This window comes from Equus asinus, chromosome 6, assembly GCF_041296235.1.
Source record: "Equus asinus isolate D_3611 breed Donkey chromosome 6, EquAss-T2T_v2, whole genome shotgun sequence".
Lineage (NCBI taxonomy): Eukaryota > Metazoa > Chordata > Mammalia > Perissodactyla > Equidae > Equus > Equus asinus.
In genome coordinates, this window is record NC_091795.1 from 89,550,475 (window position 1) to 89,622,563 (window position 72,089).

Genomic DNA, 72,089 nt, shown 5'->3' on the forward strand with positions numbered 1-72,089 from the left:
CTCTCTCTGGACATTCTGCACAGGAGACTCACATCTCTCCACTGGGGCCTGCACCCTTACGACCCATGGAAATGAATGAAGAGCGAGAGCTAGCATTTGCTTTTCAGCACCTTCCGTGTGTCAGGCCCCGGCTGGGCGCTGAGTGCATGGAGATGCCACGGGCACAGGCTCTGACACCAGACTCTTGCGTGGGTTTACAGCCTGGCTCTGCCACTTCCCAGCTGTGTGGCCTTGGTAAGTCACTTAGCCCCTCTGTGTCTCAGTTTCTCACTCATAAAATGGGAACAGTAATAGTAACTAACGCATAGCATTGTGGTGATAATCAAAGCAAATGATGCATCTAAAGTGCTTATAACAGAACCCGGCCATTAGAATGTACTGAGGGAAAGGCAGGTATTCTTATCATGGACAATTGCCACAGTGCTTCCTAGTGTGTGGGTCACACTCTTTTTATAAGGGAGGAACCAGAAAGGCAGAAGATGGAAGACCCTGGTCCACGTCCCACAGGAAATAACTCACGAGGCAAGCGTTTGAAGCTCTCAGTCTCCAAAGCATATTCTGCTGTAAAATGAGACCCCTTGGACCTACTTGTGAGGCCAACTTCAATTCAGTCCAACAAGCATTGTGCAGGGAACTGCTTAGCCTGTGCCAGACCTGTGCAGACAGCTCCAGGAGCGGACACAGTCCCTGCCCTCCGCCTGCACTCGGTCTAGAGCCGAAGCTGATGTAGAAATTGTATGAAGTAGTAGAAGAATCAGAACAAAACCAAGTGAGGGACTCAGAAACTTATCAGGATTTTTGCTGGTTCCCAGCATTTTTGGAGATGAAGCAAGAGGATCAGAAAGCATGACTTTTTGTCTGTTTAAGAGCAGGAACTGCTGCCTAGCAGGTTGTCCAGGAAATATGTACTGAATCGGTTTTCATCGAATTCCATTTTCCATTGCTGCCATTTTCTGGCCATGTGCTCACCCACCGCGAGGCCTCCCTCCGTGTTCCCACCACTGAGGGTCTGTCCTTGGAGACCTTTGGGTCTGGACCAGGCTGGCCGTGACTCTGCTCTCCACCTGTCGTTCCCCACTCCCTCTTGGTGCCCATGTCTGCAGCGAGTCTGGGCTGCGCTTCACACAGGGAGGGCTTTCTCATGTCTTGCAGCCTTTTTGTGCAGTCACCACAGAGGGTTCGTGCTAAAGCTGTAGGTTCAACTGCATGTACCTTATAGATGACTCTGAATGTGAGCATTTGCAGATCCTTCGAGATCACTAGCTCTGCCCCCACAGTGGTACAAAGGGAAAAATGAGATCCAAGTGGGAAAGAGACTTCTCCAAAGTGGATCTGACCAAGTGCCCAGCGGAGCTAGAACTGGAGCATGGAGCGTCCTGACTGACCAAGCTCCCTTCTCTGCCCCAGGCTTTCCATTGTGAAGGCACTGAGAACGTGTGGCCTATTCCATGGCCTCTGGCCTGCTCCCACCTAGCTGCTTGCTCCTCAGAGGCCCTCAAGCTCTGGAGCGAGTCTCAGATTCTGCCTCTGGGTCTTGCTGCAGGCTGGTGAGGCATGAGCAGGCCAGGGCAGGGCAGAAGGGGGCTGGAGCCAAGGGAGGGAGCTGTGGCTGAATGCCTCGCCTCCGCCTCCAGGACAGCTGAAGTGCTGAAGTGGGGCTGGTCTAGACATTGAATTCTAGCAGGGCTCTCGGACACCACTGACTGAGTGAGCCAGGGCCTCAGTTTCTCCATCCATAAGAAGGAGCAGGCTAGCCTAGCTGCTCTTGGAGCGCTTTCCCAGCTGGGCACATCTGGAATCCCGCCTCCCTCCACGGCCCGCCACAGTCACAACAACGCATCCCCCTCTCCAAGGTGGATGGGGCAGAGAACACGCAAACATGCCTAATTAAAGCTGGAAGTCAAAACAGCACCCTCCGCGTGATTCATCCCGTGCCCACAGCACTGCAGAAAGTGGGGCAAAGTGGGCTTTCATCGCGTGCCAGATGGAAGCGTGGGCAGCCGAGGTAAAAGAACAATTTTCTCTTGTTGCAAACATGTTTTGGGGGGTGCCACATACCACTGTCAGCTCGCCCTGCCGTCTCCCTCCCCATCTCCAGGCACTTGATTACCCCCTGCCCCCAGAAGCATTCAGTCTTGAACTTTCTAATCATGGCTTGCCTTTGTCTGGGCACTTGGGATCATATGGCATCAATTGAGAGCGTAACCCGACTCAGGTTTGGTATTTAACATACCTGCTGCAGAGGAAGTGTCTTTGAAGGAGAGGCCATGTGTGGTGGCCCTCGACCCTCCCTTCTCTGAGGCCCACCCCTTCACCTCTTAATCAGCCTCCCAACTAACCACGGAGGTCTCACAATGGAAGGGCAATTACCAGGGCGAGGAGATGAAAGAGGCAGGCCCAATGGTCCGAAAGGTTCTTTTGCTTTTAAATTATCCATGATTTACCTGCATAAAAGGAGAGGAAGTGCCTGAAGATTATTCTAATTGAGCCAGACTTTTCAAATCATGGAAATACCAGCATTTCCAAGGGGAAATCCAATCCCTTCCAATTGCCCCCGTGAGTAACTCATACAAACAGAAGGAAAGAGGAGGCTTTCCTTTGCCAATGTGGGTCTGATCAGTGTAAATTGGATAAATGGTGGGGCCAGGAGGGCATGAAGCTCCCAGAGTCCTCTGTCCATGTTTTCTTAGCCAGGTTTGTAAAAGGGATCATTCTGGAGCAGAGGACGTTTGAGGAAATTCCTCCATTTCGGCACCGAGCTCCTCCTCGTGTTATTGAAAACAGGCGGGAGAGGGTTTTCTCCTAGTCTGGTGTATGCCCTTCCAACTTCTCTGCCCTGAAGCCCCCCAGATAACAGGCATCTTTAAAGGGCAACCGTGGAATTGTCTCGGACCACATGTCAGTTAAAGAGTTCAAGACAAGAAGGAGATGAATACTGGGTGTGACTGTGATTGCGTGGCCTCCCTCCTGGGAGAGGGTGAAAGCTCCTATATGAATGGACAGCTCTGTAAAAGGGACTAATTTGGACAGGAGAAATTTGGGGCAGAGAAATTAAGTACCTTACATAAGGTCAGAGTTCAAGTCCCTGGAAAAGCTGGGGCGAGACCCTCCTGCTTGGGGGTTCCCCACTCTGCCCCTAGTTGAGACAATGGGCCCTTTCTTTGGAGCACTCAAAGCCGTATATGTGTAGGAACGTTTGTATTAAAACTCCATGTGTGTTCACACGGACTGCCTACATATTCATAAGTCTGGCTCAAGAATTTACATGGGTATAAAAATAAGTGCTGTTTTTAGTATATATGTTCCATGTTGGTAGTTCTCAATATACAAAAAGGAACACACATGTATGAGTTCACATATATGCAAAGTGTGACTGTGTGTATTTATGTACAAAGCCATCTCTACTATCTGTACATCCCAAGGTCACATTTACCATGATTTAAAAATAAATTCCAAATAACACTTGATAAACTAACCGAAGGCCATCTGTTATGGTTCACAATTTTATTTGTTAATCAGAGAACAGAACCTGCTTTTGCTAAGCTATGATGTTGTTCTTTTTGTCATTTTCCAAAAAGATAACCTCAGCTTTGCTAGACCCAGTAACTGAGTTTTTATTTAACAGTCAAAACAAGACAGCACTTTGCAACTCACAGGGTGCTCTCACAACCTCGTTCAAGTGTGTATCCCCCCAGACAATGCTGGAAGGAAGACGGGGTGCGGTTTCTACCCCCCTTTTGCAGAAGAAGGGAAAAGGCCAGAGAGCTGGGGGAACCAGACCTCAAAAGCACCTTGTGCCCACTGGTGAAAGTGCTCAGACTGACCCAGAATCCCACAGCCTTCCTGCCACAACAGAAAAATGAGGCAAAGAGAGCAATTCCAAAATTCCCCAGTTGCTCTACCAGCATGTCTCCACCCAGGAGTGGTTGGCTAGAAATTGAGTGAGATGGCCTAGCCAGGCAAAATATAACTTACTCTCATATGCTTAAGTATGAGAAGCTGAGGTCAGGGATTCTTTGAAATATTTCCAAAACTTTAAGAACTACAAGAAGCGGCTCTACGAAGAAATGTAAGAGCGCTATATTCAGTAGTCATGAAAATCTGCAGATCCAAAGTTTATTTAAAACAGCAGCAGTTAGTGGTAACCACAGCTCTGATGTTGGGATATTTATGGGATACAAATAAATTCTGTCTCCAAGAACAATAATGTAGCTGCTGGTGCTTTAGCCTGTTCGGGTAGGGAGCACACTGCAGCAGCAGCTACTCTGAATTCAGGACACATAGCTGTGGCTCTTTTTTTTTTTTCTTTTGCAAATTCATTTTATTGCACCCCCCTTTCTATGCAAGTGGAAACGATTTCACATTCAGGGCATCACTTTGACTAAATATTTAAGACATGAGGATGAATTGGAAAGAAGCCTGACGCACGGCTCAGGACTGCGGCCTCTGTTCTCAACTTTGCTTCCGAGGTGCAGTGTGTCCTTGGCCGGCTCACTGCCTGAGCCTCAGTTTCCTTTCCTTCGAGGGAGGGCAACCCTTTCCCAGGACGCCTCCTGTGGCTGCTGCAAAGATCTAAAGACCGAGCAGAGGGGAAACTCCCATGGAGGGAAACCAGCCCGTAAATCCCATCCACTGGTTAGAGGTAAATTCTGCAGGAAGATAGGAGGGGTTCCAGGGGACAGGACATGGCAGGTTGTCGCTCCCAGTACTTTTGGAGGTTAGGCAGGCCGAGACTACTGTAAAACAGCCTCTGTGTTTCTGTGAGAGAATCCCTAAAACCCAGCTGATTTTAGTCGATGCTCATTTCTTGCAGATTCTGTAAATGTGAATTTGCTTATTCGCCAAATTTACACCCACGGCACTTTCATGGTCCTTTGTGGACATGCGCAGAGGGGTGAAACGTCTCCTTCCCCAATGCCATGTTCCCAGATGAGTCAAACAAGACGAAACTCTACCTTCTAGTCTCAGCTCTCATACTGTGAACATGTCCTTTTTGTGGTCTATTTAGTGCCATGTTTTTCACGTTTTTGTGCTTTTTGTTGGTGATTGCCCTGTATAAAATGGCCCTCAAACATAATGTGGAAGTGCTGCCTAATGTTCCTAAGAGTGAGAAGGCTATGATGTGTCTTACAGAGGAACTATGTAAGCTTCCTTCGGCATGAGTTACAGTGCTGGTGGCTGTGAGTTCAATAATAACGAATCTTTGGTATATATTAAAGAACATGTCTTTAAGCAAAAACACATAAAAAAAGAATGTTGTGACCAGAGGCTCACAGAGTCCTAATCTTGTGTTTCCCCTAGGGATGATGGTTCCATATTTGCTAATTCAGTGTCTTCGGTCACTTTATAGAACATACCTACTGCAAATAATGAGAACCGACTGACTTACCCGACATCGCCTTCCTTGCAGGCAGGGTACGAATCCCCAGGCAGGCAGACAGGGCTCTGCTGACCTAGCTCTGGTGCCTTTGCCAACAGTATATCCTGCCATGCGTCCAGGCTGCCCAGCCTTGGATACCAGGCACTGACCCACACACTGTTCCCGCCTCCTTCCCAAGGAATGGTCTTCCCACTTCTTGGGCTTCAAGATCCAGCTCATTGTCACCCTCTCTAAACTTCTCCTGACCTCTTCAGCTATATCCATTTCTCCCATTCCCGTGCTCCAGTGTGCCTATCTGGCACCCATCACGCTGGGTCACACATTTAGTCAGAAAGCAGGAGACTGGAGTGGCTAAGTGATGGTAATAGATGTACTCACCCACATGAGGTGTTGTAAGAATTAAATGGTCTGAGACCCACGTGGCATTTAGAACAGTGCCTGGCATTCACTAAGAGCTCAGTAAGTGTTATCATATGTTATCCTCTGCCTCCTCCCATAGACTCGGGGATTCTGAGGACAAGGATCTCCCCTTCTGACCTTTCTATCCCCAGTGGGTAAGTGTCAGAGAATGAACGAATTCAGTGTCTTCATTGTGACAATTAAAAACACGGAAATTTTAAAAAGAAACCCACTTTTCTGCCATGAAGACACTGAAAACTTTCAGAAACCAGGCACCGCAGGCTGTGGGGGACAGAGGGAAGGAAGCAAATGTTTCTCTGGAGGAGTGACATTTGTCAAGTTGAGAGAGTTCATTCCTTTGTTTTGGGGACCTCTCTGGCTGGGAAGGTGATGGAGAGGGCAGGGGTGAATGTGGCAGGGATGACAAACAGGCCACAAAAGGAGAAGCAAAGCTGAGGTGGAAGAGAGTGAAGGAGATGCAGCAGGACCTTGAACGCGTGGGGAGGCTTTGTCAGAGGGGAGCACGGTGGAAAATACACAGACACACGACTCAGAGGAAGCTGGATTTGATGCTCATTTTACCTAATTGAACTGTGGCCTGTGGGCAGCTGGTTCCTACTCCAGGCCACGGTTTATACACCTAGAATGTAGAGGTCAGGGGCCGGCCCAGTGGCACAGCGGTTAAGTTCGCACGTTCCGCTTCTCGGCAGCCCTGGGTTCCCCTGTTAGGATCCAAGGTGTGGACGTGGCACCGCTTGGCATGCCAAGCTGTGACAGGCATCCCACATAGAAAGTAGAGGAAGATGGGCACAGATGTTAGCTCAGGACCAGGCTTCCTCAGCAAAAAGAGGAGGATTGGCAGTAGTTAGCTCAGGGCTAACTACTAAATTGGTTCGATGAAGGTGTTTGCTGACACTTCCTCAGGGAGGTTTCCATAAGACAGAAAGTGTTCCCTATGATCAGAGGGAACAGGGCCTCAAAACATCAGAGCCCCCATGGACACGTAGGCACCTCTGCAGGCAGATGGGCAGCATAAAATTGCTTGAGACTGGCCTGGCCAGGGCCCCTTCAGCATGACTTCAGGCCCCTCTAACTTGCTCAAGGCCCTGGGCAGCCTGAGGTGGAGCGAACAGGAAAGCAGGTAGACACCCCAAGGCCTTGTAGACTGGAACACCCACCTCCCCATCCCAGGGACCTTTTGGTGTCCCCTGTGGTAATAACACCCTATGATTGTACAGCAACTTTCTCAAAGGAGCTCAAAGCCCAGAGAAGACATTACCTCATCAATCCTTACTCTGGCAGGGAGAAGGCAGTCAGTTCCAGCAAGTCTGGTCCATGATGAGGAAGATTAGGCCCCAGGAATCACCTGTGGGGCTGGACATGGGTTTCTCCAGTCCAGAACCCTCTGAGGTTCCTCCTTCATTTCCTCATCCCGCCAGGCTCATGGAGATCTGTCACCAGTGATCCTGGGACCCCGCACATGCCAGGTCCTGTCCGGGGGTTCTGAAAGCACGTACTCCACAGCTTGCTCTCAGCTTGCTCTGTGGGGGCTGAAAATACTTCTCATCCAAGCCTGGCCTTGCTCTGTTCCAATCAAAGGCCTTTCTCAAGGCCAAAATGGACAGCCTGTTCTAGACAGCCTCGCTTGTCCTATGTGCAGTGCCTATGGCGATAGCCAAAACAAGAACTACTTATTACCTGGGTGCTAAAGGTGCTGAGAATAAATATAAACCAGATTCCTATTCCCAAATAATGCAGGCCTTCATAATGGACATGCTTTTGCACCCAGGTTTTGAAGACGTGTTTTCCCAGGATATACAAACTACACACAGACCCATATCACATAGACAATGTACATTCTTCTTATACGTACACACCCCTAGAAAGACAAACACATGTGCCTGAATCCATAGGCTTCCTTCACATAGTCATGTACACAGAAGCCCTCTGTGTGTACTCAGGTGTGTACACAGCACTAACACTCCTAGTTCATACCCATTCACACTGGTTACATGTGTGTGCTCCATGCTCCATGAGTACACTCCAAAAATGTGTGAAGACATGCACACTCCTCTTATGCTTTTTCCACTTAGCTGTATCTCCTTCCTCTGGACTTCTAGATAACATTTACTGCTCCAAAAACTGAAAAAATACCTATGCGGGGGTGGTTCTGAGTGGACCATGGTCTCTATTTTCCCAACACAAGACGCCAGCTCCCCCGCCCCCATGTGAGGAAGCGGAGGCTTCCCTGCCTCAGGGCCCAGGGCTCCCCTTGTGGGACTTCACAGCCCTTCTGTCTGTCCAGTCAGGCAACTTCTATGAAACGCATCCCTCACACAGGGCTCTTGCATTTCCCAGGGTTTATGGCCTGACTGTCCAGCCAGGCTGGCTCTGGGCCAGCAGGGACCACCAGTGTAGAAGCCCACTGTGTTGAACAGATAATCTGAGAAAAAGAGCCAGACAGTGAGGGATACCAAAGACAGGATGACAGAAACAGCCCAGAATGAGAGGCGGGGACCCCGGCTCCAGCTCTCCTGCTCCCCGACACCACTCCGGAGAATTTTGTCCAGTCTTTTAACCTCTTTGGATTTGTTTTCTTATCTCTATGACAACAAAAACAATAACTACCTCAAGAGATGTTTGTGAGGTTAGATGAAGTGATGTATGTAAAACCGCTAGCACTCGGCCCAGTAAGTCAGAAGCGCTTGATAAATACTGCCTTTTCTTTCCCCTGATAACCAAATCTGCCTACTCAGCCAGCGTGGCTGATCTTTAGATCCCAGGAGGGGCAGAACTCCCGGATCATCTCGTCCAACCCCATCATCGTACAGGTGGGGAAATGAGAGAAGAAGAAAGGAGGGACGGGTCCAAGGTCACACAGCTGTGAAGTGACAGTTTGGAGCTGAGATCTCAAGCTGAGGAGGAGTCTTAGAAGTCATTGGATCACAGGCGACAAGATGTGCTCTGAAAGCCCGGCTGTTCTTTGAGGGGCCCCGTGGAGACCAACGGGAGGCCTAGCGGGAGGCAGAGCCCCCCACTCCATCCACCGTTCCTGTCTTCTCGTTAGATGATAAAATATTGCTGATGTCTCTCATTTCACAGGTCAGTAAACCAAAGCCCAGAGAAGAGAAACCAGGACTCGTCTCAAACTCAGGCTTCTTGACTACAAGGCCAGGGCACTCTCCCCTTTCTGTGACATCGTACTAAATAGAACAGTGTCATCAAAAGTGTCATCAGAAGCAAGACACCCAGGAAGCTTGGTTAAGACTTTGTGAACAGAGTAGAATGTGTCTGATGCTAGCGCAATATCCCCAGACTCCTCTGTCACCGTTTTGCTTCTGATGTTCACTTTAAACTGCAGTTCGAAGTAACCTCCTCCATGAGGCCTTTTCTGACCAGCCCCAGCCAGGGAACATTGATGACTTCCTCCATTGCGCCTCACCCTCACCTCCCCAAACTTTTTCCAGGGTGTCTATAACTGTGCTTTGCACCGATTGCCTTACATGCCATCTTCTCCACTAGAATCTTACTGATCTTTGTTCTCCAAAAAGAGAAGGGACTCAGAATCTGGGTGCTTAGTCAATGTTTGAATGAGTGAACCAATCAATTAAGCAGCGAATGAATCTGCTGTCCTAAAGTATGATCCCCAAAGCTGATCTTCTGTCTGTAGTAACTTCTCGTCACTCAGCAGCTAAACACAGGGAAGGCGTTGCTGGTCTGCTGACACTCAGTGCCAACCGATCCCAAAAGAAGCCAGTGCCAAGCCCAGCACTAGAGCTCCGAGCACTCTGACACTCTGCCTTAGGGTATCCCGTGGAAGCCCAATGCCACCCACACTGTGTGAAGAGGGTGCAAATGCTTTGCCCCCATTAATAATGGGTCCATTTCTCATCTGACTTCAGAGCCTGTGAAGCTGGTCCAGGCATCGAGACTTCAAAGGGAGCTTGGCTCTGGAATTGGCCCCAGAGGGCACGAGCAAGACAAAACACAGGCCACAGTTTTTATACTGTGGATGGTATAGAGGAAGTCATTGTTACCGAGAGCTTGCCCTGCCAAGCCTACCAGACTGAAGGAGCCGAATATCTCACATCTCTGCGTAGCTTAGTAGTTAGTGCACAAAATATTTTGGCTCCAAGGCCCACCAGACTGAAATGGGAATTGCAACACAGGAATTTTTTTTTCTCATGGAAAACTCTCTCCCCCCTAAAAAAACACAGACTCTAAAATTAAGTCTACGCAGTATGACCTTACAAACAACATAGTAAACCAGAGTTATGTAAGACAAAAGAGTGAAAATCTGCTCCAACTGGGTAACTGAGGAGGCCTGATCCCAGAGGGGCAACCTCTTCTCCTCTTCTCTAGGTCTTCCCCCTGCAACCCCCCACACTCCCATAGCCCTGCTACAAGTCTTGATGTCAGCGTTGACCATGCCAGATAGGAACTATGGGGTTGAATGAATCTCCCCACTAGACTGTGAACAACTTGCAGAATGTTATCTCTTCCATCTCCACACCCCTCAATACGTCGCATGGTGCCTGATGCTCAACATTGTCTGAAATTATCTTTCTTACGCATTAGTTAGCTTGTCTGTTATCTGTCTCCCCTACCAGTAGACTTTAAATTCCATGAGATAAGAGACATGTTTTATTTTGCTCGCCACTATATCCCCAAAGGCTGGAGAAGAGGTAGAAATGTAGTAGGCACCTAGTGAATATTTATTGAATGACTATTGGTTGCTGGCATGTGTCTGCACTAGTGAATGAATGAATAAAGTGTCCATCATGTGAGGTACCAGTAATAGGAGACTTTTATAAATGGGAAAGAGAAGCCAAAGCCAGATATTTAGGAAATGGTTGAAAGACGTGGAGGTATTTTAACCAAGAAACCCAGACTAAAGAGAGCATGTAGACTATTTTCAAGTCCTTGAGGGTCTCCCTTGGGAAAGAGGGACTAGATACATATGTGGGGCTCCAGGGGTCACGAGCAGATAATAGAGAGGCAGAGGAAGATGCAGAACTCACAATCACGTGGTTCCCACAACAGGATGGGCTGCCTCTGGAGCAGTTTGATACGACCATTAGTCAGGAGGGTCCTCAGCATAATCGCAGTATGGGGGTCAGTTGGCAATGCCTCTGTGAGCCTGCAGGGTGCTTTCACGCAAATTAGGAAAAGGTGGCCCCTCTGTGTGGACACAGCCTTACAGGCACACCCTGCCAGCTGACAGTCATACAAGGAAAAATGTGTCCTTCCTCTAGAGCTCAGGCTAGATTTCAGCCCCTAGGGGCTTCCCTAGATGTGTGCAGTGCCAAAATTACACCATTATTGGAGGCTGTTCTGTCAGGCAGACCAGCAGCTCCAGAGGTCCCCATGTAAGCTGCTATAGGAACATCTGGGTATGGACTTCATAATTAGGGTCCTGGGCCCTCCTCCAGAGATCCTGATTCATTTGTTCTCTGCTCTTGTCGTTGTCATTGTTGTTGTTCTGTCTCTGAAGCTCCCACATGATTCCAGAGATCCTCAGATCTGAGAGGTGCTGGTTGGATGGCTTCTGCAAGCTCTTTCAACCTCAAATTCCTGGTTGTTGTGGACTCACTGTGGGGACCTCACCGCTCCTCTGAAAAGGGATTTCATTTGGAATCCAACATGTCACTTCCTCTTTTAGGAAAAGTCAATAAAAGCTTTTTCAGAGAAAAACTCCCCAAAGCAATCCTAATTGAGAGACAAGAAAAGAGACCATCGATTTAACCCAGCTTGGAATCTTAGCAAAGAGCAGCTCAGGGCAAAGTGAATCAATTATTGACTGAATGATGCCAAATACTCAAATTTTTAGGGTCATGTAGACAAAAAGCAAAAGATTTCACTTAACCACTTAGCAATTTTGTATGATATAGCCAAGAGTCTAGTAGGTAAGGAGATATCTAGAAGAATGGCTGCTCCCCCTCCACACCTTTTCAGATGTGTTAGGTCAGAATGTGCAAGCATAGCCGGGGACTGTTATGACCCCCGTACCAAAACGTGGTCTAGTCTCCAGCCGCTGTTTGAAGTCAGCCTTGTAAGGCCAGTGTCCAGGAGGGTGGTTGTGTCCCCAGGAATGGAAAGAGAGGTGAAAGGGAGGCAAGATCCAAGTTCCTGGAAGGCCTGGCCTTGTCCCACATTGTCCCTGCTTTGAGAAGCCCTGGGGACTGCAGACTCCTTAGCCAGGCTGCATGCCCTCAGGGATCTGACCTGTTCCCTCCTGCTCACCTTCCTCTGCTCTGGTCGTGCCAGCCTCTCGCTCGCTGACTGTCCTGTGTGATGCCCTCTCACTCCCACCCGTGGCTTTTGTTTATAAAGGGCAAGAAAGGTTTAAAGCCTCGCTCTGCCACTCACTGGCTGTATCAGCTGGGGCTGAAGTTTTCTCCACCTGTATAATGGGGATAACAAATGTACCTACTTCAAAGTAGGATAATAAATGTGAACTTAAATGGGTTAAAGTATTTAACGCTGTTAGAGCAATGCAGCGTGCACAGTGCGAAATGGGTGTTTGCTCTAGTTACTTTAAATCACGTGACTTTCAGGTTTGAACCCGCCCTCCTCATGTTTCCATGGCACTTCTGCTGGCTTCTCCCATCGCATATCTCACACTGTGCGGTAATTGTTCTGTGACTGTTGCTCACTCTGTGCTCCCTGTCGGAAGGGTTGACTTGAACCTGGCTCCCCAGCACGAACACAGGGCCTGGCCTGCAGAGCAGGCTTTTCATAATGTTCAGGGAATGGATGAATCAACAGAATGTCAGTGGTTGTAAGGCATTTAAACATTTATTTGAACCTCACAATTACTCTGTGAGATGAGATGAGTGATTTTTCTTCTCCTCGTTTTATAGTTTAGGAAACTGAGGCCTGGAGACATTACGTGATTTGTTCAAAGTCCCATGGACAGTGAAGGGGAAAAAAAAATTTTGTGGATCTGTCTGACTGATATTTTGTGGGTCTAACTCCCCATTCTCGCTCAGGGGAGATGTAGATGCCTTCAGAAAGAAGTGCTTCACTAGTTCTGAAGAATGAGGAAGGGTCTTCTAGATAGAATGCATGAACAACGACATTCTAGGTGAAGCACCCTACATGGTCACAGGCAATGGGCAGCATGTTGGGGGAATAAGAACAGTTTCTTACTAGATTCTAAGTTCCGTGAGGCCAGGACTGTGTTGTTCACCAAAGTATTCCCATCACCACACTCAAGTGTCTGGCACAGAGCAAGCAATCAGTTAACTGTTGAAAGAATGTACAAGTGGATGGGTGAATGGGTGGAAGGATGGATGAATGGACAGATGGGAAAGCTAGAGAAAAAGAAGCTCCTCTGATACAGAAAAGTTAATTCCAAGAATCTTTTCCTAAATCCATTTGTCTTGAAACCCAAAGTGATACTTGACAAGTGCCTGCCATTGCTACCTGTTGGTCGTGGCAAGAGTTGGCCTTTGATTCTGGTGCATGCCTCCACTTCTGCTTTAACTTGAAGTTCACAGTAGGAGAATTTTTATGCTGGAAAATGAGACAAGAAAGAAACACAAGGGGCAGCTTGTTGAGGGCTTGGTGATATTGTACTTGACATTATTTCTTGCAGGCAGTGAGATGCCAGAGTTTTGGAAGCAGGGTTCTGACCTACCTGTGTCTCTGTTCCAGAAAGATCTCTCAGGCTGCAGTGGAGAGGGTGAGTGTAAAAGCACTGACTAGAGACAGGAGCCCATGTGAAAAAACACTGCCATCCAGTAAGACATAGATGGAAATTGGGTGCTAATATCTTTCCAACAATTCAGGACACCTTGTCTACAATACCACTCTTTCTACAAAGATGCAATCAAAGATGGGTGCTGTGATGTCATTTACGGCCTCTGACGAGCAGTCTCAAGAGCACTGAGGTGAGCTATCTCCATATGCCTCCCTTCAAGACATCTTTATTCCCGTCAACCCCAAAGAAGGGGAGTGGGACAGCAAAAGAGAATTCAAACCATTTGAGTATCCAAAATTGGCAAAGCACGTTTTTTTGGATATTTAGCAGTTCCCCAATGGAAGATTTTATGGTTCATTTAACACTTTGAAACAATTTACCTAATGACAAGTTTGTGTAGGAAGATTGGAAGTGGATTTTTATGCAAAAATCTTGGAATGACTTGCATTTGGCCTATGACACTCCATCAGCATCCTCCACCTCCCCCCCAACCCAAGTCTGCTTGTAGCTTCTATTTTTGGCAAAACTGATCAGTCTGCTTCTGCAGGTATCTTTCATTTTCCTGAGATTTGAAAGGATGTGCCATAGGATTTGTCAATAATAGATCTTCGCACTAGAGAGACACTGAGAGGAGAGGGCATCATTCCAGCACCTCTGCTGGTTTCTTTGAGGCTCTGTCACAAGCAGTGTCTTGAAATGTCCCTGATTCCACGGCAACAGGTCAGTGACGCATTACAGAGAGCCTGCTACTACTTAAAAACTGCTTTTGAAATACTATAGATGCAAGTTGAACAAAAACTGCTCAGCTTTATACGTAAGATGACTGTATAATTTATTGCCCAAATTTAAACACCTTTGAGAGTAAAAGGAAGCACTATTAATAATTGTGCTGAGACAAGAATTTTAAACCTGGGGAGCCAACCCAGTGGCATAGGGGTTAAGTTCACATGCACAGCTTCGGCAGCCTGGGGGTCACTGGTTCCCATTCCGGGTGCGGACCTATGCACCGCTCACCAAGCCATGCTGTGGCAGGCATCTCACACGCAAAATAGAGGAAGATGGGCACAGATGTGATCTCAGTGACAATCTTCCTAGCAAAAAAAGGAGGGTTGGCCGTTGATGTTAGCTGAGGACTAATCTTCCTGGGGGAAAAAAAAAGAGTTGTAAACATGGACTGTCCCCTGCAAACCAGGAAATGTGATCACCAACTTATGTGGCTGTGTCTTAGTGCTCTCTTAGCGTGTAAAATGGGGCACTTCATATAGTTAATTTTCCAGATAACTGAAATTTACCTAATATGAGCTGTTTCTTGCTTTCCTTTTTGCTACTCTTGATGGAAACATTTCTAAACTCTTAGACTACCAATCGGTACCTGTTACCTTTCCCTTAATGGTTCAGAATCATCTTTTTGCATGACACATAGTTGACTTGCAGAGTAGCTGAGTGAATGACTGAGCCTTCATAAACGATTAATGTGGTGTATTGTACAATTAACTATGCTCACTCGCAGAGAATCTGAGTAAGGCATTTTGCTTCTCTGGGCCCAATTTTCTCAGATCTAAAATTAGAGGCTAAAAGTAAAGGATCTTTCAGGTCTCTTCAAGTTCCAATACCTTGTGTTTGAATTTATTAACTTGCTTCCAGGAGTGACTGTCATTTTAACAAGGCTACCCTCGCAGAAATTTAAGAAGGGAAAAGAAGACACACCATAGTGTTCGTAAGGAGCCCAAATGGCCCTGGAGCAGTTTTCTATTTGGAAAGGCCTTAGGTGTAGTCTTGTGCCAAAGGTAAGGACTTGGCATCAAAGAGAAGATGGTATTTCCTCATCTTTATGGTTTCTTTCTTTCATCATTCAAACAATGGGCACTTCTAGCTCACCTGGTCCCTGAAGAGACATGAGCATGAATCCACTGAGTCCAGAGCTCCAAGAGGTCAGGTTCTAGAAACAGAGAATGGATGTGGATACAAATGGCTTTAAGCCAAGACAAAACAGTATGGGGTCATAAGGGGTGGAGGACTACAGTGGGAGTTCAGGGAAGGTGCGATCAGTTCCAGCATGGTGCAGTGTCACGGGAGCAGCTTCATGAAGGAGGCATCATTGCGGCCCTGAACAATGAATAAAACTTGGATGTTCAAAAATGTAGAGAGGATCTTCCAGGTGGAGAAAATAGTGTGCAGAAAAACATAGAGGCAGGAAAATGTTTTGACAAGAACAAGCAATCAGATATGCCTGGAATATCCAGTGCTCAAAAGCAGAGCCTGTGTCTTCTTTGTCTTTGTGTCCCCAGAACCTAGCACATAATAAATGTGCAATGATGATTGACTGATTGTATGAATGAATGAATGGAAAGTGTTAGAAGATAAAGTTGGAATGGTCATATTTCACTTGGTAGAGTGCTTACCTGTCACACAGTAGGCACTCGATATTTGTTGAGTGCCTATTGAAACAATGGGTAGATGAATGGATGGATGGATGGATGGATGGATGATGGATGGATGGATGATGGATGATGGATGATGGATGCATGCATAACATCTTGGTCGGTCTTGAATGCCAGACTAAAAAGCTTGGATTAAACCTGTAGGTAATAGGAGCTACTGAAGATTTCTAGCAAGAGACTGTTGGGGTGATAACTGGATTCAAGAAGGAAAATCAGCCAGCATGCAGGGTACACAAAAGGGGGAAACTGGCAGCGGGAGACTATTTTGTGACTCTTTTTCTAATGAATTTTACCTGTATTTCTCACAAGCATGCTGTGATAATGAAATGAAAATGAGATACAAACAGAGGATTAATGACCTCATTAGTGGTTACAAAATTTTTTACCTGGGATGCTGAAAGTGTCTCAACATTTTATGCTCTGCATCAGAAAATTTGTGGTCTTATACCCAAGGCTTCTAGAACCAGGAGTTGCTGGATCCAATTGCTTGTAGGGGAGGAGGATGAAGCAGCAGGAGGGGCGTTCCTGCCAGTTGGTGAGGCAGGAACTCAGAGTTTCCTGGGCACATCACCCACCTCATCTCATGAAGCCTTCAGAACAACTCCCTCTCCATTTAGTCCCTTCTCTTGGACATCACATCTTGGGTTGCCCAGTGACTGAGAAAGTAGGCTCAGGAACCAAGTGACCTGGGTACAGTTCTTGACTCTGCCACTTACTGCATGGGCCTGGACAAGCTCCATAACATCCGTTGGTGTGTTGGAGCCAGTTCATGGACTGGTCGTGCATGTCTCTTCCCAACTCCGTGCCTAATGATGTCACATTGGTACCTTCAAATTGGGCACGGTAGGTGTATGGAGACCACGGAAATTGGCAAATGCTGCAAATCAGGGCTTGTTTTTGTTTTTATCTTCTTTCCGGAGATCAGTTGTTAACATTTACAGCCCTAAACTGTCTACACCTTATGTTTTTCCAAAGTGGAGCTATAACGGGTCTTCTGGGGTTATTATGATGATTAAATTAGTCAATATAAATAAAAAGCTGTGCTTGGCATGTAGTAAGTGCTTAATAAATATTAGCTATTATTAGTATAGTTTTCTGTCTAAGAATCTGCATTCTTGAGAGCAAGTAGGAAAAGACTCTTATCCATCTCTCTTAAGATGGTTGGTCGTTCATCCCCACCCTACCAATGAGCACAGAGCCCAAAACCTCTGAGTAGGCGCTCAGGGGGCATGCGCAGAACTGACTCATCCTCGGAGGAGTTTGAGAAGCACCGCCTGGGCATCAGTGTGAGAGGCCTTGCTCTTTAATTAACAAACCAGGAGCAACTTTCACCCCAAGGCCTCATCCTCTCCTGCCTCTCCTTCTTTCTTTTAACTCCAGTTCTTTAACAAATCCCTCTTTTCAGGAACGGGAAGCTGATCTGCTCTGGGAACGTGCCAGTGGAGCGGTGTGCGCTGGCACCACCAGCGGCTGTCATTCTCAGGAGACAATGGGATTGGAGCGCCAAGGGGAGAGTTCTCCATGCAGAATTTCCCTGCTTAATCCACTCTTGTGGCTGGCACCCAGTCAGCAAAGGAAAGGAACCAAATTACCCGGGCGGCTTTGGCAGGCTGCACCACTGTCAGCAGGCCAGAAGTTAATTCCCTCATCTTCCCCCGTGCCACCAACTCAGGGGGCAGGTCTGGTGAGGCTGGCTTTCTGTATAAGGCTGTCAGGTGGCATGAAGGGGCGAGAACAGGCGAGCAGAGGGCGGTCCAATCACCGGTGCAGCTCCACAGACAGACGGACAGGCAGATGTCCTCTTCCCACCCTCATCGGGCTCTGTCTGATGCACAAGGGGAAGGAGGATGGCACCACAGCCCACAGTGTCTACAGTCCCCACGTGGAAAGGAGGGTGATCTTAACTACAGTGGCACCAGGGCACAGGGACCTCTGATTGAGCCCTTGGCAGCTCAGCCTCGCACCAAGAAAAGCTGCCGTGGGTGTAGTCCCCACCCCTCATTACCGGGGAGGGACTGGAGCCTGATCTGCTCCACCATGAAATCCCCCACCTCCCCCACTGCAGTTTGGGTAGGAAAAGGGACCAGGGGAGTGAAAATTTCATGAGCATCCTCCATGAGCCAGTCATACTGCTTGTGTTTTACCTCGTGTGAGCCTCGCAGTGGCCTTTCAGGCACGTGTTGTTGGCGTCATCGAACAAACGTGGAAGCAACTTACCCAGAGGCCCGGGGCAGCCATCTGAGCCCAGATCTGCCTGACCTCAGGGGCTGAACCTATTTCAGAGACTGAAACACCACAATAGAGATTTAAACATTTTCTTAATCCTATAATAAGAAATACACGTTATATCATATCCCACTATAGATCTAGAGACACAGAAGTTTACTGAAATAATTTGGACCTTACCATGTGCAACCCACTCTGTTTTCTATTCTATTACATACTATTCAATAATGTGAAATGCAGATCTTGACCCGCCAAATTGACATCAGGACCCACTAATAAGTCACAATCGTTGTTTGAAAAACACTGGGCTGCCTGCCCAGGGTATGTCCTCAGCAGAAGGAGCCATCTTGTACCCTACTTGGTTCTGCTTTCACTCTCGATGCCAGGCTTTGTCTTGCTGATAAGGGCACAGGACTTTATAAATCCAAAGGGGACACTTCACATAGAATCCCCTGGAGGACAACCTAGGGGCGCCATTGAGGGAGAATGTGGTGTGATCTCTGATGAGGATGCAGCCAGCCTGGGTGAGGGAGAACGAGGCTAGCTGGGCCCCCAGAGAGACCAGTGAGAGATCAGTGTACCATCCCCAAAAGTACACTTCTACCCAGGGTCTCTGGGAGCCACGTGGAGCAGGGTGGGGACCCTGAGCCATGCAGGTGTTCCTGAGCCCCAGCTCATTGCCTTTGTCTGGAGAAGGTGTCTCAGCCTGTGGACATGTGTGCCTGCATGAGCTCAGGGCAGCCCGCAGGCAGAAGTGCCCAGCTCTGGGGAGGGGTCACCTCTGACTTGCTTCAGGGCTCCACCCGCAGTGAACAAGGCTCCTTCTGCCTGAAGGATCCCCTAGGAACTCTGTGGTAGTTCAGAGCACCCCACTCACCACGCCAGCACCAAAGAGGCAAAACCCCATGCAGCATTCACCTCGAGACAGAAGACACGCAGTGCGGGACGAGACCTGGTTCTGTCCCTCTGGCTGTGTGAGCTTGGAGACGTCACTTTCCTCTCTGAGCCTCAGTCTGCTCATCTTTTAAATGGGGAGAGTAGATTAACCCCTGTTGTGTTAGGACCAGATGAGAGCCCAGAGGCTGACGTGCTTTATAAATCCAAGCAATTTAAAATGAGACTAACACTCACAGGCAGTGACGAGACACCAGACCTTATTCTGATCATCTTTTTGTCCTCATAACCCCCATTAACTTTCCTCATGTAATTGAGGCCCAGAGAGGCTAAATGACTCATCCAAGGTCACCAAGCCCATGAACAGCAGGGCTGGGATTCAAACCCAGGGCATTGGACCGTAGAGCCGCGGCCTCCTCCCTCTGCTCCTCCACCACCTCTCGGCATGTGTCTGTCTGCACCAGACACCCTTCATGGTCGCCCTTGTTCCTGTGGCTGCCTCCTGCCCTGCACTCTGAAAGTTTTGAGGACAATGTCTCATTCATCTCCAACGGAGGAAGCAGTAGGAGTAGCGCAGAGCGTGGCACACGAGAGAGGCCACCAGCGTCTGTTAAATGCCACAGAATTCTTAATGTGCCGCTGAATGGCTTACTCAAAAGGAATGATTGTCATGCACAGAGATGTGAAATCTCACCCATTTCCCTGTTTCTGTGGAATTGCCACCCCCTCGAAAGGTCTCTGTCCTTCAGGAATGGGACTCCTAAACGGATCACTATGGTGTGCCAGCTCTGTGCACACATTCTCAAGAAATGTGGTCCCCGCTGTGCGTGACACCTGATTCAGCCACGTCCCTCCACCCTGGAGTGTCCCACTGTCCTTTCTGCCTATCAGAACACCACCTGCCTGCCTTCAGGAAACCCTCCCTGAGCAGTCCATGCCACTGCAATGCCCTCTTTGGCCCCCAGAGCCCTAAATACCTCCCTGACTCACGGGGTACAGAGAGCCCCCGCCCGCACTGCCGCGGGCCAGCACGTCCCCCCAGGGTGTAGCGCTCTGCCAGGCTAGAGTGTGCACAGCTAATGATGGAGTTGTGACCTGCACAGTCCCAAATATCTGGGCCACTCGGCACCATGGAGATGTCGCATCTGGAGTCTGCCCCCAGGTTTTCACTCTCATTCTGCGGCCTCTGCTGTTGGGCAGTGGGGATGATGGCTCGTCCTCTGTCCAGACGCCCAGCCTCATCTCTTCCCCGGGGGGCTGCTGACTCTGGCAAGCCCTCCCCTAAACAAACCCTCTTTCAGCAGCATCCAGGCTCTGAGCCCCTCTGCCTGCAGCCGAGAGCCATTGTATCAGCTGTGATTTATGTAAAGGCTTTTGTTGGACTCCTGGTTTTGACAGTCTCTGTGTTGTCGAATGGTAATAATTACGGGGCCTTTCATCCTTTATTTACGGGATTGCTCTGGGGGAGAGAGGCCTGGTGCGGGGGGAGGGCTGCTGGGGGAGGGCAGACGCGCTTTTCTGAGCCTCGGTACAGAAGCAAGGGGTAGGGGTCCTTTGGAAGTTATAAATAGCAGTTCCTGAGAATAAAGAAGTCACCTCTCCAGGCCTCGGGAGCTCAGAGGACAAAAGACACTGAGAGCTGGGAACACCCTGCTTCTTCAGGGCTGACAGGGCTAAACGGAGTTTCCAGGGCCTGGCCCCTTGTTTTCAAAAAGCTGGGTTTTGTCTGAACGCAAGTCTCTGGCTAAGGGAAGCAACTTTATTTCTGTCAGCTAGCCAGTTCTAAGTCTCTCGGACCAGGAAGGTTTCCCATTTCATCATGAATTCGGACTGTTAGGAAGTTCCCCCCAAAAGTGAGCTGCGGCCGACCTCTAAGCCTACATCAGCGATGTTTCATGCTCATTAAAGTCCCATGTGCGCCCCAGTATTTCCCAGCCTCCTTTGCACCTGAGCTGCGACATGTGGCTGGGTTTGGATAATGGCAGTGGATAGAAGCGATGCGTGCCCCTCCAGGCACATCCCAGGTGATCCCTTAACAGCATCCCATGTGGTCACTGGGAAGGAAGAAAGACACGTGCTCCTCATGACAGAGCCACGTGAAAGGAGCCAGGTCCCCCAGGCAATGCTTAAAGGAACATGGCTAGGGAGAGCTGCAGGTCCAGCACCAAACGTTAACGTGACCAAGAAATCAACCCGTATGTGTTAGGCCTGATTCCAGGGTTTATTTGTTCCTGCAGCATGGCTGGTCCTGCCTGAATAGCCACAACTACTGCTCTGAGACTAGGCTGGACACATGGAGGACTAAGGCCTTTGCCCTCAGAGAGCTCACAGTCTGAGGGAGAGGACAGTCACATGACACAGTCCCAGAGGATGGAGTAGGATCTGGCCAGTGGAGCAGTACGAAGGGGATTCCAGACAGGGGAACAGCACAGGAAAGACGAGAGAGCAAAACATGCCAACTCATGGGAGACACTGCTCGCTGCTCCAGGCTAGATCTCATCAGTCTCTCACTTCACCAGGATTGAACCCAGCCTCTAGGGCCCACGAGGCTTGTGTCCAGGGAAGGAGTGGCTACCCCATCTGCCATGACCAGGACAGGCTTTCATGGAGAGCTAGAGCTTGGTCTAAGACTGCAACATGGGGAGGACATGGATCAAGGGTGACTTGGATCTGGGGGAGGACACGGGTCATGGGAAGATGTGGACATCAAAGAGGACATCAATCACAAGGTAGATGTGGATCTCAGGGAAGATGTGGATCACAGGGAAGACATGAATCTTGGGGAGGACGTGGATCATAGGAGGATGTGAATCACGGGAGGATGTGGATCACTGGGAAGATATGGATCATGGGGAGGATGCAGATCACAGGAAGACATGGATCATAGGGAGGGCATGCATCATAGGGAAGACATGAATCACGGAGAGGACGTGGATCTCGGAGAGGTCATGGATCATGGGGATGATGTGGATCACAGGAGAATGTGGATCACAGGAGGACATGGATCATGGGGAGGACGTAGATCATGAGGAGGACGTGGATCATGGGGAAGACATGGATCATAGGGAGGACATAGATCATGGGGAAGACATGGATCACGGGGAGGACGTGGAGCTCAGGGAGGATATGGATCATGGGAAGGACGTGGATCACAGGAGAATGTGGATCACAGAAGGACATGGATCATGGGGAGGACGTAGATCACAAGGAGGACGTGGATCATGGGGAAGACATGGATCATAGGAAGGACATAGATCATGGGGAAGATATGGATCACAGGGAAGACACGGATCATTGGGGGGACATGGATCACAGGAAGATGTGGATTGCAGGGAGGACATGGATCACGGGGAGGATGTGGATCACAGGAGGATGTGGATCACAGAGAGGGCATAGGTCATGGGGAGCACATGGATCATGGGGGGCGTGGATCATGGCGAGGACGTGGATCTCAGGGAAGATGTGGATTAGAGCCCCTACGAGACATGGCAGGTGGTAGACTGAGTTGGCATTGGCCTCAGGAAGTTAAATTCTTGCTAATTGGGAGCCAAGGACCTCATCCTGGAAGACAAATGATAAATAAATCATAAGGTGTACCCAAAGATCAGACAGTAAAACTTCTCAGTCTATGCCAGCTCAGGTCCTCTGCCCCTCTTTCCCCTTTACCTAAGAAAGCCACTGTAGAATCACCAGAGAGCAGAAGGCTGGAAGAAATCCAGATCTAGACTGAGCTCCCAGTCCCGCCTGGTGTGAGCAGCTGGGCTTCTGGTAAGTCCCTTAGCCCCCTATCTTGGAGCCTCCGTGTCCTCCTCTGTAAAGCAGAGTCAGTAAGATCTACCTTGAAGTTGTTGCAAGCCCCTGTGAGCCTATTTTCTCTATCCTTTCACATAATGACATGCTTAGCACAGTGACCAGACATGGTGAGTCTCAATATCTGTTAGTTATTATTCTCATCGTCATCTCTGTTATTATCAAATACCTAACTCAGAGAACAGACGTGAGTCGCCCACAAGACAAAGGGATGGTCTGGAAGGTATCTAAAGACGCAGCCTTACCCAGAGACCCACATCTACCAGCAACCAGGTGCTGCACTCGGGCACATCGTCCTTGAGAAGACAAGCTCCTCAGCCTTGGGGTCCTCCCGGGAGGACAAATGAGCTGAGAGGCCACAGAGAGGCGGCTGCCTTGGAGGAAGACTCCCCCAGAAAATGTAAGGACCTCTCCAGGACACAGCAGAATTGGTTGGCAGGATATTTACAACCCAACACATGTTCCACAGACGAGGCATCCAGCCTCCAGACAGAAGAGAGAGGAAGGGTCCAGTATGCATCAAGCCCTCAGCTTAGATGACCTCATTTACTCTTCCCAGCAAACCTGTGAGAAAGGTGCCATTATCCCCATCTTGCCATCAGGGAAGCTTAGGCTCAGAGAGGGTAAGTAACTTGCCTATGAGCACACAACTAATATGGATTAAAATTCCCACCTTGGAATGCCTCCAGGACCCCTGCAATTTTCTCTTCAGGCCTCTAGACAGATAGAACAAACGTGGGCTCCAGACCCTGAACACGGTCCTGGGGGACCCCATCTTAGCATGTGCAAAACTGAACACAGGAAGTACAGGGAGCAAATCCTGCCACGCTAGGCCTTGCTTTAAATAACAGTGAGGAGGAGGAGGAGAGGAAGGCGGAGAGGAGGAGGCAAAAGGGAGTAGAGGGGAAGAGAGGCGGGAAGGAGGAAGAAGGAGAGGAGGAGCAGGGGTGGAGGGAGAGGAGCAGAGGGGTAAGGCTCCCTTACTTAGCACCTACTGAAGCCTGGCCCCTGCTCAGGGCTGCACTTGCATCCCCCGTTCTCTGCTCACCACAGCCCCCATACAGGAAGTAATCTCACGATGTCTCCTTCACAGATGAGGAAACTGAGGCTCACAGAGGGTAAGCAACTTTTCCCAGGTTTAACATCTGGCTAAGCAGCAAAGCTGGATCTGAGCCACTGTCTGCCTGACTCCAGAGTTCTGGCTTTACCCACTCCTCGATCTGGACTGCTTCGGGAAATGGCCAAGTGCGCCAGCATGATCTAGAGGGAAAGCTGGGGGGGGAGCAAATCAGGCAGGAGCAGAAAATGATGGCAGAGGACGCTCTCTGGAGGGCACAGGACCTCCCAGGGCCTCCCCGCTAGACAGGCTGTCGGGGAAAAGTTTAGGCTGAAATGGCCTAGAAGACTCTAGGGACCGTGGAGAAGGCCCCACGGCCATCGTCAGATCCCTCATGTCCTCACTGGATTCCTAACACAAGCAGCTGGACCGAGTAGACGGGTGTCTTCACTCCCAGCCACTCTGTGAAGTACAAGAGCCGTTGTTACCGCTGCACTTTAAGCAGGAGAGTGCTGAGGCCGCAGTTACTGACGCGACTTCCTCAGGCTCAGTCAGAGTTAGCTGCTCTGTCTCCTCTGCTCCCACAACTCTCTGTACGCACCTCTATCACAGCATTTCTCTCCCAAATTTAAGGGTTTCATTTTTGATGTGTCAATTTTCTCTGGAAGACTGTGAGCCCCTCACAAACAGGAACAGTATCTTTGTCATCTCTGCATCCCAAGCTCTGAACCCAATGCTGGAAATATAGTAAATGAGCAAATAAAAAGACACAGTGAGAACTGAACTCTAGTCCTCCCTCCAGGAATAAAACATGTAATTTCCACTCCCAGAAGAAGAAACGAGTGCTTTTTATGATACACAAACCACCGTTAATAAAATCTATCTAGAGTCTAGACAGCCCTGCCTTCTCATTTTACATGTAGGACGGCTGGAACTTGGAGAGGGGAAGGGGCTTGCCTTAAATGTCAGTGGTCCACTTGGGGTATAGGGACCTCCTCAGACTCCGCCACTCTGTAGCTGTGTGACCCTGTGCCAGTTGCCTAACCTCTCTGTGTGGTGGTAGCCTCACCTATAAAATGAGGGCAACCTTCCTACTGCCGGAGCAGTTGTAAGTTGTAAATGAGGTGATTTATGGGGCAGAACCTTGCCGATTTCCTGATATGATCCTGGCTCTGAGCAGACCCCAGCTCTCTGAATCCCAGACTCCGTCTCTGGGTATTGCTCACACTTTCTCCTTCACAGCGGCGCCAAGGAGGTGGTGAGGTCATCTCAGGATGGATCCAGGCCTCTGGGCTCTTTAGCTGAAGGAGATGAGACACATTCAGCTTCCTGCTACTATTTCTTTGCTGGAAATTCAAACGACAGTATCTCCCCTTGCTTTTTCCCGGAGACGACTGACTGATTGGACGGCACTGGTGGATTTTCTAAGATGTTTAAGATTTCCCACAAAAATCCACCAGAATTTGAGAAACTGTTATTAGGCTGAAGGTGAAGCGGTTCATTTCGTCACTCTCCAGGCTAAAAGGTACGCTTTCCTAGAAAGATGAGCGCGAGTCACGGTTAAGACGAACGTCTTCCCTGAATTTGCTAAACAGTAAATTAACCATCTTGAAGGAACGAAGGGAGCATTTGAATGCATCCCCGCTTCTGGGGCTGGAGCGATTTTTCCTGCCTCGTGTGTGAGCAGAGTTGTCCTGATCAGGCAGCCTTCGTCTGTGAGATCAGAATTCATTAAACTGTGCTTAGTTCACGCTTTTCGTGCCATTAGAGTTGGAGAGCTGTTTGAAATAGGACTCCTGCTGATGAATGGGTCTGCACAATTATCCGGGACAATGCGGCACAGCCCTCCACCCTGGGCGGAGCGGGGAGGCTCCGCCAGGCAGAGAAGCCAGCCAGGCCTTGGGCCGGGAGCCTGGCCCCGAGAGAATCGGTGTTCTCCCCAGAGATGGCATGTTTGTTTCCTAAAGACGGGCTCTCTGCTTTTTAAGAGCAGGGAAGATGGCTGTAGTTTTCTGTTGGTATGAACGGTGGTGAGTCGAGTGTTCTGAGAACGTTGAGTCCCGCCAGCCTGGGCTCAGATCCTGCCTCTTTCTAAGTGTGTAGCTCTGAGATGCCCCACAACCTTCTGAGCCTCAGTTTCCTTTTCTGTAAAACGAAGACAATGACATCTACCATGCAGGTCATCATGGGGACTAAAGATTACATCAGAGAAGAAGCACGCAGCACCGGCCTGAGGCTTGGTGGTGCTCCGGGATGGTCCCCAGGCATATCTGGACATCTCTAGTTTGGAGTTGCTGAGGTCTGAGTGGGCTGCTCCATGACATCAGACTGCAGAAGCAGTGCTGAGCGCTCCCTTCCTGCCTAATGAATGAAGACAGATTCTAACAGCTGGGGCCAGACAAAGAAACATGTGTCAGGCTCCGGAAGCCAGTTTCCAAAAGAGCCCAGGGAGCAGGGAGGAATCTGGGTGAAGGGCAGGGCGGAGCGGGCCAGTGCACGGCCCGATGCTGCGGGCTTCCGTTTCCCAGAATTCCTAAGGCCCACCACTTCTGCCTGACTCCTCCTCCCTCTTCGAGAGCAGTTAGGAGCCAACAGAAGAATGTACAAAGCTTCCTTTTCCAAGCAGAACAAGAGATTTCCAGCTTCGTGAATAGTTTTCTTCATATGGACATCCATCACTTGAAGGGACAATGGCACTCCTTCAGATCTCTCAGTGGAGGTGTGTGAAACTCCTGATACAGCAATTCCACTTAGCAAGGCAGCAAAGATGCTCCAAGTATCAATGTGAGACGGAAGGAGAGCTTTCTTAGGAATTGTTGCCTATGAATCCAAAAGATAATTAAAGATGTCCAAAATACTCATGGCTCTCCAATAGGGAAAATCAGGAATTCAAACAGGTAACCTGGAAAGACTCCTCCTCGTTTGGAAGCCGCACAAGGATTTTCCTCACTAATGAGGAGTGTGACTTTGCAAAAATGACTTAGCTTCTCTGGGCCACAGTTCCTACATCTCTAAAATGAGCTCTAGAGAGGATAAAATGCCAATAAATAAGTCAATTAGTCTGATACAGCATTCTTCAATGTGCTTCCGGTGATGGAATTCATCTTCCCCACCAACAGCAAACACATCTTGTGTTCATGAGTTTGAGATTTGCTGTTCTGTTAGGTAAAATCTAACCAAGCAAAAGAGCCATGTGGGAATAGAGCGAGGGACGGTAAGGGACGGTGAGAGAAGTGTCCCCTTGACGACTCTGAAAGGACCATCTGTCTATTCAATTTCTGAAGACAGGGGCCTCTGAAGGATTTATTTTTGTGCAATCAAGATAAGTGGGCCAGTCTGTCCACCAGGACAGCCAACGGCCTATGAATATGGCCATGTTCTGTTGCTGCTTTTGTTTATTCTGCTGTCTAGACACAGTGCAGGCAAGACTGGCTCCATGCTTTGCAGGCCCTACTGCAAAATAAAACTGTGGGACCCCTTGTTCAAAAAGGAAGAGCTTCAAGATGGCAACAACAGAGCGCTAAACAAAGCACAGGGCCCTTGTGAGCGCGGAGCCCTGTGCGACCACACTGGGTGGCGGCTGTGAAGCCAGCCCTGAGCGCGGGACCTGGACGGGGTGATGGTGTGACATGGAGAAAAGATCACCTGCTCAGAGAGGCTGTCTCTGAACCACCCACGCCAGAGACTAGCTGTCACATCCCCCAATGTTATTTTCAATAAAACTTACCATTGGATATGTTCTTATTTATTTCTTTGGTGACTGTCTGTCCCCCGACTCCAGAAGGTAAGAGACATTGCTGACTTATTCAGCATTAGATATGTAAGTACCACACTTAGGATATCCAGCACATAGCAGTTGCTCAATAAGCACTCATAGGATGTCTAGTAAAAGCAAATAGCAAGCCTGGGACATTTCCCCAATGCAGGGTGCTAGCCCCTCTTTGGATTCTGATGCTGGTGTTGTCTGAGAGGATAAATATTCTCTCTACATCCTGCTTCAAAACTCACAGTAAGGACAGGTGGAAAGTGCCCAGTTCAGGAGATGGGAAAACCTGAGCTGTGGCCCAGCTCTGCAAGTCACATCTTCTCAAGACGCTCTCATTCCACTCCATGTCTTTGAATACTGTCTATATGCAGGTGACGTTTCTAATCAAAATTAGAGTTTCTCTGAGTCACAGAGACCTGAAAAATAGCGGCTTAAAAAAAATAGATTTTAAAACCAATAGTATCATCCATAAAATAAAAACTGATAAATTGGACTTCATCAAAGTTAAAAACTTTTGCTCTGCAAAAGAAACTATTACAAGAATGAAAGACAAGTTATAGGCCAGAGAACATATTTTCAAATCACATATCCAACAGAGGACTTATATTTAGAATATATAAAGAACTCTCAAAACTCAACAATAAGAAAACAAACAACCCCTTTTAAAAATGGGCAAAAAACCTGAGCAGACATGTCACTAAAGATATATGGATGGCAAATAAGCACATGAAAAGATAACCAATGTCATTAGCCATTAGACAAATGCAAATTGAAAGCATGATGAAGTAACATCACATACCTATCAGAATGGCTAAAATACAAAGTCCTGACAATACCAAGTGGTCACAAGGAGGTGGAGCAAATGACTCTCTCATACTTTGCTAGTAGGAATGTAAAATGATACAGGCACTCTGAAAACCGTTTGACGGTTTCTTATAGTCAAACATATACTTAACATATGAACCAGAAATCCTACTCCTAAGCATTTACCTTAGGGAAATAAAAACTTAAATTCCCTCAAAAGTCTTTACAAGTATGTTTTTGGTAGCTCTATTCATAATCACCAAAAACTGGATACAACACACGTGTCCTTCAACATTTGAATGGAAAACCCAACTGTTGTGCACTCATGCAATGGAATACTACTCAGGAATGAAAAAGAATGAGCTATTGATTCACACAGCAACATGAGTGAATGTCAAATGCATTTTGCTGAGTCAAAGAAGCCAGTCTCAAAAAGTTACATACCGTATGATTCCACTTATATGAACTTTTCAAAGAGACAAAACTACAGTGACGGGGAGCAGATCAGTGGTGATCAGGTAGGTTAAGGGAGGAGGGAGAGTGTGACTGCAATGGGATAGCACAGGTGAATTCTTTGGGGTGAAGGAATCATGCTGAATCCTAATTCTGCTGGGGGTTACACAAATCTATATATGTGCTAAAATTCTCAGAACTTTACACTCCCCAAAAGATCAATTTTGCTGTATGTTAATTCGAAAATAAAATTTAAAATAGAAAAAGGATCAAAGTTTGCTATTCTTCCATATAAAAGAAATCCCACTATAAGCATCAGGGGCTGGTATAAAGGCAACACAGTTATCAAAAAGGCAGACTTTTTCCATCTTTCTCCTTTGCCCTCCCTAAGATATGGCCCTCATCCTCCTGATACAAAACCATTGCTAGAGCACCAGCCATCACAGACAGATTCCAAATATCAGTATGGAGGAAGTAGTAAAGATAGTGAGCCATCTCCTTTTTAAGAACTACTCCTTGTGATTATGTTTCAATGGCTAAAACACAGCCATGCCTAGCTATCAGGGAAGCTGAGGGATATAATTTACAATCTGACTGAAGTTCTTATTACTAAGAAAACAAGAAAAATTAATATTGAAAAGCAAATTGCCTTCCCTGCTACAAGATTCCAATTCCTTTCTCCCACTCAGGCATCTCTCTCTGAAGCTTCTGGCTCGTATATTCAACTGCCTACTTGACATCTCCCCTTGGACAGCTAATAAACATCTCAAATTAAACATTTCCCTAAACCAAAATTCTTTACTGCCTCCTCCCCATCACAAGACTATTCTTCCTCTAATCTCTCCCATTTTATTCAACACACCAGTGTCCACCCAACTTCTCAAGCCAAAAGACCAGTCCTCTTGCTTCTTACCTTTCCCCCACCTCCACATCCACTGCTTAAGCAAGTCTTGTGGGTCCTGTCCCCAGGATCCCCTAATTCTGTCCACTTGTCTAGCACCCTCATCTCTTATGTGGACAATTACAACAGCCTCCCATGGGCAACCTGATTCTGTTCTCCCCAAAGGAGTCTGACTATTTTTAGGTATCAGTTCCATGCTCAAACCCTCCAATAACTGTGACCGCATTTAAAATCAAATCCAAACTCATTCTCTTGGCCCACTTGATCCACCCACTCCTGCTTCTCCAGCTTCACTTCCTAACTCTGTCTGCCCGGTTCACTAAGCCCAATCCACACTCCTAGAATGTGCCATGCTCCTGGCTCGGAGTATGTACGTGAGTGTTGGTTCTTCTACCTGGACCACTCCTCTGAGCTCCTTCCCCGACCTACCTCCTCTCCTCCTTCAGGCCTCACTCAAAGGTCTCCTGCTTAGAGTCGCCTTTATGGAACGCCCGTTGTTTAGAGCAGATCTCTGCCTCCGAGCCCAGCTGCTGTCTGTCATCTACAGCATTCTCTTTTCTTTATAGGACTCATAACCTGTTCTCTACCAATTTCTCACCTCTAGAATTGAAGTCCATGAGGCAGACACCACAAATCTCTGTCTCTGTTCTCCTCTGTGACTTCTCAGTAGATGTTTCTCGAATAAATGAATAAGTGACAGAAGTCACTTCTCCTTTCTAGGACTGAGTTTTCCCAGGTGGATGGAGGCTCAATGACCTCCTGGTCCCGATGTCTATCCTTCTAAGCATCAAAGAGCAGCCACAGAGAGTGCCTTAGACCCACTGCATCAGAAGACCAGCAAGTTCAGAACTTTTCCATGAGCTGTATCTTCCCACAAAGGTCCAAGAAGGAGATGCTCCCAGGAGCCACCCTCAAAGGTTCAAATGCTTCCCAGGGACTGGTGGGCCTGGGACATTCTGAATTTCTTCCAGAAGCTAATTAATATTCTGTTACAATTTGGTATGGGCCCAAACTTCCCTGCTTATAAACAAATCAACAAACCGGAAACCACTGGGCCCCTACAAGGTGCTCTGTCCTGGCCAAGAAAGAGTGAGGAGTCCAGCAGTGGAGGAGACCCAGGGCCTGTCCCAGGAGCTTAGAGCCAGGTGACAGCTAAAGGACACATGGGATCAGAGAAGCAGTGGTCTCAGCCAATGGGTTGCATAAACCAAGTGTCAGGACAAGAGCCATATGGAGGAGATCCTTTAAAGTAACAAGATAACTTCACACCCAAAGCCCTCCAGAAAGCAACAGATAAAACTATTTTGATGTTTTCAAGTTCAATATTCAGATCTCATTCACAATAAAGTTAGAAAAGAAACATAAATTATGTAACCAAATAAAATCAGTCAAATCATAAGGCTTATTGAACATCCATTATGAGCCAGGCTTTGCAGTGGGTCCTTAGAAGAGTGGGGGAGTGAAGACTCCCGTAAAATTAGGCTTCCTGCCCTCAGGCAGCTCCCTCTCTAGTTATGGAGAGGCGGGGGAGGAAGAAAAAGCATTTCTTCAACACTTTAAGACACCAATAGAAGAGTTACCCAGAGGCCCGTGATAAATTGGCTATGCAGATTAACTGTAGTGGAGTTCAGGGTTGCTTATAGAAGATAACGTGATCTGAGGGGGGCTAGGATAGCCAGGTGAGAAAATGGTCCAGCAGAAAGAAAGCAGAACCAGAATGAAGGAGGTAGGAAGCAGAAACCCTGTCAGGCGGATTTAGATAGCCCCTAGAGCGCTGACAGGGTGGCTGTGGGTAAGAAGGTTGGGAGGGCAGATCTTGGGGGATCTTGAACGTGAAGGTAGAGTGTTTGATCTTTTCTGACTAGGTCAAGTTCACAAACTCACCACCTCTTGTAGGCTGAATCTGACCCACTGCAATTGTAGTCTGGTATCCAAGTCTTAAAAAGAAAAGTGAATGTGTAAGCCTTCAGGGAATTTTTTTAGTTTACTAAAGACCCCACCCCTCAGTATCATCCTATTGGAGGCCACTTCACACCTTTGTGTCACCTGCCTAGCCTGAAGGCATTCGAGTTTGTGGCCTTTGTAGGCAATTTCTTGGTACTTCTAGCAACTTGGACAGTAGAATGCATATATCCGAATTTCTAGAGCCATAATCCAGATGCCTGTGCAAGAAAGATTGCAGGGAAGAAGAAAACTTCAGTGGAGCCCCGTACTTACACGGGAAGGGTTGCCTCAGCCAGGGTCCACTCAGGTGAGGGACCCTCAAGACTCAGCTCCATTCGCTTCAAAGTCAGTCATCCTCTGAGCTTCACTAAGGCAAACTGATAACAGACGCCTCTGAGAAGACTTCATGAAGGGCCTGAGAAAATGACCTCAGCCCAGCTGTTTTGACGCCAGATGCTTGAGTCCTTCCAGCTCAGGCACCACACATGTGAGTGAGGGGACCTTCAAATGATTCTAGCCCCCATCACTGCTGTGAAGTTGTGGTCAGTAACATGAGAAATGATGAAAGGAGAGTTACAGTTTTCAGCCGCTGAGTTTGGGTGGCTTACTATGCAGCAAGAGATATGGGCCCCTGCTGGCCCTCTGTGTCTGGAGGCATACATCCAAGAGGGTTGAGCGGGCCTTGCACCCTCCTGACTGCTCTGAGGACCAGAGAAGGAGGAGTCCCAGGGCAAAGGAAGAGGCAGGAAACAGTATTTGCAGAGCAGGATGCAGCCAGGTCTGGTGACATCTTGACCAATGAGGCTGTTAGAGATCCTTCGGAAGAAGCATTTGGGGACACACGCACCAGCTTCTCCTAGAGGTAAATAACCAGGAGGAACATGGAATTGTGGAACACTACTGTGTCTGACACATCTGCCATTAGACCACAAGGTCTGGTCACCAGCTGGACTTCTTAGGCCCTGTAATCTTAAGAACTTGAATGAAAGCAGGCTGCCTTGCTCAAAATCCATCAGTGTCCCCTGTTGTTTATAGGAGGAATTCCAAACTCTCCTGCCTGCACTTTAAGACTCTTCCCAGTAGGGCCCTAGTGCACTTTTTAAATTTCATCTCCCATGGCCGTATCCTCTATCAAGACATACTTCACACATCCTGTTTCCACGCCTTAGTTCAGGACACTTCCCTTGGCTGGAACACTCCCTTCGCCTCCTTCTTCTCTCCAACCCACCCTTACCACACTCCAGATCTCAGCTCCCATCTTCTATGGGAGGTCTTTCCTGGCCACACTAACCAGTCCCTGTACTCCACAGTGAACTGGCTTCTCCTGTTCACCACGGCCCTGCTGAATCAGACAAGGTCCCTGTGCTTAAGGACTTTACAGGGCAGCCAGAAGAGAGACGATAGGAACATTATGACAATACCGTGTGAGTGGGCTGTGGGAATCAGAGGGTGCTCTGAGATCACAGAAGACAGAGCACCTGCCTCTACCTGGGGTCAGGTAAAGCATCACAGAGGAGGGTCACTGACAACCTGATCCATCTTGAAGGGCAAGGAAGGATTGATCAGACAAGCCAAGGAAAGGCATTCCCAGCAGAGGTCTCAGAATGTGTGGGGCACACACATGTATTCAGGGTCATGCCTGTTTGTCTTTTCTACAAAGGACAGGGCAAAAAAAGACAGCTTTCTGCATCAGAAAGAACAAGCCACTAAAGAATCTGGTGGAGGGAGAAGGGGTGGAGCAAAATGGCGGGGTGAGCTGACCCGGGATTCTCTTCCCTCCAAAATAGAACGAAGGATTGGAAAAACGGAATTTCAGAGAATAAATCTAATGCCAACACGTTAGAGACCTACAATACCAAGAAGGCGGAGATCATAAACCTTACTTACCACCTCGGAGGTGCTGGAACAGTAGGAGGGAACATCGCTCCCTCCCCTGGAGTCTGCCATCGCTGCTGCGCCGGTTGGGAAGGAGCGGGGGAGGGGGTGCACGACGGGGGGATCATCCAGGACTCCTGCCGCTGATTCAGTGGAGACCCGCTGATGGGGGGAAAGCTTCCGTCCACGGGGACCCCATAAACCCAGGGCCTCGGGAGACCAGAGAACAGAACTGATCTGAATCCAGATCGGTGCGCAAGAATAGCAGCCCCTCCCTCCCGTCAAAGCCACTGGGCGCAGCCATCTTGCCCAAAGGCGGAGAACTCAGAACACGCGGCTCTCGACCCCCATCTAGTGGTGACAGGCTATAACTGCAACCGAATTCTACCACCATGCAAAAAACCCGCTCCTCTACCATCCAGCAATTTATAAAAGCCCCAGACAAGAAGGAAAACAGTAAAAACATAGAATTAAGTCCTGAGTACTTGGAATTAGGTAAACTAAGTGATAATGAGTTCAGAGCAGCTATAATCAAAAAACTCAATGAGGTAGAGAGAAAGATAGAGAAACAAGCCAATGAGTTCTGGAGTTACTTCACAAAAGAGATTGAAATCATAAAGAAGAATCAAACAGAATTACTAGAGACGAAAAACACAATGGACCAGATAAAACAGAATACGGATTCCCTGGATGCCCGTGTAGACACCATAGAAGAGCAAATTAACATAATTGAAGATAGACAGGCTGAATGGCTCCAGACAGAGGAGGAAAGAGAACTAAGAATTTTAAAAAAACGAGGAAAATCTCCGAGAGATAGTGGATTCAATGAGGAGTAAGAACATAAGGATCACAGGAATTCCTGGGAACGTGGAAAAGGAAAATGGAGCAGAAAGTGTGCTTAACGAAATTATTGAAGATAGCTTCCTAAATCTAGGGATTGATGGAGAAATGTGTGTAGAAGAAGCTTTCAGATCTCCTAGATTTGTCAATGTAAAAAGACCTACTGCAAGGCACATAGTAGTAAAATTGGCAAGAAGGAAAGATAAGGAAAGAATACTCAGGGAAGTAAGAAAAAAGAAGAGAATAACCTATAAAGGAGCCCCTATCAGACTGTCAGCGGATTTCTCTACAGAAACCTTACAAGCTAGGAGAGAATGGAGTGACATATTCAAAGTTTTAAAAGATAAAAATCTTCAGCCAAGAATACTCCATCCAGCAAGAATTTCCTTCAGATATGAGGGAGAAAGTAAATCTTTTCCAGACAAACAAAAGCTAAGGGAATTTGTAACTAAAAGCCCTCCACTACAAGAAATCCTCAAGAAGGCTCTCATACCTGAAGAAAGAAAAAAGGGAGAAAGGGGTCACAATCCACAGATTAGGGAGACCAATGGATAGAACCAGAACAGGATAGCAAATATTCAACTATAGCATTAGGGTAAAGGTAAGGAAACTACCAAAGCAAGGACGATCTTATCACTCTAACTACAAATTCATAACACGAGTTGGAATAAGAAATGAAAATAATCATTTAGGATGGGAAGAGCAAAGGGTCTAAATCAGTATTGGTCAAGTAAGTAAGAGACCACCAGCGAATAGACTATCTTATACACAAGATTCTAAATACAAACTTCAAGGCAGACACTAAAATAAACTACAGAACAGAGTCACAAATCATAAATAAGGAAAAATCTAAGAAACTCAGCATAAGAAATTGCAGTATTAAATGGGTAGGCTAAAGCACACAGGAAAAGAAACACAGGAAAACAAGATAATGAGCAACAGATTGACAGCATTAAGTCCACATGCATCAATAATCACTCTCAATGTAAACGGATTGAACTCTCCAATAAAAAGACACAGAGTGGCAAAATGGATTAAAGAACAAGATCCAACAATTTGTTGCCTCCAAGAAACACACCTCAGCCCCAAGGACAAACACAGACTCAGGGTGAAGGGGTGGAGGACAATACTTCAAGCCAATAGCAAGGGAAAAAAGGCAGGTGTTGCAATTCTTATATCAGAACAAGTGGATTTCAAAATAAGACAGGTAAAGAGAGACACAGAGGGACAATACATAATGATCAAAGGGACACTTCATCAAGAAGAAATAACGCTTATAAATATCTATGCACCCAACACAGGAGCACCAAGATTCATAAAGCAACTATTAACAGACCTAAAGGAAGATGTTAAAAACAACACAATAATAGTAGGGGACCTCAACACCCCACTCACATCAACTGACAGATCATCTAGACAGAAAATCAACAAAGAAATAGTGGAGCTAAATGAAAAACTAAAACAATTGGACTTAATAGACATATATAGATCACTTCACCTTAAAACAGCTGAATACACATTCTTCTCAAGTGCACATGGAACATTCCCGAGGATAGACCATATGTTGGGAAACAAGGCAAGCCTCTACAAATTTAAAACAATTGAAATAATAACAAGCATCTTCTCTGATCATAGTGCTATAAGGCTAGAAATTAATTACAAGAAAAAAGCTGAGAAAGGCACAAAGATGTGGAGACTAAACAACACACTACTGAACAAGCAATGGATCACTGAAGAAATTAAAGAAGAAATCAAAAAATACCTAGAAACAAATGAAAATGATTGCATGTCATACCAACTCATATGGGATACAGCAAAAGCTATATTAAGAAGAAATCTCATCACAATACAGGCACATCTTAACAAACAAGAAAAATCCCAACTAAGCAATCTTAAACTACACCCTACTGGGGGCTGGCCCCGTGGCCGAGTGGTTAAGTTCGCGCGCTCCACTGCAGGCGGCCCAGTGTTTCATTAGTTCGAATCCTATGCGCGGACATGGCACTGCTCATCAGGCCATGCTGAGGCAGCGTCCCACATGCCACAACTGGAAGAACCCACAACGAAGAATGCACAACTATGTACCGGGGGGCTTTGGGGAGAAAAAGGAAAAAATAAAATCTTTAAAAAAAAAAAAAAGTCAAAATCCCTGAAAAAATAAATAAATAAATAAATAAACTACACCCTACTGAACCAGAGAAAAAAGAACAAATAAAGCCCAAAGTCAGCAGAAGGAGAGAAATAATAAAAATCAGAGCAGAAATAAATACTATTGAAATGAAAAAGGCAGTAGAAAGGATCAATGAAACAAAGAGCTGGTTTTTTGAGAAGATAAATAAAATTGGCAAACCACTAGCCAGACTTACAAAGAAAAAAAGGGAGAAAGCTCAAATAAACAAAATCAGAAATGAACGAGGAGAAATAACAACAGACTCTGCAGAAATACAACAGATTATAAGAGAATACTACGAAAAACTCTATGCCAACAGAATGGATAACCTAGAGGAAATGGATAAATTCTTGGACTCCTACAATCTCCCAAAGCTCACTCAAGAAGAGGCAGGCAATTTGAACAGACCAATCACAAGGAAAGAGATTGAAACAGCAATCAAAAACATCCCAAGAATAAAACCCCAGGACCAGATGGCTTTCCTGGGGAATTCTACCAAACTTTCAGTGAGGATATAATACCTATCCTTTTCAAGCTATTCCAAAAAATTAGGGAAGATGGAACACTTCCTAACACATTCTATGAGGCCAACATCACGCTGATACCAAAACCTGACAAGGACACCATGAAAAAAGAGAACTACAGGCCAATATCACTGATGATATAGATGCAAAAATTCCAAAGAAAATTTTGGCAACCAGAATTCAGCAATTCTTCAAAAGGATCATACATCATGATCAGGTGGGAGTCATACCAGGGACACAGGGATGGTTCAACATCTGCAAATCAATCAACGTGATACACCACATCAACAAACTGAGGAATAAAAGCCACATGATCATCTCAATAGATGCAGAGAAGGCATTTGACAAGATCCAACAGCCGTTTATGATAAAAACTCTGAACAAAATGGGCATAGAAGGAAACTACCTCAACATAATAAAGGCCATATATGACAAACCCATAGCCAACATCATACTCAATGGGCAAAAACTGAACGCCACCCCCCTGAAAACAGGACCGAGACAAGGATGCCCTCTATCACCACTCTTATTTAACATAGTAATGGAGGTGCTGGCCAGAGTAATCAGGCAAGAAAAAGGAATAGAAGGAATCCAAATAGGGAGGGAGGAAGTGAAACTCTCGCTGTTTGCAGACGACATGATCTTATATATAGAAAACCCCAAAGAATCCATTGGAAAACTCTTAGAAGTAATCAACAACTACAGCAAAGTTGCAGGGTACAAAATCAATTTGCATAAATCAGTAGCATTTCTATACTCCAATAACGAACTAACAGAAAAAGAACTCAAGAACATGATACCATTCACAATCGCAACAAAAACAATAAAATACCTTGGGGTAAATTTAACTAAGGAAGTGAAGGGCCTATATAATGAAAATTACAAGGCCTTTCTGAGAGAATTGGATGACGACATAAGCAGATGGAAAGACATTCCATGTACATGGATTGGAAGAATAAACATACTTAAAATGTCTGTTATACCTAAAGCAATCTACAGATTCAACACCATCCCAATCAGAATCCCAATGACATTCTTTACAGAATTGGAACAAAGAATCCTAAAGTTCATATGGGGCAACAAAAGACCCCGAATTGCTAAAGCAATCCTGAGAAAAAAGAACAAAACGGGAGGCATCACAATCCCTGACTTCAAAACATACTACAAAGCTACAGTAATCAAAACAGCATGGTACTGGTACAAAAACAGGTGCACAGATCAATGGAACAGAACTGAAAGCCCAGAAATAAAACCACACATCTATGGACAGCTTATCTTTGACAAAGGAGCTGAGGGCATACAATGGAGAAAAGAAAGTCTTTTCAACAAATGGTGCTGGGAAAACTGGAAAGCCACATGTAAAAGAATGAAAATTGACCATTCTTTTTCACCATTCACCAAAATAAACTCAAAATGGATCAAAGACCTAAAGGGGAGACCTGAAACCATAAGGCTTCTGGAAGAAAACGTAGGCAGTACACTCTTTGACATCAGTATCAAAAGGATCTTTTTGGACACCATGCCTTCTCAGAGAAGGGAAACAACAGAAAGAATAAACAAATGGGACGTCATCAGAGTAAAGAGCTTCTTCAAGGCAAATGAAAACAGGATTGAAACAAAAAAAACCCCACTAACTGGGAAAAAATATTTGCAAGTCATATATCTGACAAAGGCTTAATATCCATAATATATAAAGAACTCTCACAACTCAACAACAAAACATCAAACAACCCAATCAAAAAATGGGCTGGAGACATGAACAGACATTTCTCCAAAGAAGATATATGGATGGCCAATAGGCACATGAAAAGATGCTCATCATCGCTGATCATCAGGGAAATGCAAATCAAAACTACACTAAGATATCACCTTACACCCATTAGAATGACAAAAATATCTAAAACTAATAGTAACAAATGTTGGAGAGGTTGTGGAGAAAAAGGAACCCTCATACACTGCTGGTGGGAATGCAAACTGGTGCAGCCACTATGGAAAACAGTATGGAGATTCCTCAAAAAATTAAAAATAGAGCTACCATATGATCCAGCCATCCCACTACTGGGTATTTATCCAAAGAGCTTGAAGTCAGCAATCCCAAAAGTCCTATGCACCCCAATGTTCACTGCAGCATTATTTACAATAGCCAAGACATGGAAGCAACCTAAGTGCCCATCAACAGATGAATGGATAAAGAAGATGTGGTACAGATATACACAATGGAATACTACTCAGCTGCAAAGCAGAACAAAGTCATTCCATTTGCAGTAACATGGATGGACCTTGAAGGAATTATGTTAATTGAAATAAGCCAGCTAGAGAAGGATAATCTGTGTATGACTCCACTCATATGAGGAATTTAAAATTATGGACTAAGAACAGTTTAGTGGATACCAGGGGAAAGGTGGGGTGGGGGGTGGGCACAAAGGGTGAAGGGGAGCACCTACAACACGAATGACAAATATTAATGTCAACTGAAATTTCACAAGATTGTAACCTATCATTAACTCAATTTAAAAAAAAATTTTTTTTAAAGAATCTGGTGGAAATCTTTTTTCAAAAAATATTTAGATCTCAGGAACTACAGGTTCAGAAACCACAGATAAATTGTTCAGAGGGTCTATTTTTCCCTTTTGCCATACACAAGGCACTGAGTATATGAGCTAATCCCTTAGGTTCTCAAGGGCGAAGGCAATGTCTTAATTCTCTTCATTTCCTAGAGGACTTGGGCAGTGCCTGGACCAGAACAGAAGTCAAGAATTATTTTTGGATGGATGGTTGGGTGAATGGATGGATGGATGGATGCTAGATTCGTTAATTAATTCACTGATTCATTGATGGAGAACTTCTCGATCTTCCAATGCTCAAGGAACTTCTCAGTTCATGGTTTTCAAATCCTTATAACTTAACCACACTGGAAAGATCCAGGGAAGATGCAGCTCAGGGAACAAAAATTACCTGAGAAGAAATTTCTGCAGGATCCTTTGGCATGATATTCCTCGCAACTGAGAAAACTGTTTGCTTTTTTTCTCTGTATTTTATCAAATAGGTAAACAGACAATTCTAAGATATACCATTTTGTTTTATTTTTTAAATTGTGCCTGTATACATCATACCACTGTGATCTGGCATCTGTGTTTGTTTTGTTTTCTGTAAAATGTTGTATTATTGAGAAGCGGGCTGCTCCATCTTTTTGTCTTTCCCTGCCACATCCATCAGCCCATTGCTATTCCGTGTGATGTCTATGTGACAAGACATCACATTTGATGGAGAAGGGGTGAGGAAGACAGGAAAAGGATAAATTTCAAACTCCTTAGTATGGCTCACAAGACCCTTATGATCTGGCCTTGTCTATTTATCCAGTCGCACCTTCCAACTATCCCACGCCCCTCCTCCATTCCTGTCATATGCCAGCCACTGGGCATGGTTAGCTCTCAACACAGCTCCCACTCCACGTGATGGTGGAAACTTTCATTCAACCCTTACAATGAAATGCCATTGACAGCATACTATGTGTACGGTTTCCTAGGGTTGCCGTAACAACAGATCACAAACTTGGTAGCTCAAAATAACAGAAACGTATTCTTTCACAGTTCAGGAGGCCGGAAGTCTGAAATCAAGATGCCATTGTCAGAGGTTCTGGGGGAGAATCTGTTCCAGGCCTGTCTCCTAACTTCTGGTGGTACGTGACCATCCTTGCCATTCCTTAGCTGCATCATTCCAATCTCTGCCTTTGTCTTCACATGACCTTCGTATAAGGATACCCGTCATTCAATCCAGGGCCACCCTAATCTAGTCTGACCTCATCTTACCTAATTACACCTACAAAGACCCTATTTCCAAATAGAGTCACATCTGAAGTTCTGGGGGGAGCGTGACTTTTGGAGTGGCTGTATTCAACCCAGTACACTATGATAGACTCCTTGCTGTGCTCTAGAAACAAATTCAATATAATTCTTCCTTAAAGTATAGTGTGTACCTTATATGTACCTCTTTCATAACACTAATCACAGATGTTTGCATTCATCTATATGTTAATTTGTCCCTACCATGGGCAGGGACCAAGTCCTACTTCTTCTTGCATCTCCAGCTACTTGAGGGCCCGGCTGTCAACAGTCTTGCTGAGTAAATAGCCAACCAAATGTGCAGGAGAGCCATTTGCAACACCTTGGGCTGTAAGGACCAGCATTCCATTTCACATCAAATCCTACTTGTGCACAATCACTTTCGCCCACCAGCAAAGCCATTGCAGCCAAAGGCATCTCCACGTAAGTACCAGTTCTGGATCTGAAAGCTGGGGATCTCCTCAGTGCCATGCACGCTCATTTTGGGATATGAGATCCTAGGATCCATGCCAGATGTGATGATATTGCCACAAAATCACATCTCTGCCCACTGCCCACTTCTTTCCCAGGCTGATCCCAAAGCTCAGGGTCACAGGGAGCATGGGGGTCCTACAGGGATACTGTGTTCTCTCCATTTGGTTGACATATTTCTATGGACACAGAAGCAAACCAGCCCTAACTCAGTAAAGAGAGTCACAATGTCAGACTCACAATTAATTTGCGGGGTATTTTCAAACACACAGCCATAGGTTATTGACAAGAGAGTACCAGGAAAAATGCAAGACCATGGTTTTGCCCAAACCAACAGTTGGCTCCTGTGACAACATGCCTGCGGTTGCTGAATGGACAAATGTGGCCCTCGGAGCATCTTCTTTTGAGGGAATGTGTGTCTCCTTTGCAGCATAGGATTTGGGCTTTATTTTAAACAGGAATGTGTTGTTCGTCAAACAAAAATTACTCAATTCAAAGAATATGTGTGGCTTCTGGGGAGCAGCAACAGCTGAGAAACCCACACTGGTTCTGGATGAAATTCAATACGGACCAAGCTAATCGCCATGACGGGGACTTTGGAATGAGTCTGAAATGCCTTCGTGGTATTGGACAAACAGCTCTCCCCCCTTCCCAAGCCAGCCAGGGCGTTCCCCGTGAAAGCCCTTTGATAAGAAGAAGCAGGCTCCTGGGAGGCGAGCCACCCACCACTTTCTTAGGCGCTATTGTCCCGAGATGGGGGATTGTGATGTGGGGCTCCGGCCCGCGAGCTGCCCTGTCAGGTCCACAGGGCAACAGCCACACAATGCTGCCCCTCCTGCGATGGGCCATTCATCGCGGCCTCCAGGTTCCCTGATGGGAGCCCATTGACCCCAGGATAATAGATGAAAGTGTTTTCTCACTTGCCTTTGCCTCCTGACCCCTTGCCACCATTTTTCATGCACTGTCTCCTCTCCAGCCAGACGGAGGAATTCTGCCTCTGATGATGAAGCCCTGGTGACCCTCTGCTGCATCCCGTAAGCTGGCTGCTGGCTGGAGGGTTACCCAAAGGGGTAGAGGGGGTCCCTGCATAAGGCAAGCAAGCCAGGCAAAGGTCATTTCCTCCCCACCCTACTGGCACATGTGAATATGCACGCAGACACAAATATGCACATACACACGCAAGACACACACAAACATGCACAAGTGTGCACACATGTACGCACACACATGCACACACACACCAGAGCACAGGAAAAGTATCGGTTTACTAAAACTTTAAACTAGTGAATCTATTCATTCTCCTGCTTGCTTCCTAGTTTTCCAGTGTGGTTGACTTCTTGGTGAATCCACCTCACAGAAGAAGAGTTCCACATTCAATGCCCAAGGTCTTGCCCATCTCCCTAGTCTTAGAAGGGCCAGGTCACCATGCACATGGGGGCAGCAGAGCTGGCTGCAAAGTCTGTCCATGGACATTCCAACTGGAAAGCTCTCCGATCACCCAGCAAAGCCAGAGCACTCAGCTGAGGGCCCCAGGAGAAGTGACTGACCAGGGTGGCATGGCTGGTTAGCAACACCCTGACAGCAGCACCTGGCTCCCCCCGCTCCATTCCAGGGCTCTGTCCACCACAGAATGCCTCTTTGGAAGATATATTCTCATAGCAGTAACAGGCAGACAGCAATCAGACCTTGACCGAGGTGTTCATGGAACCACCACCTCCTTCTTCTTGTGATCCCCACACTGCAGGTGATGGCACTCAGCAAGGAGCAAAGTGACAAGAACTCAGAAGAAAAAACAGAAGACATGGCTGGGCCTGAGGTCTGTGGCCGCCTTGGGTTCCTCAGCCCATTTGATAGCTCCTTGTTTGAGAATGTGACCCTCTGCTCTGCCTCTTGCTGCCTCATGGCCCCACGTTGCATGGGCTGTGTGGCATGGGACAGGGGCCTGAGACCAGCCCCGAGACCCTGACGTCTCATTATCTGAGGAAGGTGCTGGAAGACTTGTAAGTGTGAGTCACGGCAGCGAAGCCAGTCTCTGTGTGGGGGCCTCATGACCACAGTCTGAGCTAGGAAGAGCCCAGCGATCCTCTGGGTCAACCCCTCATCGTCTTACAGAGGGAGAGCTGAGGGCCAGGGCAAGGGAGGGCCTGACGCACAAGAGGAGTTTACAGTGAAGCTAATGAACCTTAGGCATCGGGAAATGTCACTTGCAAGGGACTTTTCCAAGGCCCTTGTATTAGTGAGGGTTATCCAGAGAAATAGAACCTACAGTATGTGTATGCTGTATACACACAGAGAAAGAGAAGGAGAGATTTATTTTAAGAAATTGGCTCACACAATTGTGGAGGCGTGGTAAGTACAAACCTGCAGGGTAGACTAGCAGGCTGGAGACGCAGAGAAGAGCTGTAGTTCAAGTCTGAAGGCTATCTGCCTGCGGGAAGAGTTCTTTCTTCCTCTAGGAAGGTCAGTCTTTTTTCTTTTTTTTTTCTTTTTGAGGAAGATTAGCCCTGAGCTAACATCTGCCGCCAATCCTCCTCTTTTTCACTGAGGAAGACTGGCCCTGAGCTAACATCCATGCTCATCTTCCTCTAGTTTATATGTGGGATGCCATCCCAGCTAAGCTTAGCATAGCTTGCTAAGCAGTACCATGTCTGCACTCAGGATCTGAACTGGCGAACCCCAGGTCGCTGAAGTAGAACGTGCAAACAACCATTGTGCCACCGGGCTGGCCTCAGTCAGTCTTTTTTCTATTAATGCCTTCAACTGATTGAATGAGGCCTATTCATATTATAGAAGGCAATTGGCTTTATTCAAAGTCCACTGATTTAAATGTTAATCTCACCCAAAAAAAACACCTTCACAGAAACATCCAGAAGACTGTGTGAGCAAATAGCTGGGCACCATGGCCCAGCCAAGTTGACCGATAAAATTAATCCTCACAGCCTTGTTACTAAACTAGACATTTATAATTTATACTCTTTTTTAAGAAGAAGACTCCCCAAATTAGAAAGACTGCAGGCCCCACAACAAGGCAGAGGCCTTGCTAGGATGACAGCCCAGCGCTCCTGCCTCCCGCTGCAGCTCTGCTCAGGCCTTCAAGGGGGATCCCAGAGGACTCTCAGGGCAGAACATAAAGAGATGCCCAGAGAAAGTCTGAGCTGTTCCAGGAGGCTGAATGCAGACTCACAGTTATCCAGATGTGTTGCTTCTCATCTACTTTCCTGCAAAGAAAAGTGTGCCAAGGTACCTATCATGCCCCGGAATGTTTCTAAGTGAGTGATCTGAAGCCCAAAGAGGCAGGTTCAGGGTGCAATAATCCAAGGCCTTTCCATCTTCCAGTTTCCTGCCAACTCAGGGAAGCTGCCAGATCTGCCAGATCTGTTAGCATGGAAGTCCCTGGTCAAGGAGGGGAAAGTGAAGCCGCTCTGACGTGGTGCCTGTGCTGAGAGCCACGGGGCCAGCGTCCTGTGAGGGGCAGCCTTCTGCTCCACGGGTGTGCAACGACAAACACACACGCAGGTTCAGTTCTTTATACGAGACACTCTCCGGGAAGGAGATCACGGGAGTTGCCTTAGGCAGTGTGTCTAAAGCAAGAGTGCTCTTGGCTGGCTGGCACGATGGCCCATCAACAGGTAAAATTATTTCAGCAAGTCATACCTTACAGACTTGTGCTGGCACACACCCAACAAACAGCGAGACCTGCAGACTAGTCCTGCCCCAGGCCCAGAGAGGGTGAGTGACTCAGCTGTGATCAGTCAGTGGCCGGCCCAGACATTGTTGGCTGCCTATTCAATAATCATTACACCCAATACCATGCTGCCAGGAGCCCAACTCCATTCAGGGCTCAGGGAAAGAAGGTCCTCATCCAGGGGCTGAATCACAATTCTCAAGTTCAATTATGCTGATCCCATTCCTCTTTGCCAGGGATTATTTTGGGCTGGGCATGAGACAGTTCTGGCCCATGTGGCATAAGGGGATCACCTGGGGCTCTGGGGCAGTTTCTCCCCTGATTTAAAGAAAAGGAGGAAGACATCTGTCCCCTGTGATAAATGAGGGGGTAGTTCAGCAAGCGTCTACTCTCCTGCTCCCTTCCTCTTGGTCAGGGTACCCTCGCCAGCCCCACTGCTCCAGACTTGCCCAGATGCCTCCTTGTGTCGGCCAATGAAATGTAAACAAACATAGTGCAGAGACCTTAAATGTTCTTACCGAGTCTGACTTACCTCTTGCACTCCTATGATCTGCCATGAGATGAACATACCAGTGTAGCTGGTGAGTACAAGAAAATTAGGGCACTTGTGGGACAGACCTGAACCTGACCTGAAGCCTCAGAGCCAAGCCCAGGCTAGCCTGGGCCTGAAACAGAACTGCCCCGGCCAACCCACACACCCCTAAGAAAGAAAAATAAACACTTGTTGTTGCAAGTCATTTGGGCGTGTTTGGGTGTGGTTTTTTACACAGTGTTATCGTGACAAGAGCTAACTGATACATCCCCTCCTGCTCTTCAGCGCAGCTGTGTGGGTATGAAGCTTGATGCTGTAACAGCCATCTTACAACCACAGTGGAGAGCCAAAAAGATCACAGAGAAGTAACCATGGGACATCCTCAGAGGTTGAGTCCCATCTCTGTAGTTGATGTTGTAAATTTGGGCCTCAAGTTTGCTAACACAGACGGATTCTTTTCCTCTCCAAGTAAATGTTTTCCTCTGTTTCTGTTCATGGATGCCATTGTCTTCCTATCCCCAGCATCCTTGATATGTGGGTGTTCTCATGCATTCCAAGAGCTTCTTTAACCATGTGCCTTCATTTGTCTGTCATTGTACTCACTGGGTCTTGCCTGAGCTGGGCCTTGGGATCAATTCGGCACAGTCTCTGCTCTCCAGAGGTGCTCGTTTGGGGAACAGGGATGGGTTTGTGGTGCGGTGGGAGGGAAGGAGGCAGGGGTGATGTGGAGTGGTCACGAGTTAGATAGCGGAGGGCTGGGAAACTGAGCTCCAGGGGGCGGGGCTTTAGCCAGTGGGCAATGGGAGGCTATCAGAGTCTCAGCCAAGAGGAAGGTTCTCTCCGACTAAGAGAGTGGCTTCTCTGAGTAACAGTGTGAAGTTAACTGGCCTGAGTGGGGTCAGAATGAGGGATCCTAACATTGCATAATATTGTTACTTTTTTCCTGGATCTTATACGAATCCAGCAATATAAATAATCCATTATAGATAAACAACAAACAAAACAACTTAACCAGAGTGGTTTATAAAACCGTATAAATACATGAGCCAGAACTCTGCAGACAGATGAAAAACAGGCTCTGCCAGAAGACAGATGAGCTGAACATTTGTTGAACAGCCCCTCGTGATACTAGAGAGAGATGACACAGGCGTGAAAGAGCCTCCAGCCTCATAGACTCGAGACGAGATAGAGGAGACCCAGATGTCCTGGTGAGTTTGGGCTGCTGTGGTAGAATACAGTAAACAGGGTACCTTAACCAACAGAAATGCATTCCTGACACCTAGGAAGCCTGGGAAGTGACCGCAGATTCGGTTCCTGGTGAGAGGCGTCCTCCTGTTTTGCAGAGGGTGCCTTCTTGCTGTACCTTCATATGGTGGAGAAAGGTCTCATGTCTCTTTCTCTTTTTATAAGGGCATTAATCCCTGCACGAGGGCTCATCCTCAGACGTGATCTAACCCTAATTACCTCTCAAAGGCCCCACCTCCAAATGGCATCACTGGGGGTTACGGCTTCAACACATGAATTTAGGGGAGCACAGACATTCAGTTCATAGCACAAGGTGCACCCAGATACACCTGGGACCTGCCCAAAGCCGCAGGAAATTGTCAGCCACTCAGTGGTCTCCTGGTTCCCAGTCTGCGGTAGTTTGACTCAAACAGCAACACAAGGTTTCTTAACCTCAGTGCCGTTGGTATTCGGGGCGAGATAATTCTCTGATATGAAGCTGTCCTGTGCACTACAGGATGTTTAGCAGCCTCACTGACCTCTACCCACTAGATGCCGTAGCACCACCACCTCCAAAGGCGTGACAACCGTAAATGTCTCCTGACATTGCCAAATGTCCCCTGGGAGGCAAAATCGCCCTCAGCTGAGAACACTGGATTAACAGAAATTCAAGCTAAATTAAGTTGAACTCCTCTGCTTCGCGACTCAATGCAAAGGTGGCCTTTTCTTCCTTTGCAGCTTTCCCTAACTCTCTCTCAGATCAGAATAGTTGCTTCCTCCTCTGACCTTATCTCTATCATAGGATTTATCCTGTTATATTCTTAAAATTCTTCCGTTTTTTATCTCCCACAACTAAACCGTAGGATCTTTGAGGACAGGATTGCAAATTATTTCGCTTTGAAATCCGTAACACATGGACAGAACCTGGTACACGAGAGAAGCATGAGTGAGTGGATTAATTCCACACTCATAAGACGTTCCATGGCCTGGAACTGGTGTGTGTTTCCAGTTCCATGCTCCTCTGTAGCCCCTCAAAGACCCTACCCACCAGCCCACCTGGAAGGCTTACCATTCACCAAATATGCGCTGGCCTTTCCCAGTTGACGCCTTGTAAATACCTTCCTTCTCTTGAATGTTCTGCACACCCACCTGGCCCCATCCACCTATTGAAATCTTAGCATCCTCCGAGGCCCATCTCAAATGCTTCTTCCCCTAGGAAGAGTTTTCCAAACCTTCTAATTAAAAATAATCAACCACCCACGCCTCCCCCATTATCCCAGCCATGCTCCCGAAGTGCTTTTTAATTCTGTTATAACCATTTCCGGATACATCCTGTGTTCCTTACTAGACAGCGAACTCCCCACAGGCAGGAACTGTCATTATTTATTTCCATATCTTCCTCCGAGCCTAGCAGAGGCCTGGCATACAGCGAACATCACTCAAATTTAATTCAAGTCTCAGGGAGAGGACCGGCCAGCGGAGATGGTAAACATGTGACCGACTGATTTTTTCCTGAGTGCCGCCAAGATAAAGATCATAGCTAGCTGAAAACGTTATTAATAATACTGTTTGCAAAGGGAAACTATCCTACAAAATTATTATTCTTGATGAAAAATGGGTCTGTTTTTTCATCTAGAATTGATATCAATTCTGACGGCAGAAGGTCGGAAGGAGTCTTCCCAGGCCTTGTAGACAAGCCCCGTGGCCTCACAGGACCAGAAATGTCCAGAAGAACACAAGTCTTTGGTTCCTAAAGAGCTATAAAAAAGGGTGTTGCGGTCTCCTGGGACGCAGGCTCATCCCAGCCTTCCGTAGCTCGCAGTAGGGAGGAATATGCTGGCAGTTGCACCTGTAGTTTATACATATTTGGAAATTTTGTTAATCATTTGTGTTATTATTTCAGTAGTTCTCCTAAAGGGAAAAAGCCTAAGTGACTGGACTGTATAACAAATAACGATACTAATTTTTGCACCGGGCTTTAAGAATTATAAAATAATAAAGCATTCACACATCTAGTCATTTCTCTGTCTCCTCCTTACAGCCCTTTGAGAAAGGCAAACAGAATGGGGAGACTCATTCTCTAAGGGCCTCCCAGAAGCGCCCAGGGTCACCTGCTTGATCCGTTGGACACCACTGCCACCCCTGTGCAAGGTGGTGCTCCCCAACCCCATGGGAAGGGAGAAGAATGAGGAGGCCCATTCACACCACAACCACGATGGAAGTTGCTGGGAAGGTGGGATCAGCGTGCTCAGGGAAATAAGCCCAGAAAGGGACAAAGCCTGCCCTTCATTTACGAGACAACTGAGCTCCAGAAAGTCCTGAGGCTATAGGAAGTGTTGTTGGAACTGACAGATTAGGAGTGAGTTTCAGTGGGGTTCTGAAGTTGCTAGTCTCCAGTGCAGTGACTGGCTGGGCCTGGAAAGAAGCAGTCATTCTGGCACCAGACACTGTCAGGCTCCAGTCCTCCGTCGGAGGGTGGAGGAGCAGTGAGGGGCAGGGAGATGCAGGTCACCAGGCTGCAGATCGGCCTTGAACAGCTGAACAGGTTGTGCACTGAACAAGGGCCCCTGCAGAGTGTGTAAGTTGTAAGCCTGGCTGTGGCTTCTAGTTTGCACAGTGTATGATGTGGACTAGCAGAGGCCCTGGCATGGGTGCAGTAGGTAGCTCACCCACACAATAAGGTTTCCGGGGTTCCTGCCCTCACCTATGCACATACGTAACTCTCCTTTAGTTGACTCTGGTGGCAAAAATGGCAGCTTAGCCCTCCTCTTGGAGTAAGACAGGAAAGCCCCTTAATAAAATGCAGAAGCCATGGTCAGTCATTAACACCTTAGCTCAACTAATTATGGAATTAACCAGCCAGGAGCGGGGCTGAAGGTGAGAAGGGTGGTGGGAAAGTCGGCTCCAGGAAGGAGGCAGAGGCCAACGACTTCTCTCATTGGTACAACTCTCAGAACTTCGAGGCACAGCACACACATTGCCTCATCTCTTTCTCACGGCAACCCTTCAAGGAAGGGTTTGATGGAAGTGCAGAGAGGCCAAGGTCACCAGCTGATAAAGGGTGGGATCCGGGCTCACACTCAGACTTGCTCAGTCCAAGCCCCACGTGCCCTCCACTGCCCTCTGCTACCCTCTGTGGGGACTTTGCATTACAGGGGGATGGGGTGGAAAGAGACAAGGCTAACAAAAATGCTCAGGGACTCCTAGAGAGAATAACAATGCCACCTAGCATGTGACAGGACTCTGCTAGGATGACCAGACGCCACAGATGCCAGTAACATCCCCATTTTCCAGGGGATAAATCAGAAGCACACACAGCTCAAGCAGCTCACCCAGGATCTCCCAGCTTGCAGGCAGTGGAACGGGAATTTGAACCCAGGACAAAATGGTATAAGTCAATAATCATCTCAAAATTTAAAATCTAATTAAAAAATAGACAAGCAAAAACTGCCCCCTTTAAAAGCAAAGCCCCACCCTGACCAGCCACCTTGCCAAATACGCTGGAATCATGGAAGGGACCTCTGTGCAGCCTGAGCCAGGCATCTCTTCACTCGGCAAACATTTTGGGGGCATTTCTATGTACCAGAGTCCATCACAGGTGAAACAGCACGGTACACACGGCAGCTCCCAGGCTGGGGGGGAGAGAGAGTGCATTACTTGAGGACAATCACCTTTGGGAGTATGAACCCTGGTCTCCATTACCTACCTGTTTGTCACAGACTGAATTGTGTTTCCCTAGATTTACGTGTTGAAGCCCCAACCCCCAGTGTGACTGTATTTGGGGACAGGTCCTTTAAAGAGGTGAGCAAGTTAACATGAGGTCAACAAGATGGGACCCTCATCCAACTTCACTGTAAGAAGTGTAAGAAGAGGGAGAGAAACCAGGAATGCACACAGAGAGAAGGCCATGTGAGGACACAGCGAGAAGGCGGCCGTCTACAAGCCAGGAAGGGAGGCCTTGCCAGACACCAGCCCTGCTGCACCTGGAATTGGACTTCCAGCCTCTGGAGTGTGAGATACAAATTCTTGTGAATTTAGGCCCCCAGTCTGTGTTAGGCGTGATGGCAGCCTGAACTGACTAGTACCCTGTCCAAAGAGGCAGCCAGTAGTCTAGAAAAAAGGGGGAAGTGAAGTCAAGCAGACCAGGGGAACACTTCAGCATGATCCTCTGCCTACCGTGTGTGCCCTAGGGCATGTCACTTCATGCCTTTGAGTCTCAGTTTCCTCATCTGCAAAGTAGGGCTGACTGCCCGGCACAAAGGGTTTTGTGAAGATGTAACCAGAGTCTGAGTGCACCCTGTGATCTCCTGGGAGAGCTGTGACCCTGGCCAGGGCAGTCTCCAGCCCCCCCTCGACACCTCCACCACATCCTCCCCAGCAAGGGTGCCAGAATGATGTTTCTAATAGGAAAATCTGACCCCTCAATGGCTCTTATCACCCAGTCCAAGCCATTGGCATGGTGCTTGAGGCCCTTCATTGTCTGAGGCCAGCCCGCTTCCCCAGCCCAGCAGTGGACCCTGACTCTTTTCACCGCATTCCTGGTCCCTCTTGGACTCCCCGCCACTCCTCGGATGTACCACAGTCTGTTGCATAACTAGACCTTAGCTATTCCTTCAAGACTATCTTTTTCCCAAAGTCTTCTTGCACCCCCAAGCCTCAGCTGGGGCCAGCCCCTCCTGTGCTTCCAGACTTAGTGACATTGTGCCCCCTTGTGCTGTCACTGTGGATTTCCTGGTCTCTGAGTCTGCTCTCCTTGTGTGCTTCCAACTACGTGTACCCTCAGGGCAGCAAAGAGAAGGTTATGCTGGGGAGGGGACGGTTTGGGCAACCCTGGTGAAGAGGGGGCCTTCTCGCTCTGTTCCATACAATTTGTCAGGCAAGATTTACTTCTTTAGTTCTTGTTTAAACATGACGCAGTCAGGGGGAAAATGACATGCATGGAATCCATGATGAAGTCCTTTCTATTTTCTGGATTTCTGGTTTCTGATTTGTCATAATGGTGACTTCATCCTAAAATCTTTTCCAGCCAGGCATTCTGGGATTCTAGGATCAAAAGAGAGAGGGCCCTCCAAACAGGGCAAAGTGTTTCCAAAGCCAGTGTGGTCGACTGTACTCCCCCTGCCTTTTTTGAAGACTGTGCACCTCCACCCACCTCCATGTTATTTGCAGGACCTGCTACATGAGTATTATATACCCACCCCTCCACCCCTGAAAGACATCAGCTGTGGTCATGTGACTTGCCTTGGCTAGTGGAACGCGAGCAGAAGAGATTTTCCCACATCCAACAGAGGCTGCCAGAGCCGTTGCCTGGATTCATTGCCTTTTTCTCTCTACCACAAGATCAAGAGAAGGGGCTATTCCCTGAGTCCCAGAATGAGAAAGTACTGGATCAGAGCCTCAGTGACATGAGGACCTGCAAAAAATAAATATTTGTTTCATCTTCAACCGAAATTTTGGCACTGTTTGTTACTACAGTATAATCTAACAAAGTTGACTGATGCATGTTCGATTCACATCACTTAAAGGGAATGCGATTGGTGTGAAATGAAATATGATTATATTGTGAACTTTTAGATTAGTATTAATCTAATTAATGGGATATAATAGGGTGTAATAATGATTCACCTAGCCCTTCAATCAGTCGATAGGGTTTGAGCCATGTTATAACTGGTGCTGTGGATACAGATAAGAAAAATGCTCCATGCCCTCATGTCCCCTAGCCTAAGAATTATGGCTAATAATTTGAAAGATTCATTCCATAAATATTTATTGTTTGCTACGTGCTTAGCCTGGTTTTCGGTGCTGTGGCTGCAGCAGTGGACAAAGTATTGTCAGCCCTCCGGAGCTTACGTTTCAGGGGAGGTCACACTCAAAGAGGCCCCTGGAGGTCAGGAGCACCAGGCGCTGGGTAAGGTCTCAGCCAAAACTCAGATGCCCCCCACCTCCCTAAGTGAAACATGGGAGCATCTCAAAAGTTGATGACACTATTCTAGATTAAGTTGTAGCTGTGTACCTACTAAAGGGAGTCCCCAACACACAGCCATGATGTCCACGAATAATTCCTCCCACATGCACAGCGTTTCTGAGCTTATAACTGCTTTGGACTTCATTGACTGTTTTGACTCTCTCGACACTCTCTCCAAATAGACTAGTGAGGATTTATCACCTCCATTTTACAGAACAGGAAACTGAAGCTTAGGGAGGGAAAAGGATAGGTTCAAGTTCCAATGGCCAGTTAGAGACGAGCCCGGATGGTGTCCTGACTCTCAGCCCAACGCCCTTTCCGCTCTATCTTCTTGACTGCTCAGGGATTTTCGTGGGAATATGATATGTGTTATGTGTTTGACATATAAAGGATTTTAGAGAAACTCCTGGAGGAAACTTTTGTTTCTTTTTCTTGTGCCCTTTAGAACCCTCTCCAGTTACTATCATGTAAAGAGCAACTTCAGAATGAAGTGTAAACCTCTAATCAAGCCAAAGTCAGCTCATGTCCATTTCCCCCGGACAGAAATTGTATCCCAAGCTGAGTGAGAGAATGCGTATCTACCTGAAGACACTAGAATGGGCAGAGACTCAGGAGTCAGACCAACGGGCTGGAACAGCAGCTTCATTACTTAATAGCTGTAAGACCTTGGGCAAGTCACTTGCCCTCTCTGAGCCTCACTTCCCTCACTCTATGTGATAGGAGTGACAATGCCTACTCTACAAACGGTGTGTAAATTAAATGAGATTTTGAGAAGGAAGTGCTGATCCACAGCAAACCCAAGCTGGGGGCTCAATAGAAAGCTTTAACAGTCTTGGTATGAGTATGCTCTCCAAGCCTCAGGCATGGAGGGAACCTGTCTAACGCCACTAGTTGGGTGTTTGGGGGGCTGTCCATGCCTTTCCTAAAGACCTCGTGACCTCAGTCCAGTCCCACCACTCCAAAGCATCCATTTCCAAGGATCTCTCTGCATTTTCCTTGGACATCGTGGGCCTGTGCTTGTCCAAGAGAAATCACAAGCAATCCCTCATTTCTCCAGCATAATGAGCACGAAGGAAGGTTTGAAAAGATGCTCTTTGCAGCAGGAAGTGCAAGAACTCCCTGTACTTCTTGTTTCCACTTAGCCAATCCGAAGGTTGAAAGGCCTGCTGCACTGGAGGGGGCGGCGGGGAGAGGCAAGGGCAAAGAAGGCTCTATAGTGTATGCACGCACGTATGCAGGCACACACGCACACACACACGCTGTCCCATTGCCTTCCGCCCTTCCTGCCATCAGAGGGAGGTCTGCAGCCCACAGAGCAAGGGATCAAGGGCTGCCTGGAATTTTGAGGGGTTGGCACAGAATCACCCCACTGGATCCTCCACTTCCCCTGCAACTTCCCCCAAAGCTGAAGGATTAAAGGTAGGCATTCTCATACTAGGCTGGAATGTTCTCCACTCTTCAAAGAAGCTAATGCTTAACAGTGTCTTTCTCGTCCCAGGGGCATTGTCTTCACGGATTCAGGAAGCAAACCCCTTGATTTCCTACACTCCAACCTCTACTAGCCTTTCAGAAAAATAAGACCTCAAAGTCAAGACAAACATAACCAATCATATCTACCACTTATCGAGTACGACCAACAAGCTGGACTCCACACAAAGTAATTCATTTCGCCAATCTCCCTGGAGCCTCACAACCCTGTGGGATTGTGAAAGAAACCCCATTTCACAGGAGAGAAGAAGGAGGTTTAGAAAAGTTACGCCACTCCCCCAAAGTCACATGGGTAATGAGAGGAAGAGTCTCTCCCAAGCTCTGTCCGCCCCGTGGTACTGAGGGTGAGTTTGACCCTTGGATGGGGACATGCAGCTGCTGCACCAACCCACAGGGAGGGGATCGCTCTTTATCAGTCCCGCTGTGTGTGCAGCCTGTGCCGGGTTCTTCGCGATGCTTCTCACTTGATCCTGTTTGATGGGAAGTGGAGGTGGGTTGCGGGCTCCCAGGGGCACTCTGGATCTAGCCAGGTGTGTGCTCTGAGCTGCAGCAGGAGACCGTGCAGAACGGGAGGGAGCAGGGTTTCCTCCCCCGCCCCTCTCCTTTCCTTTCTGCCTCTCTCCGACTTTGTTCATCTGGGCTCCACCCATCCGGGGTGGCCACGCAGCCTCCTACCCCTCTGATGGCTGAGCCTGTCTGATGAGATGTGGAGGGTGGTCACACTGGGGAGATGGGGACAGGTACCCTAGGGAGGAGACCACTCATTCGTTCATTCCTCCTTTCAGCTATTGGTTCTGTGAACAGGTTTGATGCTCATGTGTCAGCAGAGGAGCTAAGTGGAGGGGCCCAGAGATGAACCAGAAATGGACGCAGCTATTAAAAATGCCAGACGAGACAAGATGAGGCCTGAGCTGGTGACAGGAGGAGAGCATGGGTTCAGAAGGCATGTCAAGGTGGAATTGCCAGAACGTGGCTACAGAGCTGAGAACACATCTCAGACCCCTGGAATCTCAAGTCAGATGACCAGGAAGCTCTTATCTTGGATTCTTCCTTCTCTCTCCTTCTCCAGGGACCTCATATTCCCACCTGCCAGCACCCACAGGAGCATCTTCCTTCTCCATCTAAATGAGGCCCTTTACCTTCCAGGAAGCGGTGAAGGAGCTAACTTTCACTGAGGACCTGCTCTATTTAAGCATCGTGGGAGGCTTTCTGCACACACTGCATTCTAGTAATCATTTGAACAATGCTGAAATAAAGCTATTGCTATTTTATAAATAGATGATAAGGTTTTAGGAGCAAAATGTTGTCTTCAAATAGTTTAGAAAAAAAAAGGTATATATGCAAAAACCATGCACACACATCATCTATATACATAGAGAGAGAGGGAAAGAGACTGAGAAATAGAAACAAATACGGCAAGTCGTTAATGATTGACAAATTTAGGTAAAGGATATAAAAGTTTTCATCGTACTATTCTTTCAACTTTTATGTAGCATGAAATTTATCAAAATAAAAGTTGGGGAGAAAAATAAGCCATAGGGCCACCCTCCCCAGCGCTCCTGCTCTGTGGGAGCTCTGTGCCTCTGCACAACTGTTCCGTCTGCTGGAGCACGCACCCCTCAACCCTGCTCCAGGCCATCCCTTCTGGGAAGCCCCTCTGACCCAAGCAAGGCCTGCACTCGGAGCCCCACAGCCCCTCCCACCTGCTGGAGGCCAGCACTTAGCTCACGGTATCGTGGGGTCGTCTCCATAAATCCCCGTCTCCGGACTAAGCTCCCAAGAGCCGCGGCCACATCCTCCCCCCCGCGCATCCCAGCTCTGAACCCAGCACTCCAGCATGCCGTCAACAACGGCTGGTGAACAAACGGATTAGCGAATTCTACAGCCAATCCAGACCCCCAAAGCCTTTTCCACAGGCGATGGGAGTGACTCAGCTTCTTCACCCCAAGTCTGGACCAGAGGGGATGAACTGGTGGCGCCTGCCCGATAGGCCTTGTGGTAGAGTGAAAGGTCCACACGGTCACGGGTTCGAATTCCTGTTCTACCACTTGTTGGCTCAATGTGAACTGGCACCTGTCACTGAATATCCCTGTACCTCAGTTTGCTCCTCGCTAAAAAGGGAGATAATACATTCTTGCCTTGCATAATATCATGAACTTAGATATGACGCATATAAAGTACTTGACATGGTACCAGGCACACAGTAAATGCTCAGAAAATAGTGGCTTTAGTGTCATCAGCTCAGAAAAGATGTTTGGGGGAGAGGCTCAGGCTCATCCACAGAAGATGTCGGGGCGCTGTCCCTTGTGTAGGGTCACTGGGTACTTCTAGGTGCCCCCACATGGTCAGAGCCACGGGCAAGGGCTGCACAGGCAGGTGTGTGTTCATGCGTGTGCATGCGCCCTGCGTGTGTGTGCATGTGAGGAGGAAAGAAGAGCCACTGCCTTTCTCTGACATGCCATGGAAGGTCAGCTGGCTCCACCCAACCCACCGGAGCCACTTGACAGGATGCTTGCTGGCTCCCAACAGGATTATAAATCATTTATTTCATTACGAGTTTGAGGAGCAACTGCATGTTTGAAGTGGAATTTGAAGCAGAAAGAAATGGGCAGATTAATGGAGCTTGAAGAAAGCTAAGTATCACTTGCCGTTCCTGCCAGAGCACAGTCATCTGGCAGCTGAGCAACATTTGAAAAAACATGTCTCTCAATTAAAAGTGTTTTCTCATTTGCTCCTCATGCTGGGGCTCACTTTAATTAATGGCAGGGACATCTGAATCCACCCACCAGTGTTCACTCTTTCAAAGTGGGCCATGAATACTCAGGTCTCTCCCAGTGCAGATCCAAGTGCTTCCAATGGCATCCTGTCCACTTCTCAGTCCCGCCCATCTCCTGTCCTCCTACCACAACCAGCCACACGGAGCCACTGGAACACACAATGTTCCTACACGTCTCTTGCTTCTTGTCTCTTGCACATACTGTTCCCTCTACCTGGAATGCCACTCACTTCTCTTCTCTGCCAGGAAAACTTCTACTCATCCTCTGATGAGGATGCTTATTGTCACAAAAATAAATGTTTGTTGATTGACTGAGTGATAAACAGAGATGAATGGTCTCCAGGATGGCTGGTTGAAAGAAGAGCTTACCTAAAAAACAAATATGTGCGTCCAAAGTCTTTTAAGCCTGAGAAATACTGGTGAAACACATTTTTCTTAACTCTCCCCACAAACTGTTTTGTCTTGAATTTCTCAGCCCCACCCCCTAGTCAATCACAGAGCCCCCGACACTGCTCTCGTCTCCATTCTCCACTTTTTGTCAGAATCTCAGGCTTTCAAAGCACGTCTGGTAAACATTCAGCCTTCTTTTTTTCTTTCCCCCTCCACTCCAGACTTGGGCTCCTCCCCTCTCGACTGAACTGGGGTCAGATCAGGGCAGGACGGGAAAGCCGAACCGAGGATGTCAGACCTGCTCTGAGGAGAGCAAGACTGTTGGGGCAGGGCTGCAAACCGAAGAGGCGAGGATGCCTGTACGGAACTGGGCGTGTGCTGGAGGACAGAAGGCTCAGAGCCAGCCCGACACGGGTCTTCGAAGGTCAGGAGGGCTGATGTGTGGAGCAGAGCGCGGGCTGACTCGAGGGCCAGACAAGCACCCAGGACACAGGTCGTAGGGTGGGGATGTGCCTCCCTGCTTGCAGGGGACAGGCCCAGCTTGTGCTTGTCACTCTGACAGAATTATTACAAGAGCTTCTGTTCACTCTTAACAGTGGCCCTGTCTGGCCAGTACTTATACAATCCCTTTAGTTATAGGGAGATTTTTCCAGTTCAGTAAAGGCAGAGTTTTCTAGCAACCAGAGCTGTTCAGGGACCCTACAGGTTGGCTCCGGACTCCAAGTTCTTCAGCAGAAGGAACCGTGACATATTCGTCTTTATGGCCCCGCACCAAGCAGAGGGTCTGGCACTCAGGTGGGACCTCGATGTGTTTGTTGAATGAATGAATGACTGTTACCCTCAAAGGGAAAGGTCTCCATCACCAGCAGTGTCTCATTGCCGGCTGGACAACCCCCAGTCACGCGGCCTTGCAGGAGGTTTAAGCATCACAAAGTTTGGTCAGAAGCTCTTTCAGGCCCTCCTTTCCAGCACAGAGGTTATACGTGAGTCAAGTTCAGTAATTAAGAGCAAAGAGCTCGGGAAGCAGACAGCTTGGGTTGGAATCCTGGTTCATCATTTACCAGCTGTAAAAGCTTGAGTGAGTTGCTTAACCTATCTGTGCCTCAGCTTCCTGATCAGTAAAGTGGGTACAAGAATATCAACTTCAAAGTGTGGTTGAGAGAATTTTCTTAAAAGTGAAGATATGTGAAATGCCTGGCCCACAGTTAGCACTGCTAACTATTTTCTATCATTTCTATGATGATGGCGGTTCTGCTGATCTTGGACTTCGTCCTACAAACAAGGGGAAAGTGACTAAGCGTGTTAGATCAGAGACTCACACCATCGCAGCAGTGCCCAGGGAAGGTTAATCAGATGGGGAGCCCAGTAAGCAAGATTAGGAGAAAGAAAACCCCTCGAACCCCCTTTGAATTTCAGTTACGTGTACGTTTTCTTTGAACTGGTTATTCAACTCTTTCTCTTGGAGACAGAACAAAGTAAGTGATGTGGAACTCAAATCTCATTTACAACTTAATTTTAAAACAGAGGAGATTTGCAATATTGGAAAGGCAAGAGAGCAGGAAATAAAGTTTAGAGTAATTGCTCCGTCGTCTTTTAAACAGAAGGCGTTGCACAGCTATTTTTGTTGATGGTATTCAAATGAGAGGATGCCACAGCTGCGGGGGATCTAAGAGATCACTGACGACAGGGCCTTCGCTTGACTGAGGAAGAAACCAGGGCGAGAGAGGAGAGGGTCCATCTCCTGCTGCACAGCACAGCACAGCGAGCCAGAGACAAGACGAGAATCAGGCCGCAGGGCCCCAGGCTCACTGGAGAGGCCTCTGCAGAACGCAAAGTACAAGAGTCAAGTAATAGCCTAAAACAGCAACCTCAGTACCCCACTGTAAGAGAAGAAGAGGTAGGCGACAATACTCTGAGTGTTTACTAAAACACAAAGACACCCCTCAAGTAACACACCGAGTAGAAGGCCGGTCACCTCCCAGCAGTGCCCACCACAGGCCTGGAAATCGCCGTTATGCGTCAGTCCTTAAAGTTTACGAGCCCGGGAGACCACGTGTGATTGTTATGTCCATTGTACAGACAAGTAAATTGAGGCAGGGGAGTACCTTCTGTTTTCAACCTCAGAAATTCCCCAAGGATCCTAACGCCCATTTCTAAGGGCATGGTAACATCAGGATGGGAGAGCTGTGTGGTCATCAGATGTCCGACACCAGACAGCCCGGATAAAACCCACGTTACCTGTGCCCCTTAGGGGGCTCCAAGGTGCTAGTTTCAAACTGTGCCCCATATCTTTGATGGGGCAATGGGAATGTTGCCCCTCACCCTGGCTCTGACTCCAATCAAAGCGGCCCCACTCTTACTTGGTTTCTATTTTGGGGATTCTGTGTAAGATTTTATTGCAGCAGAGTGCTCCGATGTTTTAAACACCTCTGCCTGAAAGGATTCGAATGATGTACCCACAGGGCCTTAACTCAGTGCCAGTCCACCGGGGCATAGTGACGTCTACAAAGGCTGTGGTGCTAAGTGGTTCTTCAAAGGGTCACAGGTTCACTGCTGTGTGGCCCCTGACCATCTGCCCTGGCTGCATGTGCCCCCACCGAGGACAGCCGGTGGTGCTGGGGAGATACAGAAACAGACAGGAAAACGGCAGCGGCCGCGAGACTCAGGGCGCTCCTGCTGCATCACCTGGGACTGAGCCAATTGGAACATGGTCCATCCTCAGGCGCCCTGCCTCCTGCTTTTCTCACCCGGCGGCAGCCAGGGCCACTGCGATTAACCCTTCACAGCCACTCCACTTGGGACATGCATGTGCTCTGTTCTTTCTGCTGATTTAATTAACATAATATAATGGAAATAAAATAATTGAAGGGGCTGCCACTTCAGAGCAGATCATCGTGAGGCCGCTCGGGAGGCATTGTTGCCCGGTTTCCAGGCAACGCCGGAGGCCCAGGCCGGGCTGGCGGACCGAAGCAGCCAGCTGGCCGGCCTCCCCCGCATCCCCGCCAAGGCCACCCGGGCCAGGACCCAGGCCGCGGGCACAGGGGCGTTTCTTCAGGCCGGCCTTCCTCACGTCGGTGTGCCTTTGCGTCTCAAAATGTAATTCTGCTGTTTGGAATAACCGAGAAACATCAAACAGGAAATAAACACATAGGAAATGTAACCAAAGTGTATTAAAAAAAATTATTATTCCTATTATTATTATTTGTAAGTCCAGGATCAGCGTTGCTTTCTGGAAGTGGTCTTCAACCCAAAATTAGGATTATGTGGAGACTGCTGCAAATGGGCCCTCTGGACATTGATCTTCAAATGATAGTTTTTGAGCTGCAGAAGGCCTGGGTTCTTCCCAGGGATCTGTCCCTAATTGCTGAGAGACCTCGGACTGGCCCCTGTCCTCTCTCCCTCAGTTCCACCCCCTCCATCAAGGCCCCGAGGTTCAACACGGGTCAGGAGGAAGGGCAGAGGAGAATCAACTCTGGGACTTTTTCAGATGGCAAGTACACAACTAAGCATAAGTTTAGATCCCCTCTGCGTGAAGGCCTGGCCTGGGCCTGCCGCTCCGCACAGAGCAGCCGGTCACACAGCGCAGCGCCGCCTCCCTCGAACATCTGGAAGGCCAGCGCCTCGCAAAGTCCTGGCCTGGGTTCTCCAGCGCAGTGCCAGCGCCGGGCGGTGGCCTCTGGAGAAGGGGGAGGTGGCGGGCTGGCGGGATGGCAAAGAGATTGACATTCGCTTGGCAACCTGCACGGACACATTCCTGGCCCCACCGCACAACGCTGCAGATCCTACGTTACAAATACCTTTAAAAATGGTCCCGCCCCAAGGAAAAGAGCATTATTACATGATATTTCCGGTAGAGGAGCATTTTTATGCCAGTGAGGCCAACTTATAGGCATGCTGTAAAATAAAATACCGTGGTTTTATCTGATTTTGCCAAGTCACAAAGCAAGCAGAAGAAGAAAAAGAAGAAGAAGAAAAAAAAGAAAAAACCTCTGTTTGCACAGGAACAGTTTGGGGGCAGGTACTGGTGCTGGCGTCTCTCCCTCCCTGACAGAAATGCAAGAGAATGGAGACTAATTGTGGCTTTTAATTGTTCAGTACCTTGTTAATGTTCCTACCATATTGATTCCTATTAATTAATCCAGTGTAATGTAAAAGTCAATTATGCTATATTAATGCCACTTGTTGTAGAAAAGACTAAATTAATAATGAATGCAGGTGGGGAGCAGATTCCTGATGACAAACATTTGATGAGTTCTTGGGTCAGCCTCCAAGATTAATTTGGCTTGAGGTGTCCGACACATAGCCTAGCTCCCCATGGGAAAGGAGAAGCCAATTACAGGTTGGAAAGGAGTGCGAAAATCAGATGTTCATTTAAAATAAAAAAGTACAGTAGAGTTGAAAAATTACATACTTCATAGATTTGACAACCTCAACCCTCTTCCCATCCCTCCACTACCAGCAAATCTGCTTGATTCTCAGGAAGGAGCCCTGGACCAGGAGTCAGGAGATGGGCTCTTGTTCTGACCCTAGCACAAACTCACAGCTTATGTTCCTCCCAGAACTCTCTGCTGAGCTCTGAATCGAGATATCCATTCATTCTTTCAACAAACACCCCTTGGCCGCATGCTGGGAGTGAGGGTCCGATGTTATCCCTACTCTTTCTCAGATATTTCAACCTGGTGTGGGATAGCCAATCCAGTGCAGCACATCGCACCCTCCTCTGAGGGCCCCACCATCTCCCTGGTGTCCAAGCCAGAAACCTACAAGTCATCTGGGGGTCCCCATCCCATCCTCTGCCTCCCTTATCCCACCAACCCGCAGTCACTAAGTCCCATAAAGGCTAGCATCTGAATATTTCCATTACAACCTTCATGAAACTAAAAAACAGATATAAAACTGGGAAAAATTTTAAGACAACTGTAAAGAGTTTGCATTTTTAATATAGAAAATCTTTTTCTAAGTGAATAAGGAAAATGATCCCATAAAAACAGGGCAAAGGAGAGGAACAATTTCAGAAGAATACATAGGCAAATGAGCATCTGACAATTTTTTTACTTCAAATATCAAGGAAAATCCAATTAATTTTTTTCCTCTCAAAATGTCTTTTTTTTTCCTCAAATGATCATTCTCATTGTCCGTGGGGGTTACAAGACAGGCATTCTGGGGTCCCGAGGGTAGAGAATAGAAAGCGTGCACACCATTTGGGGGAAGCAATTTACCAGCAGGTATCAAGAGCTTTAAAAACGTCCACGCCTTCTCATCCAGGATTTTCCCTTCTAAGAACTGATTCTGGAGAAATAATTAGCGATGCAAATCAAAGTCGTATGCCTAGGGTGTTTATTATGACTTTATTTTTAGTATTAAAAAATGAAAACCACTTAAATACCAAAAAATAGCGAAATGGTAAACACACTTTGATGTATCCATTTGATGGACTATCACAAAAATGTATGTGAAAGATTTGTTGATGCTACGTGAAAATGCTTACAATGTAATGCAAAAGAGGGCAGAAAACCAAATACAGCAAGTTCCTAATTTTATTTTTGTTTTTTAAATTTGTCTTTGATATGCAATATCATAACAGAAAAAACAAAGGATCTTCAGGGTGTCCCATTGACACCTGAACTTATTATACAAGACCCTTTGGGATCCAGCCCCTGTCACCATCCAGCCTGAGTCCCCTCCCCATTCCCTACCTCCCCACCCTTGGCACCCCTCAGTGCCCCCAATTCTTGGCACTCCCTTATGCTTTGCCGCTTGATACCTCCATGCCTTTGCACACGATGATTCCTGGGAGTGCCTGCCCCCCAATCCACCTCCCCCTTATAAACATCTGCTCGCCTCTCAGGACTCCGCTCACGTGTCTCCTCCTCTGAAAAACCTCCCACAGCTGCATGTGGCCTTCCACTTTGAGATCCCGCCGTACCCAGCAGACAATGGGCAGCCATTGAGGGATTTCAAGCAGGAAAGCAGCATGTTCTGTCCTTTATGAAGAGGCTTCTAGCAGCCACGTCCTCAGCAGGGATGAGAAGCAGACAGGAAGCCCTTAGAGGCCAGTGAGGAGTCTGACTGGGGCTGACAGTGGGGGCTCGGGACCCCACTCACTCCTTGATCAGGGATGTCCAGCCCACCCTGAGGCCTTGTCTGGGCTCTCAGTCTGGAAGCATTCTCCTCCAGCTGCCCAAACTGCCCCAACATTGTTCCCTTTTCTCTCCACCCTCCCACAAGGAGCTCCCATCTACCAGTCCTCTCTGGCAAAAACCCTTGGCCTGAGTTCTACCCCACCCAACCACCCAAGAGTGCCCTCCCTTCTCTCTTCTTTCCGATCACAGTGTGGGAGAGAAGCCTGGAGTATGCCTCTTCGTGCAGAATGCTGACATCCAGAACATGAACCCAATCCCCTAAACCAGGCCACACTTGGCTTCCGGCCCGGGGCAGCTACATGGGACAGACAGAGCATGGCAGACACTGACACCTGGGAGCAACCTGAGACAGATGGGAGCCCAAGGCCCACAGTCTATCACTAACAGACAACATTTACAGAGACAGGGCACTTGGATGCACCCCCAGTTCCTGAGTACCTCTCTGTGCCAGGCAGTGGGGTGTGTGCTGGTGCTGCCCTCAGGAGGCTCAGAGTCCAGAGGGAGTGACAACAGATAGAGGAAAGTTAATAAACTAGTGGTGGCCAGCACTGCAGAGCCCAGAGGTCTCCTACACTGCCTGGAAGTGTTTGAAGAAAGCTTCATGAAGGAGGTTATTTATTCCAAGGGTCCTCGAGAGAGAGAAGGCAGGGGAGGGCTCTAAGTAGAAGAAAGAGTAGCAAAGCCTGAAAACGCCCAAGGAAAGAAATCTGATTCTCCATGCCTCGGTTCCTTTTCTTTGGAAATCCTGGTGGAGGATGGAAGCACAGACTCATGGTCAGGAGTTTGAGGTCCAGGCTTAGCTCCACCACTCACCAACCCCATGGTGTGAGCCAACTCTCTTAACCCATCATTTAACACCCAGTCCGACATCCTCTTCCTTCGTGAAGACTTCTTTAATCATTTCTTTTTCAGAATTCTCCAAAAATGTACCCATAGATGCTAAACCAATCATTTAGCAATTATTTTTGGTCCTGTACCCCGATCCTGGTGGAGAGGGCTCAGACCACGACAGGGACTCAATCAGTGTTCCTAGAACATCTTGCTTCTCCATCAAGAGAGCAAATCAAGGGCAGCAAGTGTGCCTTCCATCTCCCCAGACATTCTCGAGGGCCAAGTATAAAGCAGGTGCTCATGAGGCCCTGCTCGTGTATTTGTCTTGCTCATCTCATCCCCCACCAGAGTTTACCCTTTTACAGCTTTGCTTCCATAAAGCAGTTTTCAAATTTCAAAGGCTTCTGCAAGTCTGAGGAAGCTGCCATAGATAACAGGGAGGGACAACCTGCCTCATAGCCAGGCAGACAGGGAGCATTTGTCTGGAAAACTCCCTTGGCGAGGGCAGAAACAGGTGTCTGCTGCATTTTAAGCCCTGGCAGGAGGCTGGCTGTCAGACTGTAGGAACAATTGCTTACCCACCGCCTGGAAAGCATATCCAGACAAGATCCTACAGGAATATTTCCCTTCATCACCTCCTGTGCCTCCACCTTACTTCCTCTCCTGCCTCGCTCAGACCCCCTCCCGCCCCTCTCCCCGGAGTCAGGAATGAGATCCGCACCTCTCAACTGGTATGTGCCAAGTGGCTTGCTTCAACTCATTTGCTCCCTCAACATAATTCCGAGGAAGTACATTTTAATGAAACTTTCCAGCAAACAAGTCTTTTGCTTTGTAATAACTCCACTATAGAGGAGTTGCTATGAAGAGGCCATTCTATCCACGGACGTTAGAAATAGATAAATGACTTCTAAATCAGTCTTGAAGGTTGGGGCCTCACCGTCCCGTACAAGGCGCTGTCTCAGTCGGCTCTCCTGCCTCTCCTGCCTCTGGACCTTTGCTCCGGCGATTCTCCCCGTTTGGAATGCTCAGAGACCCTCCCTCACTGAACCGAGCTCTGCCTGCCCTCCTCCAGGAGCCTGCCCTGATCAGCCCTTGCGGATCTCTCACCATCCAACTCTTCCCATAGCTCTAACTACATGCCATGAAACAGCCCTGCTTGTCACTGTCTGTTCTCCCCAACCACGTCATAAGGGCCATGAGGGTAGGGCCCTGGGCACATACTTCCTGGTCTCCCCAAAAGATCCTTCAATAGACCTTGGTGCAGAGTAGAAATATCACCCGATAGATTGCCAATATACGGCCACCAAGGAATCTCCAGTCGCTGACAAATAACACCCGACAGAGAGTGTTTTGTAATTCATCCAGCTGTCTAGAAAAAGTCTTGTCTGATTACTACCTAGAAAAATCTGAAAAGGAGGTATGTGATTGTTGATTGCTTCCTCCTAAATTATTTCAAGAAATATGTCTGACTCTCCAAAGTATAAGTCAACAATCTCTTATCTGCAATTCCAAAATCAAGCAAACTCTTTTTAAAAGTGGGCTTTTTGTTGTTGTTGTTTTAAATTCATTTGGCAGCAAGACCTGACTTGACCTAAACTTATTGGCAGCAAAATTTGATCTAAATTAAATTTGATCTAAACCAAAGTGATGCCTCCCCTTTGTGGAGAGTCCTCTGTCTTGCTACAAAAATACTACTGTATTAATTACAGTATTGCCTGAGATCCTGCTACGGAGTCATATATTATACATAGAGAATATGTACCATAGTTCTTTTCTAAAATCCAAAATCTTCTGAGTCCTAAAGCCATCTGGCCCTTTAGTGTCAGATAAAGCATTATGGAGCTGTACATTCAATGATCAGAAGTTTCCTGTAAATAAAGTATTTGTACTCTGAATTCTATTTTTCTGATTCACATATTGTCATTTTTAGGGCATGTATAGTAGATTGCATCATTCTTCCCAATTAGCAGTTTCTCTCTCCCCTGTAAGAGATTGTACGTTCCTGCCATTGCCATGGGGTCTTCAGTGACTTCCTGGGGTAGGAGAATACTTGCTGCCCCAGTGACACCAGACTTGGCCAAAGCAATGAGAGCAGACATGCCATATACCATGTCTGAGTGGAGTTTTTAAAATCTATTGGATGGTTCAGCTTCTGTTCTTTTCTCTCTGCCATGAGAATGACATGTCCCAGATGGAGGATACACATTTCGCTTGAATCCTGAAATGAAGAAGATACAGTGACTTCACACCATATATAAAAAATAATTCAAAATGGTCAATGACCTAAATATAAAAGCTAAAACCATAAAACTCTTAGAAGAAAACATAGGGGTAAATCTTTGTAACCTTGGATTGTGCAATGGATTCTTAGATATGAAACCAAAAGCATGAACAACAAAAGAAGAAAAAGACGAATTGGACTTCATCAAACTTAAACAATTTTGTGCATCAAAGACCATTATCAAGAAAGTGAAAAGACAACCTACAAAATGGGAGAAAATATTTATAAAACATATATCGCTAAGGTCTAGTATCCAGAATATATAAAGAACTCTCACAACTAAACAACAAAAGACAAACAACTCAATTTAGAAATGGGCAAAAGACTTGAATTCACATTTTTCCAAAGGAGATCTACAAATGGCCATCAAGCACATGAAAAGATGCTTAGCATCATTAGTCATTAGGGAAATACAAATTGAAACCACAATGAGGTACTCCTACATTTCCTAGGATGGCTATAATTTAAAAAGTGGAAACTAACAAATGTTGGCGAGGATGTGAAGAGATTGGAACACTGTACATTGCTGATGGGATTGTAAGCTGGTGGAGCCACTGTGCAAAATGGTTTGATGGTTCCTCAAAGAAATTTAATGCAGGATTACTTATTACCCAGCAGTTCCACTCAGTATATTCCTAGATATATACCCAAAAATTGAAAATTGATACTCAGACAAATATCATATACACACATGTTCATAACAGCTCAAGTTACAACAGCCAAAAGGTAGAAACAGTCCAAATGTCCATCAATGAATAAATGGATAAACAAATTGTGGTGTATCCATGCAATGGAATAATATTCAGCCATAAAAAGAGATGAAGTACTGATATGTGCTCTATGAATGAACCTCAAAAACACTATGCTAAGTGAAAGGAGCCAGGCACAAAAGGTCACATACTGTATGACTACATTTATGTGAAATATTTAGAAGAGGTTAATCCATAGAGACATGAATGTCATCTCGATTTGAAAAAAGAGAGCAGGGCCAGCCCCATGACGTAGTGGTTAAGTTCGGTGCACTTCAGCACCCTGGTTCACAAGTTCAGATCCCAGGCACAGACCTACACCACTCATCAGCCATGTTGTGGCAGTGACCCACATGTAAAGTAGAGGAAGATTGGCACAGATGTTAGCTCAGGGCTAATCTTTCTCAGTAAAAAATTAAATTAAATTAAGAAAGAAAGTGAGAAAAAGAAGCAGTGGTCAGTGTTGGGGGCCTTCAAATCCTTCAACTTGGAACCTCCCAACTAGTGACCCAGGATGGTTACAGGTGTGGAAATATATTGATCTCCTTAGTTCTTAGGGCAGCCAGGAAGGACCTCAGGTAGCCAGAGCCGCTGGCCATTCCCTTTGGCCTACAGAGCCTAGTCCATTCCCCAAGGTCATGTAACAGGATCATTTTCCTTGTGGGTCAAGATGAGGGATGGTTGGGAGACACTCTTTTTCATGTCCCCTCCCCCACTACACTGGGGGTGTGCCCTGGTTGCCAGGCAAGGAGAGGATTCAGGGAAGAATGCTCACCACAGGGCTCTGACATCTGTTGTGGCCAGCAGGGTCTTGGCAAAGTAGGCAATACAGCAGTGGCCTTGGGAGCCACAGAGGGCTCCCCGATGGCCTTGATGCTCTGTATGATGCTGATGCTGGAGACCCTGTGCCAGGCAGTGGCAGCACTGCCAGGGGAGCTTAGCCCAGGCCCAGATCTCCAAGGATTGTGTGGGAGATGATGGCTTTTAAAGCCATAGTGGGAGTTTTAAATGCTTAAAACTTTGTATTACTGTGCAAGGAGAGAGAAATAACTGGCCTTTGGAGTTTCTGTCTCTCTGGAGGAAAGCCACCAAATTTTTTAGAGGTTTAGCCACATTGAAAGAAAATTTGGATAACTTAAACCAACTATCCTGGAAGTCAGACTCAAAATGAACTATCAGAAAGAGCAAATGTGAAAGCCGTGAACAATGAGCTAGAAAGTGATAATTCTCTACTTGGCCTTAAAGTAGATTCTTGCAGGAAAGCATGAAAAGAAGAGAAATCTAAATCTTTACAGCAGGTTCGTCTGATGGCTGACATCACAAGCAAGTCTCAGTCCTTAGAAGATTCAACCAAGTAAATCCAACAGCAAGTGGCTGCAACCAAAACATCCTTCAAAACCCACCAGAAGTATGTAGAGTAGCTTCAGGAGCACTCATAGAGGCTTTGGAGGAAATTTTCAATCTTCGTAGAAGCATAAAGCTGCTTTTACAAGACTCTCAAGGATGGACGGAAAGAGTGGGCAAACATTAAAGAGAAACAAAAAATCAGAAAATCCTAATCAGCCTATGGAGCAAGTTCTTAACAAAAAAAGAATCAGCTTCCAGGTGAACACTTGCTAAAGATGAGCAATTGTGTGGCTGTTGGTGGTGGTCAACAGGGAGCATGAGAACTCGGAGTTGAATGTATCGAAAGCATCTAATGGAGATCTCTTACAAGATGAATCAGAGGAGTTGTGAAGAAACTGATTTAAATTGGCAGAGTTAAGTACTTATTTAAAAACTCTCTAAGAAAAAATAAATTGAATGGACATGAAATTAACTAAAGAAGCTAAAATAATCAACACACTTAAAGATCATATGGAAACTCTCCAAACCAAGAAACTTCACTGTAGCCAGAAAATACCCAGTTAGAAATGGAGATGCAAAAGCTCCAGCAGAAACGTCAAGTGCTTCCTGGACTGCGTCAACACAGAGAAATTTTACCCCATCCAATTTACAGAGAATTTACCCCGTAAAGATAGAGGAACTTTTCCCAATGCAGACAAAAGCATCAGTAATGTACATGAAGAGCTGCATACCTATAAAACTCAGGCCAAAATTATTTCAGAAGAATCGCTGGATATTATCAAAGCCGCTTTATTTCCCAGGAAAGAAAAGTTTACGGTGTTGGGATGAGAGCTCTGTTAGCTGAGACAAACCTCAATAACATAAGAAAAGAAACTGGATACATCACACAAAAGTTGATTGAGGTGGAATGTAAACATTTTTGAAAAGTATCCTTCTATCCTTGACATTCCAAATGGGGCATTTCACAGAGGTCTGAGAGCTCAACCAGGAATTCTCTGAAGAGCCAGATCCCTGAGGAAGGAAAAGCACCAGGCTGTGATGGCAGGGCACTCAGGGCCCCTTGCCCAGTGTTGACCAGCTGCCATTTGTGGAGTCCCTCCAGTCTGGCCAACGCCATCCTGAGTCAGCAGGTCCTCCATGAGAAGAAGACAGTCTGTCTCGATTCTCCTCGTGCAGGCAGAATCTCAATCACTCCTTTTGATTCAACAACCCCGCATAACAGAGGAGGAGCCAGCCCAGGCTCTGGTCCTTCACTTCGTCCTCCCACCAGAGGTCAGATGCTGAAGAGGTGCCCCAGGAGGAAGTTCCTGAGAAGGAGACACCCTGTGCTCCCCCCATTTTAAGAGCACAGATGAAGCTTCCCAAGAGTCCCCTCCGGCCCAACACCCATCTCCCCTGGCAACAAGAAACATCTCAGCATCACAGCTAGATTTACTCTTCTGTCTACATAACTTGGAAACAAAAGTGGGTCACCTCCCTAGCTGACCCACCTTCCATTGAGTCTACTTGACAATCCAGAATAGCAGCGAGATATTTGTGTCTCTCTGTACAAAAATATTTTTGATTTTGTCTCTTTTAGTATTATTCTATTAAGGGATCATACATTATACGGCTCAATGAAAATATAATAGGCTATAATTGTTAGAGCAATGTGTTATAATTGGAGAACCTTTAATATGAATCTTAGAAGTTAACTGCTTCCTTTTATTCAATTTGCAGGTAGTGTTTTTAGAATATTTTTGTTGTTAACGAAAATAATCCAGAAACACAGTATACTGGTTTTTGATATTTAACATGTCCCCACGTAACATCAACCGTAATAAAAGTTTTACGTGAGAAGTTTCACCAGTAGGAATATCTGAAACTCAAGGTGTATTTCTATATAATGAGAACTCAATACCCTCTGGTTATAAGACTAACATTATTTTACCATTATAAATTTTGGTTAATCAAGAAAGGTTTTTTTAAAAAACGAAAAAGACACATGGGGAGCAAAGGCGAGCTCTAGTAAACCAGCTGCCAGCGGGAGGCTTGAGTGAGCAGTAAGTCTTGACTGGTGAGCCACTGGTATTTGGGGAGGGGGCAACGGCTGTCTCCACTGAATAACCGAGGAAAGCCAACAAATACAGCGTGCTAAATACAGGAGTGAAAGAAATGTTCAAAACTAACGTGCTGAGACAACACTTTTAATTGTTAACGGTCACAATCTTCTTGTCCCCACCCAACGCTCCTCCAGCCCAGTCCCACCACATCTAAGTCAAGAATGGGCACACAATCTTGCTGCGTTGAGTGATTCCACTGTAATCCCAGAGGATGCGGGCGCAGGAGCAGGGGGACGAAGCAAAGAAGGGCAGATATTCAGCTTCCCCTGGCCCTCAGCACTGGGGAGCCACTCAAATACCGCTTTCCTGGAGTACGTATTCTTCAGGAGACGTGGTTGAAACTGAGAGTAGTCGAACTTTTCCAGCTAATCTTCCTCCTGAATATGGCCCTTCCTCCCACCTCCCTCCCCACTCCTTGGCCAAGGAAGCTGTAAAAATAGCTAACATTCATTTGAGCGCTCACCACAGGCCAGGCACTGCTCTAAGCCCCTTCCATTGTAATGTATAAATCCATACAGCAGTCCGTGCAGAAGCTTCTAATAGTAGCCCCATTTTACAGATAAATTGTCCAAGGCACAGGATCGGTACCTACTAAGAGGTGGAGCCAGATTCAGCCTGCACCACCCACACACTTGGCCACCGTGCTGAAGCCGTTAACAAGACTGCCTGTTCCACACGTTCCTCCTCTTTACAGTGGGCACCTCAGGGAGCTTTCAGTGACACTGGCTCCTTTTATCCTCACAGTAGCTCTGAGGTGTTGGTGTTATTATGCTAGGAAACCAAGCCCCAGAGCAGTCGAGCGACTCGCTTGAGAGTCCAGGGCCAGAAGGTGGTGTAGGTGGGGTGTCAGTTCCAGGGGTGCCCCCGCCCTTTCCACTGGTCCCATGGCTTCCTATTTAAGGTTGACACCAGCCTAGAGTTCATGTGAGGGCGCATCCGGGGCCAAACAAAGCAACTGTGAGGAAGAAGACGCCTCTCCTCCATTTGTGGAGGACGTACATTCTTAGCAGCGAGACGCTCAACCTGAGGCGCTGTAGTTCACGCACTGAGTTCACGTTCCAGGAAGCAGGCATT